At 39.6% G+C, this 72,089-nt stretch overlaps 1 protein-coding gene across 2 annotated transcripts; it reads right to left on the bottom strand.

Annotated features, from left to right (window-relative positions):
- Positions 1-21,019: 21,019 nt before the first annotated feature.
- Positions 21,020-55,531, bottom strand: LOC122656835 (SWI/SNF complex subunit SWI3C-like). Of its 2 annotated transcripts, none has more exons than XM_043851497.1 (9): positions 55,489-55,531; positions 54,812-55,372; positions 54,171-54,706; positions 42,301-42,664; positions 42,137-42,195; positions 39,189-39,331; positions 38,778-38,851; positions 38,508-38,692; positions 21,020-21,546 (listed from the first exon to the last, which is right to left on the bottom strand). In XM_043851497.1, exons 1-9 carry the CDS (start codon positions 55,514-55,516, stop codon positions 21,079-21,081), a joined length of 2,418 nt encoding a protein of 805 aa, XP_043707432.1. In that variant the 5' UTR covers positions 55,517-55,531; the 3' UTR covers positions 21,020-21,078. The 2 variants fall into 2 exon arrangements, with proteins under 2 accessions (XP_043707432.1, XP_043707434.1); XM_043851499.1 differs by having other exon boundaries at positions 38,778-38,845; positions 55,489-55,530.
- Between the last annotated feature and the right edge of the window lie 16,558 nt (positions 55,532-72,089).

Here is a 72,089-nt window from a genome sequence, read left to right as displayed (position 1 = left end):
ATAATTACTGTACGGGATCGTGGGTTTGACATGCCCAACAACCCTTAGCATACCTAACTCAATCTGCTATCACCGTCGGCCAGTAGTACCCGTGGCATCAAATCAGCCACCTCATCTTGGGGCCGGCCTAGTGCGCTCCACATATGCCCTCATGAACTTCGGCCATGATCAACGTTGCCTCATTTAGACTGACGAATTTGAGCAAAAGGTCATCTCTTCCCTCTTTATAGAGGTCTCCCCCAATTAGCACATATCCCGTAGCTCTGTCCCTGATCCTTCTATCAAACTCTGGTCCAGGGCTGCTCAGGTACTGGGTGATTAGTGTCCACCAATCGGGTTGCGTGTCCTCGACGTGATTGACCTCCACCTAGTTCTCTTTGAGGATGGAAGATCGCGTCTGCCTCTTAATGACGATGGTCCTTTCTAAGCTACCCTTGGGCAGCCCGATGCCGGACGCCGCTTGAGCCAAACCGTTCATGGCCTAATTTCTTGATCGTGGAATGTGGCGAACGACCACATCCTGGAATCCCTCAATTAGCTTCTTAGCCAATGCATGATACTCAACCAAATGTTCGCTCTCACACCGATATTCGCCAGCCAGCTGCTTGATAACCAACTATGAATCTCCAATGATCTCTATGGCATTGGCCTTCAGGCCGAGAAGCAGGCTGATCCCAAGTATGAGGGCTTCATACTCGGCCTAGTTGTAGGAACAAAGGAAATCAAGCTGAAAGGCTACTTGAGGCTCCGTTCCTTCAGGTGACTGCAATACAATCCCTGCTCCCACAGCCTGTTCAGTTCTGGACCCATCTAAGAAAAGTTTCCAAGGTGTTAGGCCAACGTGCGGCACCTCCATCGTACCTTTTCCTGACTCAATAGGAGGGTGGTCCGCAAGAAAATTTGCCAACGCTTGCCCCTTGACCACCTTCTGAGGTACATACTGGAGAGCGAACTCGGTCAGGGCGAGGGTCCACTTTCCTATCCTACCCCTAAAAATGGGCCGCATAAGCATGTACTTAATCATGTCAGTCTAACAAATCACGTTCACCGTGGTTGGCAAGAGGTAGTATCGTAACTTGGTGCAGATGAAAAACAATGCCAAACAGAGCTTCTCAATGGCCGAGTACCTTTGCTCTACCTCAGTTAGGGCCCGGCTTAAGTAGAACACCGCCTGTTCATTCCTAGCCTCGTTGTCTTGTGCCAATAGACTCCCAATTGAACCTTCTGCCGTTGACACATACAGCTTCAAAGGTACTCCTTTCCTTGGAGGCATTAGGACTGGCAGCTTGGTCAAGTAGGCTTTTATCTGATCAAACACTCTTTGGTGAAGGCTGTCCCACCTAAAGACTTCGCCAGTCTTCAACTTTAACAAAGGGGAGAAAATCTTTGTCTGGCCAGCAAAGTTGGATATGAAGCGTCGGAGGAAATTCACCTGCCCCAAAAACTTCAGTAACTCCTTTTTGTTTGAGGGCGGCCTTGCCTCTTGGATGGCCCTAGCCTTGTTTTTATCTACCTCTATCCCCTTCTGATGGACCAAGAAGCCAAGAAAATTACCGGCTGCCACTCCAAAGGCACATTTCAATGGGTTCATCTTCAGGCCATGAGCCCTCATTCTGGAGAACACCCTTCTAAGGTGATCGAGGTGTTCATGCTCATGCTTCGACTTGACCACCATGTCGTCGATGTAGACCTCCACAAAGGTACCAATCATGTCATGGAATATGGTATTCATACCTCTCTGGTAAGTTATGCCAATGTTCTTCAGTCCGAATGGCATGACCAACCATTCGTACACCCCCAATGCTCCGGGGCAACAAAAGACTGTCTTTGGTATGTCCTCCTCCGCCATGCGCCTAGGTAATTATTTTACTGGTGTGCAATTATCTTTAATGGGCAACCGATGTTCAACCAGCCTTTGGTCTAGACCAGGCATCTCAGAGTAGTCCCAAGCAAAGCAATCCTTAAATTCTTTCAATAGGCTTACAATTTCCTCCCTTAACACAGGTGGGAGTAGACCACTAACATAGATAGGCGGTTGATCTTTGGCCGTTCCTAAGTTTACTTCGACCAACAGGTCCTGGACCTCCGCCAGCGTCTCCTCCATCTTTGGCGGGGTGGCAGATCCTACAACCTGACTTCGGGGCCGTCCACAATCTCTTCCTGGGCCGAGACTTCGGCCACCACATTTGCTTCATGAGACATTCTCTGCTCTAGGCTTACTATGGTCAGCCGACAAAGTATGTCTGTGACAGCCATCTAGTTTGTCTTCATAGATCATCTTGGTCGGTCTTCCTCCGTCGGTCTCTGATGTTCGGCAGAGCCCCTGTTTGAGGTCCTTTCAGTTGAAACACCTCTTCCAATACTGTTGATGAAGTGACTAAAGATGTAGGCCTCCCATGCTCATCTACTCCAGTGAACCGGATAGGGCCGATGTACTCGTCGTACAAGGCAGCTTCTGCGTGGCTGGCGTCGACCATGAACGGCCTATTATCGGCCATAATTGGCTCAATTTTCCCTCCCTTCTGCCAAAGTACCAGGAGCTGGTGTAGGGACGAAGGGATGCAGGCATTTATATGAATCCAATCCCGTCCTAACAGGGCATTGTAATTGGCCATGGTATCCATGACGAAAAAAGCCGTTAAGGACTTCTGGTTTTCGACCTTCAAATCGATCGGGAGTACCCCTCTAGGCCTAGTTAATCCACCTAGGAAGTTTGTGACCGAAACATCAGCAGGTAACAGGTCGGTCTCATCCTTACCAAGGCGCTTCATCATTCTTGAGGGCAGGATGTTCATTGTCGCCCCATTATCGACAAGAACCCTGGCCACCGGCTTGCCGTCCATATGAGATTGGATATACTGCGGCTTCAGGTGCCGGGTCATTTCTCTGGTTGGTTCCTCAAATATGTCAGCTACCCTCCCTCGTGGTACCGGGGTATCAAAGGTGTACTCCGTCTCTCTTGTGATGACCATTCGGACGTTGTCCTTAAGGTCTTGATGGTCTGGCCCTTTGCGATCTATCTTCTTCTCAACCTGTTCCTTAGCAAGCACCAATTCCAAACCCAAGACTTTGGGGGGGGTGTCCCCTTCATCCATGTCTCCTTCCAATTCCATCGCCTGGCCAGGCTGATACTGGAACGTCCTTGGTAAGAGATACACCATTGAGATCTGCACCTGAGGTGGTATTGACCTGAACATCATTTTGACCAACCCGCGAAAGTCGATGTCTGGGGAGTGGAGAGGATCACTAGCTTCTGTACTATCAATCCTCGGGCTGGCATCTGTCACTATATCTCTGAAAATGTCTGGGTCACTATCTTTAGACTTGTAGTCTGACACGTCTGGTTCCAAGCTTCCCGGTTTCCCAGTGATAGCTCTTGGCCCTTTGACCTCTGAAGGCTCGCTGATTGCCTGGCTCTATTCCGTAGAGCTTATGCCTTGTCGGTCTTGATCTTGGGGGGTCGTATCCTCGCGGCCCTTGCTTGTATGGACCTCCTGGCTGCGCCTTTGTGCCGCCATCTTCCTTTGCCACCTTCTTTTCTGCATCCTGGTCATATTTTTAGGGTCAAGGTTGGCCGAGAATTTCGGATGCCTTGCAACCTTCAAGTTTTCTCCATCCATCTTGGGAAGGATCATCCTCGGCCTATACTCTTCGTGATGCTGAGGGACCGACCAACCAAAATGTTCTGCTCAGGAGTAATCTGGCATGTACTGTTCGTATGTCAAACGCCGCCGTACTGAAACTCTCCCAAGCCGGTCTTTGGCTGATGGCCTGGAAGTGTAAGTTGCTTGATGGGAAACCACCTCCGTGCCTTGCCTGGGCATTGTGTTTGTCTCCCTTTTGGCCACGGATGCAGGTCATTTGCCCTGGCTGAACAGAGTCTTGTCTGACCGTACTGGGGTTCTCCTTCAATGATCCTCTATGGGTTAACTGCAATTGGGACAGGCATTCCAGTGGAACTTCGGTGCCTCACTCAGCCTGGGTGTGGCGACCTTTCGTTCTCCCCACACCCTCAATTCTTCTGGGGGGTTGAATTCACAGCGGGTATTCATGATGGGTCGCTTACTATGCCTCCTCCCTTTCAAAGTCATGAACCGATCTTCATTCCGAGGGGGTATGTTATTGGACCGGCCCATAACAGGTGCATTAGGGCGTTCTGGTGGGGTCAAGAACCCTTGCATCATCCTGCCTATTGACGCCTTTGGGTTATCCATCGCACGATCATTATCGGCCTAACTCTGGAATGGAACTGCCCAAGGGTTCAAACGAGATCCCTGTGGTTGCCCCGGGGAATTTGGCTGGGGTAGTTCACTTCCTTGTCTGAAGTTCCAAGCTACTGCCGCGCTTCTTCTTGGTCCGGCCAGCTTCAAAAAATCAGTGCTGATCATATTTACTGGAAAGGGATCCTCATCTACCATCATGTCACCCTTCTCCTTCCCTGGGAACTAGATATATCCACCTGTGATTGCTTTCTGCAAGGCATTCCGCAAAACCACACAATTAGTAGTAGTATGGGTACGAGTATTATGCCATTTACAATACTTCTGGTCTCTCAATTCGTGGTTGGGTGGTATTTGGTACCCTAGTGGCAATTTGATCTGCTTATCCTTGACCAGCTGATCAAAGATTAATTCGGCGTTCGAAATGTCAAAGGAGTATGTTACTTTCGAGTCAAAAGTCCTTTGAGGCACCGTTTTTTATTGCTCAGCCTGTTTGGCCTGGTCATTTGGCCTGGCTAAGGCCTTACATACGTAGGGTTTTCCTTCTGTTATTTCGGCGGCGTCTATCTCAAATTCTACTTAATCAACCTGCTTCTGGTCGCTACTCCCTACGAGCAGGAAAGCGTGACCGGGTGGTATCTTTGTAATATGTCCTAATTGAGGTCGCTTTCTACTGGCCTTCCTCTTTCAAGAGTTGCTCATAGGGCGCGACCTGTAATACCAACTGCCCGAGGTCGATAAAGTACTGGCCAACAAACCTTTTTTGGAGCTCGAAACCTAATCCTCCTAAGGCCATTTTTACGTATTCGGCCTCGGGCAATGCGGTTGGGCATTTATACTTGGCTATTTTGAATCAGGAGATGAACCCCTCAATAGTTTCCCTCGATTCTGGGCTCATCTTGGCCAAGTCCCCAATGGTAACCTCCGGCTCAGTTTGATAGAACTGCGTGTGGAAGAGTTCCTCCATCTCCTGCCAGCTCTGTACAGAATTGGCGGGCAAGTTGAAGTACCATGTAAAGGCCGAACCTGTCAGGGAATTGGGGAACAACCTAAGCTTGGCCTCCTCTACCCCGCCTAGGTTGCCACACTGTACTGTGAAGCGGGCTATGTGCTCAATAGTAGACACCTTGTCCTCACCTAAGAACTTAGTGAATTCTGGGATTTTGTGGTTTCTCCCTAGGTCTACCGCATCAAAATACTCTGGGTAAGGCTTCCTGTAGGCAGGACGTGGGGTTGCCCTATAAAAAGGATTAATGCTATCTTGGATGATCCTAGTCAGCTCTCCTCAGTCAATAACCACTGGTGCCCCTTGCGCTGCGACATGTCCTGTTACATTGGTCGGCCATGGGCTACCATGGTAGGTCAGGCCAGGTTGAGCGCCTATGAACGCCTCCAACCTTTGCTCGAATCCGAGACCGTTCTCCCTGATACTTACCCCCGTAGCCCTATACCCTGGGATGTTGATACCCATATTACTTCGCCCTGTGGGTGGGTATCCCCCTAAAGGAACAGCATTTGCCCCTGTGGTGATCGTATTACTGGGTCCCGGTCTGGGTCTGGTACCCCCTGCCCACGCAACACTCGCGGCAGTCGGCCACTACAACCCCATGGGGGTAGTTGTCGCGGGAATATTACATGACCCTAAGGCGGTCGGATGACTGGTGCCCCCAAGGACACCTGCGGGAAGGCTGTTGACCACGTAACTCCCTATGGGGTTAGCGGCGTCGGGCAAGGCAGCCTGATATAAGGGGTTGACGAAGGTCGTCTGTGGTAAGCTAATCCTAGGCCAATCCCCGATAACAGGGTTCTAGCTCGAGCTGCCGCCATACTCGACCTATACGAGCTAGCTCGTTCAGCCTAGCTCGGGTTCCCCACCTTCGGCCAGCGCAGCAGTTCCACCAGGTGGTGTGACAGTCACATTCGGCCTTGCCCCTACTGTGGCTTACTGCCTTAGGGAGACGAGGGTTTCCGAAAACTCCTCAAACTGAGTCTGTTGGCTGGCGACCGACTTATCGACCGCGGCCATCATGTGCCGTAAATCATCAGAAATAGGTCTGAAGATGTCCATAAGCTGCTGTATACTATCCACGAGGGGATCTACAGCATCATGCACCACAACTGCTAGCCGATGAGCTGAGTCATGGCTAGCATTGCTGCCATATGAACCACATGGTTCGTCTTTGGCCTGGTCTACAAATTCGACCGCCGTGGGGTTTTCCATTTCTTCATCCACCATGATTTCCTTCTGAATACGAGGACGTCCAGGCCCCTTCTTTTGTTTGACCATAGCAGTCGTTGGTTTATGAGGGTCCCACCAGGCGTGCCAAAATGTGTTGGCGATAAAAATCGTAAACACTCACACGCGGGGAGGATGCATGTGGTGCAAACAGCACGGGCATGCCAGAACCTTTGCAGAGTTTCAAACGAGGCCGAGAACAGCCTGATCTAACTCCTAACCAGACAAGTTGGTCTCCCTCTTACCTGAGTAGCTCTAAGGTCTTTTGGGTTAAGCCAACAAACGTAGGTCACAGTCCGAAAATATTGTCAAACTGCCAAAGGAAGAAACTTGGGACGCAAACAAGGATAAATGAGACTGAAATAATAAATGTATTATTCGATCATACCAGATATGGACGTGAACCTTGTGCATACACCCTCGTCACTCCAAGCATATGACCGTACATTCCTTCAGCCCAAGAAACTACAAAAACCAGCAAAAACAAAGTAAAAGACAAAGACAATAATGCAAAAGAAGGTAAAAGTAAAGTTGTTGATCTTGTGAGATGTGTTTGTGTGTCCCCTCTAGATCAGTCATCCTCCTTATATAGGATACGCACTCCCTGCTATCAATTTGTATGGTTGCTTCCCACTAGAGCCACCTTTCTCGATCCATATCTCCTAGCACCAACCAGAAATTGCCACGCGTCCCACCAAGCCTACACTGCCTCCAACTGCCAAGGCCATGGTGGAGTCCACCTCTGCAGCATACCTTCATGTTCCTTGAGCGGCGTTGTTTCTCATTGAGCATCCTCTATACCTTTGACACGTGGCCCAGCACCTAGAAGATAGGGCGCAACCACGTTTTACGTAACCCATCCACCTACGGCCCATAGCCTAGCCGTCCAACCCTGGCCCTAGTAGCCCAACTTGATCTGGACCGACGGGTTCTGGTTGCAAACAACTTGATGCTTGAATTGTTACTTGGATGCATGCTTTGTGATTCAAGGATCGATTAGTGGAGGATTTTTGGCCATTGCTGTTGTTGTGGTAGTTGAATTAAGGAAAATGTTTCCTCCCATCTATTGTTGAAATTGAAAATGATGTTTTTGTCAAGAAAACTATTTGAATTGATGTACATAGTCTATGTTTCATGCTTTCTCTTGTTGATGTGATCCCTCAGTTTTTTTTTCTTTTGATTCTCTATAGGGGTGTATGCTTGTTCACTTGTTTATTTGGAGGCACTCTAAATTTCTTATGACCCTATTCAATCTCTAGTAAGGGATTTTGGAGGTTCTTCCATTGTTTCTTTGAGTTACAAAAAAAAAAAAAAAAAAAAAAAAATGCCAATCCTTTTGTGTTGTCCATTGCTAAATTCTTAGAAAATAGTATCAAAAGCTTGTGCTTCTTTTTATGTATTATGCTTTTACACGTAATGAGAAGCTGACCCACCTTTGTTTCAATGTTGAAATCAATTTGCTTGTGCTTCTTTTTATGTACAACAACTTGTTGTTTCTACTAACTCTTGGGTGTAGAAGGGCTCTTTTTAACTTTGTTGCATTCTGTTCAGCTTATGTTTTCCAGCTCCTTCAATAGGCAAAGTGGTGCTACCATGTATGCTATTTATGTTGTATCTGTTCATGTTCATTACAACATAAAGACCATGGAATTTTTTTTCTTATCTTGATTAGATGATCATGATTATTGTTGGGTATCATTGCCCTTTTTCTTCCAAACAATGAATTTTATTACTCTCTAAACACAAGCGTCGGATCATTTAGGCTCATTGTAGTATCAATACTCGAGCCCCATTAGCACACAAGAGGATGGTGGAGGTTACTTAGATATTTACAATCAAAGCCAGCATTTGTATCTTTGGTTCCAATTAACAGATAAAAGTTGGTTATCTTACAAACAAATTCAGCAAGACAAACAATATAAAATCTCTATCACTGTTTCATGATATCCTTTTCTTGGATGTTTATACATTTGATGTGTGTCCATAAAAGCCAATTTTATCGGATTGAATTAATTAATTACAATTTTATTATGTTCTTATTAGCACACAAGAGGATGGAGGAGGTTACTTGAATATTTACAATCAGCCAATATTTGTATCTTTGGTTCCAATTAATAGATAAAAGTTGGTTATCTTACAAATAAATTCAACAAGGCAAACAATATAAAGTCTCTATCACTGTTTCATGATATCCTTTTGTTGGATGTTTATACATTTGATGTGTGTCCATCAAACCCAATTTTATCGGATTAAATTAATTAATTATAATTTTATTATGTTCTTGTTATAATTATTCTTTTATATGCAACTGCATATCTTTATTATTATTTATTTTCAACTATGGACAGTGTCACGCCCCAAACCACCCCCTGGGAGGATTGGGCAAGTGACTCGAAATGTATAACAACATCCGCCAAATCCTTAGGATCCAGAAGCAGTTAATATAACTCACAAACACACACACCCATAACAATGGATAAAAAGAGATATAGAGTGTTGCGGAAGCTAAAGCTTATCATTAAACATTAAAAAATAAACAGTATTGTTCATTGCTCCATTTCACCACTTGATTATGCAATCAATATTTTTCTAATCAATAGCTTTACAAAATACAAAAGAGGGCTACAACATCAAGAGCCCAAGTAAGCTATACAAGATAAGGGGGGGTTTAGTATATCCTATCTACCCAAGGAGAGTCCCAAAAGGGTTAGATTAATATGCTGCTTATCCCTTAAGGATCGTCCTCAAGGGCCACCCTGGTCACCCACATAAAAGGGATAACCTCCCTCGGGTCCAAACCCAAAAGGGCATAATCACCATCATCCTCCTCAGTGAAATGAGTTTCCCACCTGTCGAGATGTCCACCTGCAGTAATATCTAAAAAAGAAATGTACAAGAGTGTGAGCTCCACCGAGCCCATGAATGAAATATAACCATGCATGCACATGCAAGCACAACCAAATGAATCTTATATGAAATTAGGTTCTTTATTATTATTAAGCCACCTAGCATCAAAACTAAGGCAGGTAAAAGTGCTACTACAATCCCCAATACATGTATCCCTGGTGTGGGTCTCTAACCCCTTCCCGCGGTACACCCATTGAGTTATCGGAGAAAACCAGTCGGCTCCAGCATCCCTTCCTAAGTTTAGCCCGACCGGCCCTCTAAGTTACTATTGTGCTACCACCAGCCCTATTAACTGATGGGCCAACAGACATCACCTGTCCTAGTGACCCGATGAGCCAACTGACCGAGCAATGCCCTTTAGGACATTGGCCTCACACTTTTGTGGTATCCAACACCTAAACCCTTGTTGGCAAGGGTTCGTAGCACGGTGATGATTTCCTAGCCGTATGCATTATATATGATATAGTATGAGTTTGGTGGTGTCAACCGTATCCCATTCTACGGGTTACTACTGGCCTCATTTCTAAGCCGGCTATGACATCTAATATGGCATTTTCACATATAAGCATTATCATCCATTTCCAATATCCATCGGATAAGATATAAAATTTAAATAAGAATATAAAGCAATTTAAAGTAATTAGAAACAGTAAATATTGTTGTTGTTGTTGTCATAACCCATTAGTCATGTTACACCTACACTCATGGTGTAATTTCACTCACCTTGTGCAAATCCTGCTTGTCCTTCTATCAGCTCGGTCCCAATCGGTATCTGACACTGCGCCTCGTGCTCGAGGTTATAACCTAAGTATTAGGTTGTGTTTGATTCAGGTTTGAGTTCATAAACACTAAGCTGTAATTCTCTGGGACTTACACTGGGCCTTTGGGTCAAACTCCCTATGCATCACCCAGAGAATAAAATACAGCAACAGAGGGGGTTTCCTTCTGGATTTCACCTGTTGTAAGTCTCATCAACCTTGGGGAGTGATGGAAAAGGTCCTCCCCATGGTTGGCTTATGTTTTGGGCTCATGGCCCCTCTTTGGATCATGGCCAATGAGGCTCATTGGTGCACCCAAAGTGAGGACAGCAAGGTTGCAGGGGTAAGGGTTCATGATGGTTTTTATGCTATAAATACTATGTTGGGGCTATGGGTGAAGTCTCATAAGGTTTGGATTTGGTTTGGTCATAAATCAGCCACTGGGCGTTTGGGTCAATCACCCAATGCATCATCCAATGCCTGTAGGACACAGGATTCCAGGCTCTAAATCTGGTTTTGGCTATTGGGGTCACCCCAATTTGACCATGGATGACCCCAGGGGGTTGTAACATGTGTAATTTGTTGAATGGGATGGGTTGAGCATCCAAGCTCGATTAACCATGGAGATGATGGTTTGGGTTCTGACATCACAGAGATGTCCAATCATGGCTGAAATCAGACTTGAGAATATCATTAATCTACCAAAATAGATTTGGTATAAGTCATAGTTGGTTCATTACAGTAGTTATCATGGTTAAGGATCATAATACACAACATGCATGAAAGGTTGGGTGTCTCTGTGCTACTATCCATGGACTATAAGCAAGGATTTAGCTAGGATCATGGCTGGAATTGAGTTTAATCATGCACACAGGTTATATACAGCATAATAACTACTTAGATCATTCTAAAACATACATACATGCAAGATCTAAGGCTGTCCTAGTACTCTAGATGATGTTTTTACAATATACATGTAAAGGCATGACTATTTGGCTTATAGATCTGAACTCAAACACTTAGAATAGATATAAATCAAGGTAAGAGGAGTGTTCCAAGTCCAGATTTGATTACCTAGCTTATGGAGAGGTCAATCCCAAGCTCCAACTCACAAACCTCTTCTTCCTTCCCTTCCTCTTTCTCTTTTCTCCTTCTCCTTCCTTCTCTCTCTCTCTTTCTTTCTTTCTCTTTTCCTCTCCAATGTTAGGAATAGTAGGGAAAAATAAATAAGGGTTGGGCCCTCCTATTTATAAACTTTAAAGTACTAGGGTCTGTCTGGCCCAAGCTGTCCCATATCTAAAATGCATTTTTAACTTGATTTTTCACCATTTTCACTACATAGGTGGGGTCCACATGGTCCCAAAGGTAGGGAATGGTTCCTAAAATCCCAATGCACATGTATGAGGTGGTTACACACCAAGGAACTGGTTCCTAAAGTCCTAGAATGAAAAGCACATGCTTCAGCAACTTTGGGCCTTGCACTGGGCGTTTGGGTCAATCGCCCAGTGCATCGCCTAGAGATTTCATTTGTAGAATTTGCTTGGATTGAAATGAAATTTCAGTTCATTTAGAGGCATAATTGAATTATGGTTCCTTCTAAGAAAATGTAGCTCTATGAGTCTAGTTTCTAGAAAAATTGAAATCAAAGAAAATGAGGTTTGGATTATGGAGTTATGTCATTTTTATTAACCAAAAGTCAATTTGTCAAAACAGAAGGATTCGATTTTGATAGCAATTTGAAATGAACTTTTAACTAATTTAGAGATATAACTAGGTAATGGTTTCTTCTAATAAAATGCAGCCCTATGAGTCTAGTTTCTAAAAAAAATGGAACCAAGACAAATGGAGGTCGGATGGTGGAGTTGTATCATTTTAACTACGAAAAGATCAATCTGCAGAGTAGCAGAATTTGATATTTGTGTTGGGATTTAACATGCATGTATGGAATTTGGTTCTCATCATCAAATCAATCATGCAAATTGATGTTTGGGCCTAAAAATGCTTTAACTAAAATATTCAAGGTGACGAGGGTCAACAATAGTCTAACCTAGAACTAGGATTAGGTCCTATGGTTGTCTTTAAGCATGCATGTAAGGGATCAGGTTTGATTCAGCCTAAAACAGAATTATGCATGATGCTAGGTCTAGGTAAAGGGGTAGAAAGAGAGCTAGAGTAGATTTAGAAACTCTTATCTATATTTAGCACTTGGATAATCAATTCTCTCCTTTCTCCTTGCTGAAACAATTCTGAATCACCCCGATTATGAATGCCTTCGCGTATTAACCTTCCCTATATGTTTCATAGGCCTAATGTATCATGTACTCAGGTAGGGCCTGAGAAATCAAAGGGATGGTACCAACCTTAGACTGTACATTTGGTGGTATAGTTGCAAGGAGTTGGTGTTTGCCTTCTTAACGGTATGTAGATCCTCACCAACGGGGCTACCTCATTAAGTTCAACCACGGGTTCAATGTACCACAGTATACTAGTAGCTTTGACCTCGGATTTCGAACAGCCCGTATTTTTGGGCATGGGTTTAATAGGCAGACTTAGGCACTCTGTTCTATAGTTGTCATAATATATATGTCCCCAATGAGGATTGGTATGGAAATGTAAATATATGCACATTATTATGTTGAGCGTTGATCTATAAAAATACTTGAATGGTTCATCTCCAGTTGTAACAAGAATTTATGGTAATCCTTTTTTTCTTGTATGTAAGAAGCATTTATTGTTGCATTTGTGGTGTGCCAATGGTTTATGTCTATCGACAAGACTACTTACACACCGACCACATGGCATATAGGATATGAATGCCAGTAGGGGTGACACTCAATAAGGTTTCCACTACCTGTATAAGGAGAACATCTAATTGAGAGACTTATAAGACTGCGATTGGTCTAAATCCGGGGCCCGATAATTGTTTTGTACAGTGTTTGCCAAAGTATTTGGGTCGGTACCACAACCCCATCCACGATTCTTCAACTAGGGGGGTTTGGTCATTTTGACCTATGGTTGTCTCCATCGCACGGCTATATGCACGACCGCACATATAACCTTTGCCCAAAGTATATTATTATAATAAATAATAATATTTGAAAAGTGTTTCAAATATTTTTAGGTCCCATCACTAGTCTTGACACTCCTATATTGATGTTTAATGGATTAGGTTTCATAGAGGTGATTTTATTCCATGCTTGGAAGGTCCATTATGGATGTTAGTAGTGTGCGGGGAGAAAGTGTAATGAAATTTCTGCACTAGGGTGTTCAAGTTATGTCATTTGTAGTTTCATCCTTTAGTGCAATTAAGGATAACTTAAAGGTTACCCTTTAGAATCACACTATTTGACATGATTTTGACCATTAGATTCTGATCTCCCTACTTAGCTCATCTATAAAACAGAAGCTATGGTTGAAATCCTAATTACACAACAAATTAGAGAAACAAATTAAAAAGAAAAAGAGTATAGTGAAACCCTAGTTAATAGAAGAAGAAGAAGAAGAAGAACTAGGGTTTCATATCAAAGTGGAGGCGGAAGCACAATCGATACAATATTAACGTAAAAAAATTTTAAACTATGGATCTCATTGAACATGCATACATAGAACACATAAACAGGAGTTACACTTACCTAGAACGCACTAGTGACATACTCCTTCAAAGGATTGCAACGCGTGCACTTGACCGTCGTGTACTAATTCCCTTCAAGCCCAAATCTCCTTTGTTCTATATCTTTGAGGAAGAAGACGACTCTCTTTCTCTTGCTCTCAAGTTTAATAAAAAACAAAGTATTGTGTCCAGTTGAATTTTGGGCTAAGACTTCTCTTTTATAGAAAAACCCTATATTGAAAATTCCAAATAGACTGACTAGATAGAACCATGTGGTGTGATCCTAAAGGATGAGCATTAAATTTTTCTTGATTACACAAAAGGATGATACTACCAATGTAACCTGAAAATCTCTTGAGGTAGATATTTTTATTACACTTTACCCTCAGATTACCAACATCCACAATGCACGCTCATAAGTATGAGATAAAATAACCCGTCAAAAAGCAATTTCATTATAAATTAAACCGTGAGTGTCAGGACCAATGACATCAAAATAATTGAAACTCTTTTCAAATAATAAATTAAAATTAATAATACTGAGGCTCCAGATTCTAACCAATCATAGTCTGACAACTCACATACTTGAATGTTTACCCTTTTGGGGTGCGAAAACCCTATTAAGGATCACCTCCATCCATGCATATACCCCACACAACGAATGCCCAATATCGGTCCTGTCAGTAGACAAAAACCATTGGAACACCACGATTGCGTGAAATATAAACGCAACAATAAGTGCCTGTCAGACAGGAAAAAAAATACCAAAAATTCCCCTTGTGAATAATACAATGGTAGTAAACCAAAATCAGAAATTTCGATGGATTAAAGTTCAACATAAGTGACCGCATTTATATTCTCATGCTAATCTCTATTAGGGAAATATACACTGTGGCAACCCTAGAGCAGATTGCCCAAGTCTGTCCATAGTAGGGGTGTCAATGGGTTGGGTTGGGCCGGGCCTGCCTAAACCCTGACCCTGACCCTGACCCAACCCTGGCAGGGCCAAGAAACCCTCAACCCTGACCCGACCCTGCCAGGATTTTCCCTAACCCGGCCCGGCCCGACCTGACCCTGAACAATCGTAAGAAATGGTCAAATGAAGTCCAAACGAAGGAGATAATTCAGAACTTTATCAAAAAAAAAGGAGATAATTCAGAAGCAGAGGATGGGTGAAATTCTCAGTGATGAGGCTTGGCAGTCAAAAATTGATATTCCTGAGGAGATCCTTGCTCTCACTTTTGATGGTTCAGAAAATTCTAGGAAATTGGATCCTTCCTGGACACTGAAACTGCTCCCTGCATCTGCTGATGATTCAAACAGAAGATACAATCGAAGTGTGCCTTCACGTATCCTCAGTACTTTTGGTTCTCTGCTTTCCATTTTAACAAAAAGTCCAAACGAAGAAGGAAAAGAACACACGATATTCGAGAAATGGTCAAATGAAGTCCAAACGAAGAAAGAAAAGAAACCCATTTGAGATTAATCCGTTCTATTACCTGTAATTGAATATATCGATCAATGTCCAATGCCTGCTTATCAATCTGAGCAGCAGCTAAAGACTCGGAAAACGCCATTGACAGAGAAGAAGAAGAAGAAAGCAGGGGACTATTTTCAAAACACAGATTGTGATTTCCCAATAAATTGATATTCTGTAAGTGTTGCATCTGTTCTTGCTGTTGAGGATTGAGATATAAATCAGAAAACCCACCACTGAAATTCATCCATTCCTGTGTACTGCCCCAAGTAAAATCCAGATTCTCTGGAAACTGCTTAGCTTGAACAGCCATTATAACAAAAATGATTTCCTAACCAAATCGTAAGAAATGGTCAAACCCTGACCCAACCCTACCAAGGTTTTCCAGACATCGCAGAAGGAAAGAGATGGGGTTTGGAGACTCCTCGTCAACCTTCTCCTCCAAAGTCCAAACGAGAACGATAGATGAGGCTAATCCAGACATCGCAGAGGGAAAGAGATGGGGTTTGGAGACGGCGCATGAAGGGAAAGAGAAGGGAAAGAGATGGGGTTTGGAGACGGCGCATGAAGGGAAAGAGAAGGGAAAGAGATGAGGTAGAGTGAAATGTGAATCGCTTTTAGGTTTTGAGGGTTTTGAGGGTTTTTTTGTTAGGATAAAGAAGAATATAATATATATATAAATATCTATATATCTATATATTGTATATATAAAAGTATATATATATACTTATAAACAATTCAGGGTCGGGTCGGGCCGGGCCGGGCTCAACCTGAGGCCTAAACCCGATCCCGACCCGACCCTGCCAAGGTCAAGCTATTTCTAAACCCTGACCCGCCCTTCGGGCTGAAAAATCAGGGTCGGGTCTTGGTCGGGCTCAGGGCGGGTTCGGGCCGAGCGGGCTTTATTGACACCCCTAGTCCATAGTTGTGAATAAGTAACAGTAAAAACTGGGCAATTGCACCTTATCGACATAATCATAACAAACACATGAAAGAGAAATGTAATGATTAATTTAATCAAATTAAATTGGATTTGATGGACATACATTAAATGTAAATAATCTAACATCATATGGATTCTTAAAGAATTAAAAAAAAAAAAATCAACCGATGTTGTACCTCGGGTTGCTACTATCAATTTGATGCTTAAAGATGCTTGCAGGTTTGACCTCAAACAATGTGTGGATGTCCCAGAAGGGATTGTTGTTTGGTTTGTTGAGTTAGAGTTTTGCAAGGCTAATCCATAAGGATATTAAGGTATATCCCTTGAGTGTCGCCTGCCTTATTTAACCACTTGGCTTCCGCCTCTGGTTCAAAGTCCAAAGGTTAAAGACGAGATTGGCTCCTCCACATTACCTCTTCGGTTATCGCCTCAATTTTGCTCCCCCAACTCTTCTAGCAATTTGTTGATGGTGATTGTTGATTTCAAACATACTTTTGATATGATGTTATCATATATTGTTACATACAATTTGCAATTTTCCCCTTGGTTACCGTCTTGATTTCTTCTGGATTTTTACTTTTTTTTTTCGAAAGTGCAATCACACAAACCACACACCAATCCCAAAAGGTTAACTGACTTTTAGAACCGTTGGATTTCTACATCTTGGTCGAAGTTTTTTCCCTTGGTTTTGTAAGGTGGAAAGAAATATTCTTTCTAGTTATCATAACGATGTTGCTGGTTGCGTGAGATATTTGGTTGTTGTATTTATTTGTTTCATACACCCCTTCCAAACCACTAATGCACTCATGTCTAAATTTTTATGTTTCTTCCAAGTTTACCCTTTGGCCTTTGCTTGTGTTTAAACTGAATCTCAACTAAATTATAGCCATGCCATTCCCTTTTTAGCATTGACATATTTTCAATTATTATCATTCCTTTTTTTTAACTACCAATGGGCCCCTTGAACATTATAATTAATTACTAGATTGCCACCATCTCTTGTTTCTTGACATATTTTGAGTATTCCTTTGCTAGAGTGGTCCCCATAAGTGTGTTAAATAATTGGTTTTAAGATCGAAATTGCATGGATTATTTACAGAATTACCATTGGTGGTATATTTGCAATATTATTGCTTTGGTGGGTCTCAGATCGATCAGTTTAGGATTTGCAATATTTTGAAAATTGATACTTGCACAGAGTAATTGTGTGATTGCTATTATTGGAGATTATTTGCTCATATTTGTTTCTGGCATATCTGGTATTTTATTTGCTACCGTGAGGGGGGAGATTGGAGTTTATTTTATTTGGATCTTATTTGCGGCTGCACTTGATTATGGGAATTATGTGATGTTCATCCTTCATGATGTTGGTTATTGTTATCATAAGACAGTGACGCTAGTATTTGTCTACATGTAATGCTATACATGTGACAGAGAGATTAAAGATTATTGTCATTATCAACTCAAGTCATCAGTTGAAGTTTATTATTAGTTATTTGTTTGTGTCATCGTCAAAAAATTTATCTGTGAAGATAGTATACAACAATAATGTAATTATCTGGTTGACACCAACTTTATGATGTCTGATTCAAAGCAACCTGATGTTGCTACTTGATTTGTAGTAACCTAAACTGCATTTTTATTAGTAAAATCAACAACCTGATGTTGTCTGGTCCCTAGCGATTTGATGTTGCTATTTGGTTTGCAGTAACCTATACTGCATCTTTATCAATTGAAATTTATCTCATACCTCTGTTTGGGACTCATGAATCTGATCTTTATTAATTAGATTTTGGTTTGCAATAACCTATACTGCACTTTAGTCTACCTTCTTTTGAGAAAAGCTTGTTATTTTGCTGTTGTATACCACACATTTATTTGTCTATTTTTTGTGAGGCTTACTACTTGCTTTCCTTGAGACGGGCTTACGATTAGCTATTGGATGTTACACTTTTATCTGTCTTTATTTGAACATTTACTTCTTACTAACCTTCCTTGGGAACAACCTATGATGGTGTTGTTACTTTTATTATATTACGGATTAGTGTTTTCCACCGTTTATTTTATTTATTGCTAATAGTTATGTTGGATTTATTCGATATGATTTTTTTCTTTATTATTGCCGATGATGATTGGTGTACTTGAGTTGAAATTGCTATAAGAATGGAGTTCTCTCCGTGCTCATTGGCATCTACAATTGCTATTCAAGACTTGGGTAGTTTTAAATATTTACTTTTGTTGTTCCAGGGTGTCAAAATGGAACCGAAACCGAATTTCAAAATCGGAATCGACTATTTACGATCGAACCGAACTGAACCGTAAAGAAATGATCTGGTTTTAATTTCATAGATTCCTTTCCTGATTCGATTTTGATTTCAGAACAAAAGTCAACGGTTAACCGAATAGAAACCGTATAAAAACCGTTTAATAATTAATGGTTTTAATAGGGAACAAAGTCGTGGACATAATAAAAATAAAATAGATAAAATGGAATAATAAAAAAAAAGCAAAGGTTAATTTTTTCTTAACTACTTAACATTTTGTTCCCCTTTTCTCTAATCCTTACTTAAGGATGCAAATTCGGGACCAGAACCTAGAACCGTCCCGCTAAAACCCGATACCAGACCATCTCATTAATAAATGGGATGGTATTAGGATCTGATTTTGATACCAATTAATAAATGGGACAGGGCTCCCTATGGTACCAGTACCAAAACAATTAGTACCCCTTCAAAGGATATATTTCTTATTCTTGTGTTGAAGTTTTATGGTTGTAGTTTGATGTATCTGAGTGATATTTTCTCTTATAGAGGTTTCAGCTAATGGACCTTTAGTTCTATTTCTATAATATCATTTAGTGATGACAATAAACCTATATAATGTGCTTATTTATTTCATCATTAGTAATTCTTAGATGTTGTTTGGATAAGCTTACATGTGATCTTAGGTAGTATGAAGAAGTAAAACCATGAAATTCATCTTGGTTTCATATTCTAAGTTGCTTTCTAATAATTGAACCATCTCAGAACCATTAAAGTTCTTCTCTGTGTTTAACCAAGTCTAGAATCGTTTAGGAAGCGGAACCGTCCCATCCCATTAATAATCGGGACCGGGACCTAGGTTTGGTCCCATTTACTAAATGGGACGGTACTGGAATTGGCGTCTTTGGTACCGGTACTGATACAGACCCGTCTCAAATACCAAGAACTGTCCCAAATTAACACCCTTATCCTTATATTTTAATCCCTCTCCATAGTTACCATCATCACCCATAGTGTGTTCTGTGCCCATTGTTTAATCCCTTAAATATTTTAATCCCCATCCACCATCATCACTAATACCATAGTGGTTTATATCCATAAATGGTAACGTGGGTATAAAAAACCTAATCCTAAGACTAATCTCTATCACTTTCTACGGGCAAAAGACAATAGCCTCTTCTCTTATCTTTCCCTCTGCCACATAACAAGGATAAGAAAAATAGAATTAAAGGGTACAAATGTTAAATTGGATGTGAACCGATGCTACAAACCACATGCAAACTGGTTCTTATCCGATGCGATTTTGATTTCTACTTTGAAAAATGTGCAACGAACCGAAACCAAACCGTATAACAAAAACCGCACCGTTTGACTTCCTTGAGTAAGAGTTAATTTCCTTTTATTAATGAACAACATTAAATATGATTAGTTGCTGGCGACAGACCATTCTTGTGTATCGCACAACCTTCTTCTCTCTGAGTCTCAAGTCCTTCCACCATCTCTCTGCGCTACTGCAGTTACTAGTTACAGATTCTGGGTTTGTCACAAAGAAATGTGTTATATCCACATTGCATAAAAAACCTTACCTTTCATGAGTATACCATGATGCACCAGCACCACGGGAGAGCTGTTTTGCTGCAGATCAATTATTCAAATAATAGTAATGATTCCATGAAAGAAAAAAAAAAAAATTTTACCAATTTCATTAAAAAAAAATTACTTTAATTGTTTTGTGATGGCCAGTTGAGCACAGCACCCAGATAGTTACCATCACTGAAGCCTATTACAAGTTTCATTCCCTCCAGTTAGAGACCATAAATCTGATTCAGATTAGTACACAATACTGACACAGAAGCTACAAGCACCCTCCATAAGATTGCAACTTCTCATACCCAAAGAGAAACAAAATTAACTCAACACGGCAGCAATACAATGGCAATCTTTCCATATGTGAATTCTGCAGGGCACGAATAGGTTGGCATTACCATCCCATCCTAAGGATTCTTCTGACTAGGACTAACTTCTAGAGTATACAATCTAAGAAAAGGCAACGAAAAATTGAATCCATATCATGGAATGTACAGAGTTACTTGCCATAAACAATAGAATCATACCAACCCGACCTACCACCCTTGTTACTGTTGAGTCAGAATGGATGGAGGAAGTAAAAACATCTTAAGATTTCACTAACTAATGGCATTGTGGTCTTCTAAACCATCCCCTAACAAAGAATTCATTAATTAATGGCATGGTGGTCTTCTAAATCAACTCCAAAGGGAAACAAAATTAACTCAATACAGCTGCAGTACAATGGCAATCTTTTCATTTGTGAAACCTGCAGGGCACGAATAAAATGGCAGAACCATCCCATCCAAAGTGTTCTTCTGACTAGGACCAACTCTTACTATAAAATCTAAGAAAAGGCAAAGAGATATTGAATCCATATCATGGAATGTACAGAATTACTTCCCATAAATAGAATCATACCAACCGACCTACCACCCTTGTTACTGTGAGTCAGAATGGATGAAGTAAAACATCTGAAGATTTCGCTAACTAATGGCACTGGTCATCTAAACCAACCCCACCCCAACACAAACAGGCAGAGAGAGAGGAATATGATTTGATAAAATTATATAGCTCTGCGTGAGACCGATTTCTAGTTGTCAACCTACATTTGTGTTAGTCCCAGATACAGGTCTTAGCAAGGGATGATTAAGACTCGGGTGAGCGACATTTCCCGGGGAAGTAAACATGACACTACTGGATGGGGCAGACGAAGAGGGATGAATGGCAGAGAGGGGTAACCGTGGTCCATATGCAAACATTTGTGGCCGTGGCATGAAAGACATATGTGGATGGCTTGCTTGGTTATTTCCATAAGCTGAGATATTTGTCAGTGCAGGTGATGCTGATATAAGTTGAGGCCTGTTGTTAACAGCACTACTACTTGCCACAGCAGCAGCACCTGGTAGGGTAGTGTTAGATGTTCCAGCAGGTCCAAAACGAGTTGAGATAATTCTGGCTCGTTCAGCCACAATCCTCTGCCTTGTCCTTTCCATCTGTTCACATTCTTTCATTAACAAGGTGTCCACCTCAGAAAACTGGTTCAGCTTCAGCTCTAGTCTCTTTAACTGCACCGACAATAAAAGCTTGTTCTCAATTTCTTCCAGGAAATACTATGTCAAAGAAAACATTTGGGAGTTAATACTGCAACATGTTCATTCATCTAATTTCTTGGAAACTCAAATCAATACTCCTCTTTGCAATGGATCATAGCCCACAAACCAACAAGTAATGACCTTAGCATCAAATTAATGGTCATATATGTGGACAGCAGATAGAGCTATTTCTTCCAAAAGAGGCCACATCTGAATGCATCCATAACAAAATAATTACAAACATAAAAATATAAGGCATCTTGAAAAACCGAGGACCATGACCCCAATAAAATGGTCAAAAGACCGAAGCAAGAGAATACAGAAGCAAAAGTCCCTGGTTACCTCTAAAACACACTAAGGAAGCAAAAGCCATAATTCCACCCCTTGAGAAACATGATAATAATAAAGGAAAGAGGACAAAATAAATGAAGAAGGTGAACAAATAAATGAAAAGAAAGCCAAATCTAGTGAATATGCATTGAAAACATAAAGCGAATCCAAAACTCACCACTTGAGAAACACTATAGGAGACAAAAGTCTGTTGAAAAATCAAATATTAACCACCTAGGCGCAGGACCAACCCAATGAAACAAAGAGAATTTTATAGAATCACCAAGACCAACCAGACTGCACAGGCTAGTGCCAATCTCATGAATGGCCAAAAGATTTTCTGAAAAGTTTCTCTCCCTACTAATGAACTGACCACAAGTGAAAATATAATTCAACTTTGAACAGATGAGCCAATAGCTCATTCTCTGCCATAACAGCAAAAGTAAGTTCACCATAACTTTCTGAAAACAGAATGGACCACAAGATCTTGGTCTCTTTGGAAAAGGCAGTTCAATAAGCTTTCAAACCACAACAGACAAGTATTGACACACCCTCCAACTTGGAAAGAATCCATACGATGCCTCAAATTTCAAAAGCAAAATCAGACATGTGACACTTGCTTGACCACCTATGCGTCGAATATGGACTTCCAGAAAGAAGAAAAAGGATTTGGGCATTTACCAGTAAGCAATCCCTTCATGACACTATTTTCAGCAGGTTTTTCAATGTGTGAGAGAACCATAATAAAATTATTAGAGTGCTTTCCCACTGGTTTATTCATTTGCAACTCTTTATTTAAGATTTCGCCACAATTGTAAAATCAAAAGTGTCATGAGCATCCTCCGGCTATCGTGAGCCCCATGCACACCATCTAATTGCAACTCATTTGCAACTCTTTGTTTAGGACTTTGCAGCATTTGTATAATCCGAAGGCAACATATCCTCTCAGGGCTATCTATAGACCTCATCCACCATCTAAGACCAAAGCTTTGAGGTGGGAGATCTCTCATAAAAAGGTTCTTACTGCTGAAGTGTTCCAAAAGAGGTGGGTGGACGTGTGCTGTCTCCTCACATTTTGCCTCATGCAAGATGGATGGCACATTGTTGATCATCGGTTGCATTATTTCCCTTTTGCTCCAAAAGCTTGGAACCATTTCTTGATAATGTTTTGGATGCATTGGGCCTTTCCTAAGAACATTTTGGAAGCAATTTAGTTTTGGCCTTTTGCTTCTTTCATGGAAAATTGCTCATCAAAAGCCTCTTAGAACTAAGGTTTTTCCAAAAAGAGGCAGATGGGCAGGTCCCTATGTCCTCCCATCTGCCTCATGTGCAAGGTGGAGGGGAACGTTGTGGATCATCTTAGGTTTCATTATTTCCCTTTCGCTTCAAAAGCTTGGGGAATTCAGATGGATTGGGTATTTCTTAAGAACATTGTGGAGGCAATGCAGCTTTGCTATTGATCATTTCTGTTAGAGGGGCAAATGTCTTTGGCAGGTCACATATCCTCATTTTTATTTTTCTTTTTTTACCCCCCAAGATAAGCCCCCCAGCAGCTACTCATTTAACAACGGGTCTATGATCTTAGGTTATATCCCTGCAAGTGAGCAGAAGATTGGTGCAATGAGAAGCATTAAATCTAATTCAGGTTTAGGTCACAGTTACAGGCTAAAAAGAAAATTTAAGTAAAGGTGAGTATGAAACACTCAAACACCGCTAACAGAAGTTGGACAATAACAAGAACAAAATATACGATAAAGAAAACACACCTAAGGAAAATTGACAATATAGAAACTAGAGCAGAAGTAGGGCTGATGGGTAGAGAACTCGTAATTTTCTGAACCACTGGTCAGACACGGCTGAAACTCAAGTTGAGCTGCCCTTCTGGGTAGTCTTATCACTGGTCAATAGATGGCTAATTTCTCAAGTCAATAATAACATGTTGTGATGGAACCTATCAGGGGTGATCAAGAAACAGAGCAGACTGATGACAGGGAAATAGAAGCAAGTACAAAACTATGGGTTTTAATAGACTGGCTTAACACAGAGGGAGGACACAGGAAGCTATATACGAGATAGAAAGCGATCTGCCAAAGGAATCAGAAGACCTGAACAGATTTGCTAACAAAAACAGAGTCGTTAGGGTTCTTCCTGTTGCAATAGTGTAACATACATACAACCCTAACCGAAGAAACGCACGCACATCCCATTGGGTATGGGTTTTGTCATAACCGACCCTATACAAGTTGTAACACTCCCTAATGTAGTCCTAGAATAGGTGATAATCCTACTAGGAGCCAATTGGAATCAAGCTTTGGTCAAGCCTGCTGTTTAGGGCTGATTTGGGGCTGTTTTAGGGCAAAATTAGGGTTTAGGATGGGAATTTGGGAATGGGGTTTATAGGGTTTTAATCTGCAGGTTTAGAGGGTCATTATGATATAAAAATATCTGGATTTGGTTAGGTTTCAAAATTCTGCAGATTTAGGGTTAGGGTTCCGGGTTTTTAAAATTAGGAAAATAGCCAAAACTGGGGTTTACAGTAGGATTCAGGGGCAGGGCTTAAGGTTGAGTGTTAGAGGGACTAGGGGGAAGGTTCGGCTGCAGCAGGGAGGTTTTCTGATGGCTGAATATGTCCCAGCAGAAAATTAGGGTTTTTTAGGGTTTAAAGGATAAGAGGGATTTTAGGGTTTGGCTGGACAGAATGGGCAGCAAGTCTGGTCGAGTGGGGGAGATGGTATGGGAAGGCTGTGCTCTGATTTTGGTGTAAAACAGAGGTAGGATGATGGCTGGATAATGCCTAGATGATCTAGGGTTTTGGAAATTCAAATAGAAAAACAAGAGGGATCGAAAGGGGGAGGGAAGGAAACTAAAAACAGAAATTTAAATCTCAACTTACTATAGGATTCCACCGGCAGCAAGTTAAGGGATGAAGGATGAAATCACCTTCGAAGAGAGACCCTCCCAGCCGTCACGGCGTAAGGAGTCGCAGGATTCCACCCACCCTTCCACCTTGATGTACCCACAAGGATGCAAACACTCTTGAAGAGTAAGGAGCAACAGCAGCAGTCAGCCAGCAGCAGAAAACAGTCTTTTAATTCAAATTTCAATTGTGGGGGAGCCTCCCACGATCTCTTATATTTATAATAAGGCCATAGGCCAATTCCTACTACAAATTAAATACCTCTCCTTCACAAAAACGTGGAAGGGAGAGGTTTAAGTCTAATTAATTACTTAAAACAGTATAATGACTTAACTACCCCTACTAACTTAAAAATAAAAGAATATAATTTAGAACAATTAACTTAAGTGAAGATTCCATACTAGCCAATAGGATATAAGAACCTATTAGCCAATAGGAACATTTCACTTAAATTAGACCAATTGAACCAATTGGATGCAACCAATTTAAGCCGGTTCAATCTAAAAAACAGAAAAATAACTAAGTATGGCAAAATAGAAATCCTAGCCTACGGCTCCCTATTTAAACCCTAAGTTTAGGGTTTCTTCTTCTTCTTCTTCCTTCTTGGAGCTGCATTACTCCCCCTCAAGTTGGTGCATGGATATCATACCCAACTTGCTTAACAAATAACCAAACTGATCATGCCCCAAAGCTTTTGTCAAAATGTCTACCAATTGTTCAGTTGAAGTAACACATTGTGTCTTGATCAATCCACTTTACAATTTTTCCCGAACTATGTGAATCGATTTCTGTGTGTTTTGTCCTCTCATGAAAGAAAGGGTCCGAAGCTGTGTGGAACGCAGCTTGATTATCACAGTAAAGATCCATTGGGATTGGATGGGAATACCTAAGTCCTTAAGAAGATATTTCAACAAAGTTAACTCACATGTGGCTATTGCCATAGCTTGATATTCAGCTTCAGCTGAAGAGCGTGAAACTGATAGCTGTCACAGGATCTGGGCAACCCAAGGCGTAGGAGGGGCCTAGACACCGCGGCGACACCAAGAAAGTGCCTAGGTGACCCAAGGTGGTGTCCAGAAAGGGGTGCCTGGACGCCTAGGCGACGACTTGACAACTATGAACTGAGCTCAGTTCAGGTAGCTGTTAAGTTCTAAGAGTATGAAGAATCTCACGTGTTTTGAAGAGGAATTAGACTGGAAGGAGTTGAAGTTGAAGAACTATAAAAGCCACAGAGAATCCACCTGCGAGTTACACTAGGAGTCCACCTAGCAATAGAGAAATCCACCTCTATAGCACACACACAGTGAATCCACATTGAAGAAAACTAACAGCAACATTCATCAATCTCAAAAACATGTTATTAAAGAGAAGGGGTTTATCGCTTTATACAGCAGAGGAAAGGCCCAAAGATTGCGATTAACAACGCATAAGCTATCTAAATTGGAATTGGAAACTACTGTAATCATAAGTAGAAACTTCATCATTTAGAAAATCTTGTAGACCAAGGGAATCTGAGATCTCTTAGGAAAATCTTCTTAATTGAAACAAGGCTACAACTGCAATGCCCCGCTTTTGACATTTTATTATTTTAATATTATTTGGAATAATTGTGAGTATTTTATTGTTATTGGATTACTTTAATATGAGTTAATGTGCATAGTACTCTATATGCTATTATATTTTATTTATATTTATATTATTTAATGTGAAGTGTAGTATATTATAATATATGGTCTTATATATATATATATATATATATTAATTAGATTTTATAAATTTAAGGTGAATAATGAAGCATGTGGTGGTGGAAACGTGAAGGGTTAATGGGATTTCGTACTATAAAGCATGATTATTAGGTGTTAATGTTGATTAGGAGTTAGTGAAGGATTAAGGTGTGGCAGCACCCTATTGAAACACATGGGTTAGCAAGGGGCTGCGACCATGTGCATGTGGGGTATGTGGTGGTGGCCTTGCAAGTAGCCACCTAGCATTGCTTATGAGGTGTCACCTGATTTTGTAATTGGGATTTAATCTTGGTTTGACCAATGTAAGTGGTTTAATGAGTTTAATTAGTATATTAAATCAGATTAGGTTAGTACTAAGTTAGTAATATGGGTTACTTGAAATTAGAAATTAGATTAAGAGGGTCCTAACTCTTGCGAGGGCTAAGCTAGGTTTAGTTAGAGCATTCAAGGCTGGTTTGTTGGAACTCTGGACTTTGAGAAAAAGAAGGAGATGGGAGTAGAGGGAGCTGCTTAATCCAGGAGTGCAATTAGATAGGTTTTTTGATGCAGGACAATTTCGATGGATTGACCCGAACCCGTTTGTGAACCCAAACCAAGATGAACCGGGTCCAATTTGAGAGTTTGGATCTAGTAGGATTTTATTTTCAGTTTCTTTGTTAGTAAGTTTCCATATAGTTAGGATTTTACTTTCGGTTTCTTTGTTAGCAAGTTTCCATATAGTTAGGATTTTATTTTCTTTAAATAAGGCTGTAATCCACGGTATATGGAATGAAAGAATGAATTGAAGCCTAAGCTGTGTGCATGTGCAATCCCCCCCTCCTTCTTCTACTTCTTCTTCTTCTCAAGGTTTCTCCTCTTCTCCCCCTGCTGCTTCTTCTTCTTCCTCTGCTAATCAGTTTTCTTCTAAGATTTCCCCTCTCCTATTCTGTCCTCCATTATATATGGAAACTTGCTAACAAAGAAACCGAAAGTAAAATCCTAACTATATGGAAACTTACTAACAAAGAAACCGAAAATAAAATCCTACTAGATCCAAACACTCAAACTGGACCTGGTTCATCTTGGTTTGGGTTCACAAACGGGTTTGGGTCAATCCATCGAAATTGTCTTGCATCAACTCTCCCGATGTTGAGAAAAACTCGTCCACGAGTTTTAAAAAAGGAGAGGATCAACACCACTCGATCAACATCTACGATCAACAGCTTGGATGGGGTGAACGTACGGATGTAATCATAAAGACAAGGACGACACTCCTCAAAGTACTTCAAGGGGATGATGAATTCTACATGCCCAACCTTAATATCGTCAGACATATCCATAGGGCTATATGTGTCGCCTTCCATTGTGTTCTTGACCTCCATAGTTTCAAACTCAAGCTCCTTAGGATCCTCTTGGCTGGTCACGATCATCACAGTTGTTAAAGGGCTAAGTCCCTTGGTCTCGACCTCATTGTCCACTAATGCGACCATATTGCTTTCGACGTCTTCCACATGAGTCTCGGTAGCAGGAACTTCGCAGGCTGGATCTTCCTTGAAGACAAAAATTACTGATACTTCTTCATTCTCAATCAACGTTGCTTCAATGTCAGGCTCTTCAGGGACTGTCCTATTAGCAGGCGGGGCAGCCATTTGCTTTTCATGGATAACTGGAAGGGTTTTCAAGACCTCTCCAATCTGTTGAAACAAACGATCCAACCGTTCAAGTCTCAAGAGCTCTTTATCTTGTGTTGATTTGTTCGTGAAATCCCATGACCATTCAGTATTGCAGTTCACTTGTAACTTACTTAGGCATGAAAATTGGATGTTCAGTGCACAACAATCATCATAAATATTACGGCCTTGAAGAATATTCTTTGCTGAAACGGCACTCAGGAGTGACTGATACTGGACATAAGCAATAGCAGACTGATGAAATATCTTGATCTTTTCAACAAATCCATAAGGAGAAAACACTTGATGCAACACTTTCACGGTTATAGGACAGAGCGACTTGTGGATTGTAACTAAAAGAATTCGGTTGGGTTGTGGTTTGGAGAAATTTGATAGCACAATTGTAAATACAATGAAGTTTATAAGGACGGTGGCAAAATTGTAATTAAATTGAAATTGCTAAATGGATGGCAGATTTGTAATTATGGGGATTCAACTAAAATTCTGGATTACACATGAGAGATGGGGGTAGACTTGGAACTAAAAACAAAAATAGGACAAACAGGAATATGGGGGTAGGTGAGGGGTATTACTGGAAAGTGAGGTATTAAAAGAAGGCACAAAAGAGAAATCGTCTCTTCCTTCAGCTGAAATCCATGCCGGAAAATCCAGGAGCAGAAGAAGGAGAGAACTCCTTCGTTCGGTCTCGGATGGGCCAGAAACTTTAGGACGAGGTCGCTTTTGCCTAGAGTTATGTAACCTTGTACTTCCAATCTTTGAATAGGAAGTTGAATATCAAAGTACGCTGCTGCAATTTGGCGCAAGTTGCAGAACCAAATCTAGTGTCAAGTCGATATCTCTCAGCCGGAGAAGATCTAGATCCAGAAATTCAAGGGCTTTGCTCGCCTAGAGTAGCCCTACTTTCGCCCAAGTTCTTGTGTCGATTGAAGCTGTAATGATTGAGTTTCGATGAACTGCTTGTTCACTTATGCCCAAAACAGAAAACTGGGAAGCGATTCTCTCTCTCTCTCTGTCTGAAACTTTTTTCCTTTCTTGTTTTTTTTTTCCTGGTGGAACCTGAAGAGGGGAAAGGAACATGGTGGGGTTGGTGCTGAAAAAAAAAAAAAAAAAAAAACAACGAGAAGAAGGGGTGGTTCGAATGGTTTCCAGAAAGGGGGAAAAGAAACGATGGGATTCAGGCTTTTTTTTTTTTCCTAGCTCTGGCGGAATCAATAAGGTGGGTGATGGTGGGTTGGGGATTATGTTCAAGGGATCGAAAGGGATGGGATTGGGGTCTGGGTTTTCGATTCGACCTCTGTGTCCACAAAGACGATTCCCCTTTTTTTTTTCTTTTTTTTTTTTTTTAAATGTGGGAATGATAGATGGGGTTGAAAGGTCACGGACAGAATGCGATGATGCGACAATGATGGGTGCTACGGCAAATGCTTTGGGGTTTTACGGAAATCAAAGGGAAGGTAGGGGTTGCTGCTGGTGTTGTTCGGTCACAACCGCAGAGAAAAGAAATTAGGAAATAGAGAGGAAGAAGAATAGACTGGGAAAAAGAAATCACAAGGGAAGGAAGAAGATGGGATCCTTCGGCTCTGATACCAGATAGGTGGGGGACAGAAATCAAGAAGAGGATTGAAGGAGATAGAAGAAGAAACCAGAGGAAGAAGGGAGAAATCACACAGGAGAAAGGGAAAGAAGGAGACGCAACAAGAGAAGGGAGCGTCCAAAGACCGGGGGGGGTTGCACACCACACGCACAAACTTTCTTTTCAATTCATTCTTCCATATCCAATACCGTGGATTACAGCCCTATTTAAAGAAAATAAAATCCTAACTATATGGAAACTTGCTAACAAAGAAACCGAAAGTAAAATCCTAACTATATGGAAACTTACTAACAAAGAAACCGAAAATAAAATCCTACTAGATCCAAACACTCAAACTGAACCCGGTTCATCTTGGTTTGGGTTCATAAACAGGTTCGGGTCAATCCATCGAAATTGTCCTGCATCATTTTTGCGAGGGATTAAACTGCTGATAACATAGATAACTAAGAAGCAGTGTTGTTGGAACCTTGCATTGAGGATGGGTTGAAGGGGACAGCAGAGCATTGAAGGTGGAACTTGAAGTTCATAGGAATTTGAAATTGAGATCCCAGGTAAGAGTACATTAGGATTTGATTTGGTAGATTTCATTAAACTTTTAATGACTGTTACAATTGAGTTATTTCTATTATTAGGATGAAGAATTGATTTCATTTGAGGCTGGGAATTAGAAGTACAGTTGCTGGGACACTGACTTGAAGAAAGAATATCAGAAGACCAAGAAGAGAAAGAAGAAATTGGATTAAGGTAAAATTATTAGCTTCTTCGATTTGATGCTCAATTAGTATGTTAAATTGAGAGATTGGGATGAATGAGAAGATTGTTTTATTCGTTTAATTTGATATTTTAAGTTAGAATTGTATGGGTTAGAAAACCTATTTGTGAAGATTAGTGCATAAGGGTCAAAATCCCAATTGATTTGTGTTAGAACAGGGGAACCAAAACCAGATTCGGACCTGGGCTGAAACCCAGGTGCCAGGTGACCAGCTTGACGATCCAGTCAACCAGATGGTGCAGGTCGGCAACCAGGAGTCGACCGGCAGACTTAGGTGGGTTCTGGAACTTTCAACCAGGATCTACAGGTCGACTGGTAACTTCGACCGGCAGACCCCTGAAATTGATTGAAGTATTTTAAGACGGAGTTTGTGGGTAGATATTTAGCAGTCTGTGATTACCTTCAAACCGTATTAAATGTTATGTAATGCTCTCTGTATAGGTGTTTCATAACCATACAAGTACACCGATCGTTGTTGATACAAATATTAAAGAGACTAGAGGAAAGAGATCACGGTTATGTATGTGATATGATGTAATATATGATGTGATATACTTGTATGCATGACATGGGGAGATTATGTATGCTTAATGATAAGTGATATGCTAAGATGTATGTAATGCTCAATTAATGTGTGATTGTGATAGGTTTCTCAGTAAATAATGCTTGCAATCATGAATGACGATGATGAATGATATGAATGATAATGTAACATGAATGACGATGATGAATGATATGAACGATAATGTAACATGAATGATGGATATGTTTATAAGATTACCCTGTGACTACATCTCCTTTCCAATAGGGGGTTATGTACTGGATGGTCTTATGTGTAGGATGTGTCCATCCTAGCACTCCTGGTCTGGAATAAGGTGTAGACATGGGCCTAATCGATTCTTGAGCATGTCCTTCCTGGTGCTCATGGTGACCAGATACATGGTATAGACATGTGGTCTAGTAAAATGTTTTAATCCTAGAGCATGTTCTCCCTAGTGTTCATGGTGACTGAATACACGGAGTAAACATGTGTAGTGAATGTTTAATGGTAGAGCATGTCCATCCTAGTGCTCATGGTGACCAGATACACAGTGTAGACATGTGGTCTATCCTTGCTAGATGGCATTCCTCCCTAGTGCTCATGGTGACTGGATACATGGAGTAGAACATTTATCTTTATATGATGATGCCGCATCACTCCTCCCTAGGGCTGCAGTGCTTGGGATACATGAGTAGAATAAGTGATGTGAGGCCGGCTAACCTCACCCATGTTCTGCACATTCAGTAGTTCACTATAATGGCTAGACTTGACCTAATTAAGAAATGAAGTATATTTACTATTATCTATGCACTTGTACACTTGTATGAATAATAGCATAATTACCTCACCGGGTTTTCAGCTCACCCCTTTATTTGTTGATATTTTCAGATGATGAGAAACGTGAAGAGGCTTGTACAGCTCCAAAGTTTGAGGGTTGAGAACCCAAAGAAAGGGCTTGAGAGCCTAGTGGACATTTTGTGGTTATGTGAACAGTTTCTTTTGAAATGTATATCTCTTTTTTTTTTTATGTTATTAAACAATTTTTTTATGCACATAAATGTAAATATTTGCCACCATTGTTAGGGATGTAAACGGATATTCGTAAATCCGTATTCGATCTGCATTCGTATCCGTTTAGGAGAATCCGAATCCGTCCGAAACTAATCGGATACAAATATAATAATCCCCCTATCCGACCGATTATTATCCGATTCGTTTAGCAGTCCGACAGTAATAAAATATCTGAAATATAACTCTGTGTTTGTCTATCCTTTTAAGTTACCTTATTGGATTTTGTTATTTTATTTTTATAAATTTATAAGTTAAGATAATGTGATTCTTTTTCTAGATTTGCTATTGGTTTATATATATTGTTTTATGCAATGTGATACATGGAATTACATATCTATTAAAAAATCAAAAATAAAAAACGTAAGAGAATAAAATACTAAGAAGAATAGAAGAAAGGGTAGTTACTGAACTCTCAAGTCTCAACCCTAACCCTCATCGTAAAAACGGTAAATATGTCAATGGATAGTCGAAAAATCGTATTGGATCCGTATTCATATTCATTTAGGAGAACCTGTGTTTAAAAAATCACTATCCGGAAATTATCCGAATCCGTCCGAAAACCGATAGGATATTATCCGAATCCGTCCGAATATAATCGGATACGAATATGATAATGCCACTATCCGACCGAATTCGATCCGTTTACATCCCTAACCAATGTATAAACGTTACTTGAAATATTATTCAAACTTTATGCTTCCGCTGTGTTAATTGTGATACTGGGACAAATGTCTTTGCTTTTATACCTATGATTGTGATCTTCTGGATCAGCACTCACGAGAGCAGTACCTTGTACCTTGTTCGGGTTCTGGTCATTACAACAACTCAGCCTTATCCCAACTAAATGGGGTCGGCAACATGGATCCTTGCACCACTTCTCCTAAGGTCATTTTAGGTCTACCGCTAGCTCTTTCAGTTCCTTCAATTTGAATCAAATCACTCCTCTATACTAGAGCATCCAAAGGCCTTTGTTGAACATGGTCATGCGACCTTAAACGAATTTGTCGTAGCTTATCATGTATCGGAGCTACTCACATATCAGCTCTAATATGATCATTCCTTACTTTTCCTTCCTAGTTTTGTCACTCATCCGTCTCAAAATCTTCATCTCTGCTATACTGAGTTTATCTATATGATGTTTCTTAACTGCCCAACATTCCACACCATACAACCACCTATTGGTTCAATTGTTAAAAATACCATGAGAGTGTAAATCTGAAAACAATACCTACTACAGGAAGATTGATACAAAGAAGATGGAGCCAGAAGTTCCTCACTTTGCTGAACAGACGTGGTTATTCCTTAATTGGTTAGGTTCTCTAGAGGAATAATCTGACTGATACAACTTGACAAAGAAGCGGAAGCTTAGATTTGTTTACTTGTGATTAACAAGTCATGCAAAAAATTGGTAGAGATTCCGTGAAGGAATGCTCAGAGTTAGAAGACGTGAACCTAGGACTTGGGAAGAGATGTAGCACAAGTTGAAGAACAAGTACCTACCAAAGCATATCCAAAGAAAGCTCGCCCTTCGACAAGATTACCACCAACATGCATTTAAAGCTGAAGAGAACTTGAAGCTGTATATCAAGTTGCTTCGCATGTTGGAGAATGTTGGAATCTGACACCAACAATGTTAAGGCAAAGGCTGAAACCAAATTTACATTGCCGAAGGAATTGAGAGAACACCAGTTAAAGAAAATGAGTCTGAAGTTGAAGATAAAACTGAAGTGATTACAGTGAACTGTAATGATAAAGAAGCGACCGTGCTTGAAGCTTCAAAGACAGAAGTCAATAGCTAGAAGATTTTACTGAAGTGGTCTACGTTGAAGAGATCAAAGTAAACAAAGCTGAAACAATAGAAGATGAGGTAACGGTCGAGGACACTCCACAAGAAACCATCAACAGTCATGATGCTATTCTTAAAGAGGTAGAGCTTAGAGCTTGTGCATCAAGTCTTCGATGAGAAGGTTACTAAAGTTAAGGATTGCATTACAGAGGTTGATGAAGACACGATTAAAGCAATAGTACAATATGAGGTGGTAATTAAGGAAGACTTCGAGCACACTCCACATGAAGCTTTCACTACCTAAGATGCTATTCTTACCATCGGAGATTTTATTGAGTTTGTCATTTTACCTCAACACTTTGAAGAGAAAACTCCCAGGGTTTAAGATTTTATTTCCTAACGTCCCTACATCACCAGAGTTTTGTTTGGGAATAGTCAAAGCTACGACTCAAATGTTGTTTCCCCCTCATCACAGCAAAACTTAAGGTCGAGTTTTTAAAGATGGGTAGAATTAATGCAAATAATTCATATAAATGGGCTTATTTTATTGAAAATTATCTTTGGATTGGGCTATATATGTGTTGGGCCTTTGATCCCATGTGCTTTCAATTTTTCATTGTAATGGGCCAGTTTAATGGAGGTATAATATGGGTAGAGGCTAGGCATAAGTGTCTTTATTTTTTATTTTAATTGTTATTAAGTGTTTTAATTAGGCTGGATTAAGATTCTACAAGTCTAGTCCTGTTTTGAGTCAGTTTCATTTACTACTACAGTTTCCTAGTCAGTTTATGTTACCTAATTAGTTAAGGATTGACTTAGGCTTTTCCTATTTAGTGTTCGAATTTGTTTTTGAGTATTTTATATAAGTTTGTAAGGGGGTCCAGCATTGTATACGAATTTTGATTAATGAAAAGCTTTGGCTGCTCTCTCTTCCATGCATGACAAACCCCTTGTGTATGATCAAGGTCGGCTGGTGTTTAATCCATCCAAACACCATGCTGCAGGAAGCTCGAGTGCCCCCCCTCCTCTTTCCTTCTTCTTTTCCTCCATTGACCAAGTGAGTAAAACCTTGTTTTCTGCAACTTTTATATTCTGTCCAAGGAAATTACATGCAAGTGTTTTTTGCCACATTAACTGATAAGGGAATCCGACCATCAGATCACTCTTATCTTTTGAGGTGGTCTTCATCATTCTAAGGGAGACCTTGAACCAAGACCTGTTGCTGATCAGGTCTGCTGATCTGGAGATAATTAATATCTCCCTATTCAGCCCTTTGTGCTTCCAGATTTAATTTCCTTCTATTCTAACTGCTGAATCGATTTACCATCTCTGTTGGGTTAATATTGCTAACATCTCAATCATAATATCAGTTTTGATTGGGTATTATAAATTTTGTTTTCCAATTACTAGTCTGATTTTTTTTTTGTCTATTATACCCTTCTTCTAGTATCACTAGGATTGCTACCTAATTCCAGATCCAACCCTAGGATCGATCTTAAACTTTCAGCAAGGGTTCCTTACCTTAAAAAAAGAACTAGACTTGAGTTTTAATTTAATCAGACCGTCTGATTTGGATATATGACTGTCCCCCCTATCCTGAAATTTTGTTCTCTGAAATTCGATTCTTAGTTTCCTAAACCAGTATTACATTACTGGCTCTCCCAACATCTATCATCGATGATTACCATAAAATGAAGTTAGAACTGAAAGAATACAATGGCTGACGCAATCCTTAGGTATTCAACAACTAGTTGTGTTATTTAGAGGATTACTTTGACTGGTTTAGTTTGACAGAACCCTGGAAGTTACTACTTGCTCACGCTAAGTTGATCGGGGCCACTCGTGAATGGTGGAGGAACCAAGAAATGCGAATGCAAAGACTTGACGCTACCATCATTACATGGAGAGGGATGAAAGAGGCCTTGAAAAATAGATACTTATCCCAAATCTTTAAAGCACAGTTACATGACAAGCTGAACTCCCTACCATGGTGCAACCGTGCAATGACAGTGACATAGTATATGGATCAGTTCGATGCCCTCATTTCATGTACGAATATCAAGGAGGAGGATGACCAGCTAACATCTCGCTTCAAATTGGGATTGAGGCAAGATATCTGGGATCAGATTGGAGTTGCAGACATCTATGACCTGCAAGATTTTTTCCAGAAGGCCCCTACAGGCAGAGGAAATATTGAAGGCTTCAACGAGGAGGTTTAGGTTTCAAGATGGGGAGGAAAATAGGAATACAGTCAGTGTGGTACCTGACAATCCCACCGCTCGCCCTGCCGCCACACCCATCCCTACACACATGCAGAGAATAAAAGAAAAGCTCCTATGGCAAGCAACAGTAGAACACAATGTTTCAATTGTCAAGAGTTTGGACATGTCACAAAATTCTTCCCTTTGCGACAATAGTTGAATGCAGTGGTTACCAAAATTATTGAGGTGGACGATGAAGTGGAAGTGACCAAGCCATACCCACTTGATGATGATGATGTTGACTATTGTGGTTAGGACATTCAAGGTGTCAATCTTATATACCTTGACACTACCACTGATACTAAGGAAGAGAGTGACATTGAAGAGGACAAGGAGCGTGGGACTATTAAAGATTGAGATGGAGGTTGACACTATTCTGGAAAATTCTACAAAAACACCCTTCACAGTTGAAACTGCGCAAGAAGTACAACACATTGAGTTTGTAATTCTGAACAAGTTCTTGTAGGAGAGAGGGCCACATCTTGAGGACTACATTCCTATCTATTGTGAGCTACCAGACTCTTTGTACAAGCTAAAATTGGACATCCATCGTACACAGTTGATCCCTCGACTTACTAAAACTTGAGGTCGAGTTTATTCAAGCCGAGAGTTGATGAAGTTCAAGGAAGAAGGTTTTGTGGTACTGTTCATGTTGCACTGTTCAGTGGTACTATTCATAATGAGTGGTGTGGGCCCCACTGAAGACAGCTTATGTGGACTGAAGATCTTATGGCTGAAATTACCTTTTAGAAGTTACCATTACCTTAGTTTCTATTTTTATGTAATATCTACATAGTCAAGTTCTAATTTAGTAGTAGTTTCAATTTTGATTACATTTTATTATGCATGTAATAGCAATGGATCCTATAGAAGGATTCCATCCTAGTTTCTATTTTATTTGCTTTCCATCTTCCTTGTAATAGCTAAGGATCATTTCTAGAAGGATTCCTTTTTAGCGTTTGTTTGGCAGCCAAGTAGCAAAGAGAGTTTCTATTATTGTAAACAGCCTATTGATTGTTCTAAATAAAGAACAAGGGGCACACTAGCACACAGATTTGGATGTTTTGAAAACTAACTCTATTTGGGTGTGTGCACTGTGGTGAATAAGTCACAACCCTTGTGGTGAAGTCCAACCACAGCCCGCAGGCCATAGGTGGGGAAGCCTATTGGTCATATCTCTTTCTTTCTTCCTTCTCCTTACCTTTCCTCTTTCAATCATCTCTGACCAGCAGGATTCCAGCAACTACTCTTCACTATCGTGGGATCTTATCAGGCGATATTAGTACCTCCTTTGGTGATTGATTATCCTACTACAATTGTTCTTCAAGTTTTTATTAAGCTCTGTTATTTTCCAGCTTTGTGTTTGCATGTCTGCAACATATTATTTTGACAACAACAGGGTGTGATTTTCAGCCATTGATTTTTGGTAATCTAACCATCATATTGGGCTGAAATTAAACTATGTTATTCCCCTCCCCATCTACTTCCTTCGACCTAAGTATGGTGTTCATAGGATTGTTAGATCATGATTTATACCAGTTTTGACTTGCTATTTTCTGTTTTTTATAATTTCTATTTTTTGTCCTTGTATGTTTCCACTTATCCAACCGTTAATTCTCCTTGAGATTTTTCCCATGTAGTCACCCCCTCTCATAAGGCTCCTATGATATCTCAGTTTCAGCTTCATTGGGCTTACAGTTTGCAAGTTCTATTTACTTATTCAAATTTTCTGCCATATTCCTCAGATTCGGGTTCACTGCAATTCTGGTTTTTGTAGATTTGCTAGTGTTTGCTTTGTTGTGGCCAGCATACCTCATCATCAGCCATAATTACCACATTGCAATTCAGATAGAGGTAAAATTAGGAAGACAAGTCCATAGTGTCATCTAGTCATGGGTTACTTTTCAGTGCATTCAGACTCAATCACATGTTAATATAATCCTTTTAAAAGTGTTTGAAAAAATAGATTCTGCATGACGAACTTGGGACTGTTTAAGTAACAAGAGGAAAAGCTTATACATGGTGCAAAATACACAAAATCTTACAAGTGACCTATAGAAAATTCCCGTATATTCAATGACGAGAATGACTAGATCACTAGATCATCCATTCGGCAGAAATAGTAGTAGCTCCATATAACATTCCAGAACAGTTAGTCAAAAGCTTTTCCCAAAAAAATTTACACAAAAATTAAGAAATGGAAAAGTACGGCAATATGCCAAAAGAATAAGGGAATCAGTAAAATACTTGGTGGTTTATAATTGTAGCAGCCATTCTCTGAATCTCACGTTCTTCATGTTCAGCAAATAGTTTTGCCTTTGTTGCTGCAGCAGCCAGACCAAATTTTGCAGCATTTTTCACACTTCCAATGGGCAACTGAGCAGAAACTGTATCTTTTTTACCACAAAACCCATGTTCTGCCATGCTTTCCTCTGAAATTCATTCAAGGAACTATTATATTGACAATAACTATTTAACTAATTATGAGAACTGAAAAAAAGAGAATGAACAACCAACCTTTCTGGTGGCATGAGCTTGTTAGTCCTCCATGAAAATTACCTTCTCTGCCACATGCACTCTCTGAACTGATCCTTCACACAAGAAAGAGAAATTTCAGTCCATTTTCTCCTAGAAAAAGTTGCATTTATTGTTAAAATTTTCAAAACTAAAGTAGAAAGGAAAGCATTTATTCCAAATTTTTCAAAAAAAGAAGTACATATTCCTAAAACAAAGCAAAGAAATTGTCCAGTGCTTTATCATGGTTCATATATATAACCATATAGGAACATAAGAGCAACAGAATTTGCTAAAAAATGCATAAACAAGGTATTGCTGAAATAATCTCCCCCCCCTCTGGCGAGAGAGCGAGAGAGAGAGAGAGAGGAAGTCAGCTTCAAATTGATAGCTTAAAAGGAACATAGATCCCACCTATCTCCATGAACAGAGCTTTCCAGTTGGAAGATGTTATTTGAAGCAACTGATTGATGCTCTTCCTTGGACAATGCCGCTAACGATGCATGAGCACAGGCTGCAGCAACTCTTGGCCCCACCGCAGAGGCCAGAAAGGCAACCTAGAAAACTTTTCAAACAGTTAGATCAGAAGCAACTCAAACAAACAATCATAATATATATTGCTCTTGGACAAAACCAAATATATCTAATTCAAAGGAGAATTAAACAACCAAATATCCCATACATATATGCTATGAAAACTTACAAAGTGCAACAAAATTATACTAGCTTAACAAAGCAAAAACAGTAGAATAATAAATGCACTGAGCAAGGGATCTCTTTGCAACATCTAGCTGATATTAAAGCTCTGAGTATCACTATTGCTGCCACACTTCACAGGTTGTTACAACCGCTTATCCTAAAAGCTCGAGCTGTTAAATAAGGGCAATAACAATGAATATCCACACACCCCGAACATGCAAGCCTGTACACACACGGCCCTGCACGTGATTCGCATTCATGCAGAAACACTATCACGTGGCACTGAAGGGAGAATGTGTTGAGGAAACCCATTGCACTTCCTAGGGATCTACCACTCAACCTCCCTGCTCTGATACCATTATACAACCACTTATCCTAAAAGCTTGAACTGTTACATAAAGGCAACAACAATGTATATCAACACACATGGGCATGAGTTTAAGAAAACTCAGCATCTCTAGAAATTCCCTAAGTAGAAAGCAGCAGGAGTGGAGGACAGGTTAGGGTTTGTTAAATCAGAAATATAAGAACTCTTAAGACTAACTCCACACCAAAACTTGTAGATGGATTGTAAAAAATTCAAAGCAATATCCATCAGAGGACCAAATCAGGTCCTCCTCTTGGTCTTTGATACTGCATCTGATGCAATAGCACTTCCAAGCACCGGCCTGAACCTTTTTGAAAGTTTAGACCGGGATGAGCCAAGTCCAAATTTAGTTTTGGTCCAGTAGGAGATTAGAAGTTCTCTGATTTAAATAGCCACGTAATTTCATCATTTGTTTATGGAATATTGAAGTTGAGATTGGAACTCACGGTTTGAGGTTGTCTTCTTCCTTCGGTGAGTCTTCTCTGTTCTTCATTCCTCTCTTTTCTCTCTTGTTTCTCCTCCCTTACTCCCTTCTTCTTCCTTTCTTCTTCTCTATTCCTGCTCCAGCGATACTGTCGGACCTCACAACCGGTTCGATCTCTCTCATGTCGCCCCCATTCGCTTTAAAACTTGAGGTTTACTAACCTACTCTAAGGCAGACTGTGCAATCAGGGGTCAAAAGCCTGCATGGATGGTGAAGCATTACTTTCAGATCGGATCTGCCCAATTTCATGATTTTTTCTAAACCATCTAAAATAAATTTTTCGTATTCCTGTTAAATCGATGTTTAATGACTTGGTTTAATCCAGCAGGCCTAGGTGACTCTTAACTCTGAAGTTTCAGCGCTATTTGAGTCATGTTTCAGGGGTGTAGTTCAATTTCTTAACTTGGTTCTACCATGACTTAGCTTCCATCATGAAGAAGAAAACTTCATCTTTTTATTTCCCCTTAAGACGTATCTATTGTTTATTTACTCAAATACCCCAGTTTCTTGAACTGTGTTTTTAAGTTATCCCAGTCTGAACTTTAATACCAGATACTTCCTTTTCTTCATAATCTTAATTACTATTCTGACCTGTTTTTGTCTACCTTCCTTAATTGGGTTATGAATTTCAGCTTAATTATGAACTTGCCACTGCCATTGCTACTTGATTTTATTATCACCTGGTGGGCCCACAGTGACCCCGAATTAGGGTTTTGGAACCCAGGATTGGATCAGCATCTGGTCCATTAGGAACTTGTGTAACCATCGTAAGGCTGAGGAGGATGGGTATCATTTATTTACTCTGTTTAATTATGCCAGGGAAGTGTGGAGAAAACTATTGGTCATGGGTGTAGAGTTGGCCCACTCAATTCTTGTGTGTTATAAAAGTGGAAAGAGTGCACTTCTGTGGGGAGTAGGTCATTGTGGAGGCTAATACACCCTGGCATCTTGTGGTGCATATGGACGGAGAGGAACGCCTGAACATTTGTGGCAAACAAGAAACTGGCCAATAATACTACACCTAAAATCATGTCAACGGTTTCTAGTTGGGCTTCGATTGTTCCAGATTTTGTGGGGACTAAAACATTGGTTATATGGGATAGGTGGTCTGATTTTGTAAATGAGTAGCAATGGTGGAGAGTGGGGGTTAATATGTTTTTGTGGGGGGTTATTTTTGCATTTTTGTAGAAGGCCCTGGTTGCCATAAGGCTTTGTATAGAAACTATGTCTAAAGGTTGCTCTCCTTTTTATCAAATTAATACGAGGGTAAAAGTACACTGCTTGGTTGCATGGTTCCTGCGCCTGAATATACTGTTCTGCCAATTGAAAAATAAAAAAAACCCATCCATGTAGCTACCCCTGTTTGTGCTCTCATTGGCCCCTGTGCTGTTGCAAGGGCTACACGACCAAGCAGCGATCTCTTGCCCTTAATATAATCTCTACTTGGTCGCATGGTCTCTACACAAGCGTCTGGGCCAATGGGTGAGCACGCCTGATATCTACCCAGGGGGCAGAGACGTCATCTCACGGCGCCCTGTGAGAGGGCGCAGGAAACACCACCAAAAGTAGAGTTCCCAAAAAATAATACAATCTCTACTGCCTTTTTCTTAAAAGAAAATAATGCACTCCATCAGGTGCTTATTGAAACTACGAATCTACGATCTTAACCATCAATAATCAAAACAAAATATAATAAGATATCATTATGCAATTCTGTTCTGCATTAAAAGAAAATGATACACAGAGATATAGAAATCATGCAGATTATTATACCGCGCTACAGAAATTATGCAGATTACTATAATAACTTACCAGAGCCATGAGGGGATTTGCAGAATTCTCAAATGGGATTCTGCTTTCAGAATCAAGGCCTGCAAGAGAAAGTAATGAAGAAACTTTCATTACCATGGTTAGTAACCCTAACAAACAAATGAGGTCCTGCTATAAAGAATGTGGAACTAAACTTGAACAAATACCTGCAGGATCACAATTAGGATTTGAATATTGCCCTCCATCTTCACCTCTGCTTGACACTTTAGTTGAAACAGATTTACTTGGAACTTCAATATTCTCCAGTAGGCCATCCTCCATGGGCAGACGAATTAAATGAAGGATGCACTGTGCTTTAGACTTGGTACCAACATGCTCAGCAATTTCATTCCAGTTGTCATTGTAGGTTTCCAGTGCCTCAAGCAGAAGAAGTGTTTCCTGGTCAGTCCAATTGTCTCCAACAAGGTCACACAAATCTCTTATGGAGTCCACCTTTATAAAATCAACGCTAGAGTGACCACTAACAAATCTCCCATCATGGAAGCAATCCGAGCAAAGTAGAATGTCAGCCTGCTTAATTAAATATGGATCATTTATAATTTCATACAAGTGCAAAGATAGCTTGAAAGACATAGATTAACTCATTAACATAAGAAAGATTATCAAACCCTAATAACCAGAAGAAATAGTAACGGAAGAAGAGAACAGAGAGAAGGAAGAGGGAGAGAAAGCTGGATGATGGAGTGTGAATGATCTTCTATTGTACCAGCAGCTTTATTTATAATAGAATTCAATCAATTACACAAGGAAAGAGACACTTACTCAAGCTATTCCCAAGGTCTAAACACAATAGGAAACTAGCACCTACTTACAATAGGAATCAACAATAAGGAAATATAATAAATAGCTAAAACTACTTAGACAATTAAAACATTCCCACGATACTGAGGTCCATGGACACTGGACCTCCAACCGAGACTCTAACACTCCCCCTCAAGCTGGAGTATATATATCTCCCATAAACAGCTTGGAACAGCCACCAAGAAACACAAGTTGAAACAGCACCTTCGAAAACATATCACCAAGTTGATTACCATTTGAAACAAGTTTTTGCATAATTGCATTTCTCACAAAATGACAATCAACCTCAATATGTTTGGTCCTCTCCTGAAAAACTGGATTGCTAGCAATATAAATGGCAGCTTGATTTTCATCATACATCTTCATTGGTTTAGGAACTGAGAACCCCAACTCTTGTAGGAGTCACTTCAACCACATCAACTCGGCCACAGTATGAGCTTAGCTCTATATTCAGCCTTTGCACTCGATCTGGCCACATTAGTCTATTTCTTACTCCTCCAGGAAAGAGGATTACCACAAAAAAAAGTACAATAGCCAATAGTTGACCGACAATCGTTGGCGACACCAACCCAATCAAATATCAAAATAACCCAAAACATCGGTGTGACCATGACGCCAATAAATAAGATTGTTGCCAGAAGCACCTTTAAGATACCTCATAATGCAACAAGCAGCATCCAAATGAGCCTATTAAGGACTCTCCATAAATTGACTGATGACCCGAAGAACAAAAGAAATATCTGGTCGAGTGAGTTAAATAAATAAGTTTCCCAACAAGTCTCTTGTACTGATGTATATCCTCAAACTCTTTACCATCACACACACCAAGTTTTAGATTCGGATCCATAGGGTTGTCAATAGGCTTACATCCCAACATACTAGTAAGATCCAGAATGCATTTCCATTGAGACAAACTGATACTTTTTTGCAATGAACGACTTCAATCCCCAAAAAATACCTAAGCATCCCTAAGTCTTCCATCTGAAAACTTTGATGGAGATATACCTTGACCTCTTAAATGCAAGAAAAATCATTTCCTGAAATTATGATATCATCACCATACACAACTAGGATCATAACCTTATCTCCTCGACAATGCACGAAAACACAATGATCAGAGAATCACTAAGTAAACCTATAATCACTAATAACTTTACTAAACTTATCGAACCAAGCATGTGGACACTATTTCAGCCCATATATAGCCTTGTGAGAACCACATAACTTGGATGCATTCTCCCCCCGAGCAACATACCCTGGAGGTTGCTCCATATAAACCTCTTCCTCAAGATCATCATACAGGAATAAATTTTTAATATCTAAGCTAAAACAGGGTTCAATCAAGATTCAGAGCCAAGGAGATGAGAACATGAACAGAGTTAAGACACGCCACAAGAGAGAAGCCTCAAAATAATCGACCCCATATGTCAAAGTGAATCCTTTAATAACCAACCGAGCCTTTAACCGTTTAACTGGACCATCTGAAAAGTACTTAACTGTATATACCCAACGACACCGTACAAGTTCCTTCCCTGGGGGAAGGCCAATAAATGACCACGTCTAACAATCCAACAGAGCATCCATCTCAACATCCGTAGCATGCTTCCATCCAGGATGTAACAAAGCTTCGTGATACTTGGTAGGTACAAGTACAGTAGATAAAGACAATGCAAAGTTGTGTAGTACAGGTGGAAGGTAAGAGACAACAACAAATTGAGACACAGGATAAGCAATGTTAAACTTTTGAGTACAAGAACGTGTACCTTTTCGGAGAGCAACGAACAGGTTAGTAGAAGGTAGATCTACAGGTAAGAGGTGGACTTGGCATGACGCTTGTAGACCAACTGCTTAGGTAGAGAAGTGATAATGTGAGAATCAGTTAAGGGAATAAGAGTAGGAATCGAATGAGAGAGCAAACATCCACATCTAGCTAATGACTCTCAATAGAGAAATATGTGGTGGATTCAAAAAAGGTAACATTAGCACTAACAAAGTGTTGACGTACAATAGGATCATAAGTTCATACCATTTATAACCTTTTTTAGTATGAGCATGGTCAAGGAAAACACACTTGGTAGCATGCGGAGATAACTTATCAAGACCAGGTCATAGAATATGAACAAAACATGTACCTCCAAACACCTATGGAGGTAAACCCAACAGAGAAGAATCAGGAAATGCAACCGAAAAAAGAGTTCTATTATTGATAACAACATATGGCATCTGATTTATCAAATAACAAGCAATAAGAACCGCATCACCCCACAAAAATTTGGGAACATGCATATAACAGTGGGAGGCTGAAGAATCTAGAGAAGCTTTAAGTATTTGATTGTAGTCATCAAGTGAACTAGATGATAAAGCGCCAAATTGGTGTCCAAATGAGGATGTTATATTGGTGTCACTAGGAAGTAGCTTTTTAGACTTGCCATTAGATAAAGCAACAATGGCTAATGGTGGAGCCCACTCTGGTCGACCATGTTTTGCCTAACATGCATCATTGGTTTCAACTTGCCACAAAAAGAACATTGTTGTTGGTTTGGTTACTTTGTTAGCCACTTGTACTACGACCACAACCACAACCTCTCCAAGAGCCACGGCCTCTCCCAAAAAGTTGGAACCTCGGCAAAGGCCAGCAACAAAGGCAAAATTGTCTTTAGGAAAGGCATTAGCGTGGGAAGAAGTAACGATCCTCTAAAAAGGAGCAAAAGGCTTATTAAGTGAAGGACTTTTTCCCCAACAAAAGGTTGGCTTTTTACATACTAGTAGTCAGAGTTTATTCCAGCCATAAACTTGGCAACATGAAATTCTTCTCGTTGTAGTTTCAATTGTTCAAAATTAGTAGCAAGGAGTTGATGAATGTTGAATTCTTCTGCCATACCCATAAAAATACTGAACTACTCACTCAAGGAACAATCACTCTGTTTCAAGTTAAAGAGTTTGTCATATAAATCATAAACACGAGAGATATTCTTCTCCTGGGAAAATGTTTGTTTCTAGTCATCCCACACTTCATTTGCAGTGGTGTCGAACATGACATTGGCAACAAGAGCGGGGTCCATATTGTTCCACAACCAGAGAAGGAGGGTGTCATTCTCACACATCCACTCCTCATAAGCTTTCACTTCAGCAGGTTCCTTTGAATCAGCAGGAGGACCAAATTGAAGTTGCTTAAGCTTCCCTTTGGCATTAATATAAACTTTTACTGCCCGAGTCCATAGCAGGTAATTAGCAACTCCAGTGAGTTTGATAGTGGTGATCTGAACATTAAAAATGTTTGTAGTGGATTTGGGATCAGCCATAATGCAAGCAACTTAAATTGAAACTTCCGCAGCACAAATCTGATACAATAGAATGAAAGTGGAGAGCAATCCAACAGAACAGCACCTTATCCGAAAGCATACTACCAATTGATATCAAGAACACCATGAAATCACCCCAAAATTTGAGAAAAACTGATCAAGAAGACCTCTTAAAGGTAGGGGAAAATGCCCTGAAAACTCAAAGTAATCCGGTAAACAGATCTGATAACAATACTGATACCAATTGTAAAAATAACTGTCTAAAACAGAGTACCACCAGCAAGTTTGGGAGAAAAATTACCACCAACAATCAGCAGCCCAGATGGGCTCCAAAATAGGATCAAAGAGCCCCTCTATAGGTGGAAACTGGAAAATAAAACCACAGAAACTCAACAAATATGATGGACAGATCAAAATTAATTTGTAAAACTAACCTTCTGAAAAAGTACCCTAAAACAGAGTACCCCATGGAGTGATATAGCACACCAATTAAATAAGATCATCAATGCTGATCAGCTTCAGCAGGAGGTTGAATGGTCTTACAAGAGTGGTTAATGTTATCCATGTGTTGAGCACATCAAGTGTTGTCAATTGTCATTGGTGTCAACACAAGTGCAGTGCATGGGTGTTCAAGGTAGTGGTTCCAATGCACAAATACAGCTGTAGAATGATGGTGCAAGTGCATGGTGCATGGTGCATGGTGCATGGTGCATGGGTGTTGTCTACTGATGTAGCTGCCAGCTGTTCTATTCAAGGTACTAAACTTGGAACTCGACCCCAACTTGACCCTGGGAAAAACCGAGATCTCGGTCGAGTTGATGCATTTTTTTTTTTTTTCAACTCGAAACCTGGTTTCGGTGGGTTTTAGACCTAGTTGGGGTCTGAAACTTGGTACTCAGCCTATTTTAGGCCATTTAAAAACAATGACACTATCAGATTTTGCAAAAACAAAGTCCAAATAGGAGTTTCACTTGGTCGGAGACCAGGACAAACACTTATGCCAAAAACCAGGACAGACACAGGACAAACTAAGGGTGTCAATTTGGAACCGAAACCGTATACCGAAACTGAAACCAACTGCATAAAACCGTACCGTTACAAATTCGGTACAGTACAGTATGAAAAAAAAAACGGTATTACCCTTGGTACGATACGGTATCGGTTTCTAAGTTGAAACCGTCGGTATGCACCAATACCGTAACGTTTTACACATATGGTACCGTACCGCATAGAAGGGTAAGAATGAGTGAATGACAGGCTTTTTTTTCTTGGGAAGAGTGAATGACAGGCTCATAGTGACAGCCACTCAGCCATTGCAATATCTCTCGTTTTTCTTTTGGTAACTCAATATCTTTCTCTCTCAGTCTCGGCCTCTCGGGGAAAGAACAAACATCTTATTTTAAGTTTTAACATTGATGGTTCTTGAAGCTTCTCTCTTGCTCTCGTTGCAAGCGAGGGTTCTAGGGTGATATTTGTGCAACCACAATGCAGCAGTATAGAATCCCTCCCTGTCTGACTTACCAGTTCCTCTCACACCTCTCAAGTTGCAGATAAGCTTGAGAGTGGTTGAAGCATTGTAATTCCATGCTAAATCTAACCGTTCTTTCATACTCTTCGGTGGTGTATTAGGGACGACATGGAAGAAGAAGTCAAGGCAGGGATTGCCGGTAGATAAGAAGATGCGAGAATGGTTTTCCGTAAACCCCATCGGTGGTTTAGAGGGATCTGTTTTACCGGTGGAAGAAGGGGTGGAGGAGAGGTAGATTTTGGAAGGGCCGAGGAGAAGAGAAGGAGATCGCTCTGAGTCTTTTTGGTTCTTGAGGCTCATCTTATTTCGGTCACTTCTCCTACGCTATACAAAAAGTGGAAAACCCTGCTGCCTAATCACCATCGATTCATCCAGTCTTGCAGTTTTTATATCGAATAAGTACCGTTTTGAGAAATTCTATTGAATTCAAGATCAGATCTTCTCCTCTTGGCACCTGCAGATTTTATACCGTTTTTATATCTTAAGTAAATGCTTTTATATTTGTATTTCATTTACTTAAGATATTATTTATAAATAAGCAAATATGCCCTATTTGAATCCAATAAAAATAGTTTAAAAATCAAATTCCAAAAGGAAAAAGAGTCATCCCCCTAGTTCAAGAATAAAAACTGGATTTTCACCTTTTCGGCGGTAGTTGCAATTTTCAACTTTCTAATGCTAGGGTTTTTCTCAAATCTAAAAATTCCATAAATCTTAATATGGTATAACATTGTTAAAAACCAAAAGTGCGGTAAAATATTCATTTGTTTTGATGTCCAAAAAAATATTTTCATTCAGAGCGATTTTGACAGCATACGCACACACCAAATGAAGTTTGACCAACTTTCCAACAAATCCAAGATTGCCTAAATCTGATTTATATTGAAGGAGTTATGTACCGGTCAAACTTCATTTGGTGTGCGTGAATGGTATCAAATCGCTCTGAATGAAAAAAAATTTGGACATCAAAACAAATAAATATTTTACCTCACTTTTGGTTTTTATCAATGTTTTATCATATTAAGATTTATGGAATTTTTAGATTTGAGAAAAAACCCATCATTAGAAAGTTTAAAATTGCACCTACAGCCGAAAATCCAATTTTTGTTCTTGAACTGGGAGATTAACTTTTTTTCCTTTTGGAATTTGATTTTTTAACTATTTTTATTGGATTCAAATAGGGGGTATTTGCTTATTTCTGAATAATATCTTAAGTAAATGAAATACAAAAACATTTACTTGAATTATATTAGGCATAAATAAGTGTCTGTGTACCAAGGTTTGCATAGATAGGAATCTGTATACCAAGATATCCCACCGAGATTTCGAAATTTGACACTCATATAAAGGAGTTTGGGTCGAGATTCTCGAGATCTCGCTCGAGTTGTTGCACTTTTTCAACTCATATGCCATCTCGTCTTGACCCCTTGGAAAACCGAGATCTCGCGAGTTTTCGATCTATGGTTCTATTTATTTCCTCACCTTGATTCAATTGTGGTGATAATTCAGTCTTGAACCAACAATTATTAAATGGGCGGGTTCCTTTAAGGGTTAAGTTTGTATGGTTCAGATTATGGTTTTAGCTTATGGTTCATGATGTCATCAGTCCACTCAATATGAAGTACTATATATTACTAACTGAGTTGCCATCACATGAATTATAAAAGTGAAATACAGCTGGTTGAGAGATGATATAGTGTATCAGGCTATCAGCTATACAATGGGAAGCCTTGTTCATTACAGCTGGCTTGGATGAAGTTTAATATCCTAACAAGTCTAGGTGTTGATCAGCATGCATTACAAGTGTAGAAGTCGGCTCTTCTTAAAGATTCACTGCAAGGAGTTAGAAAAACTGGACAGCAAGTGATGATAATAGTATAATATTAACAGCAAAATCTTTTGAGTTTCTTGTGGAACTAAAAACCTGAGACTTAAGGAGTTAAAATGGAACTTCCTTTGTGCGTGGGTTATAGAGATAGTCATGGACAGCAAAGTGGATTTTAAAAGGAAATAGACTAAAGAAGAGAATGAAGAAGTACGATATCAGCAAGTTCTCTTTCTTTTGGAGTCCATGAATAAAAAAGGAGTTCTATGAGGCAACCTATTTTACAGCTAGGACAAGAGATGAGTTGGGTTTAATCTAATTCTTTACATGCGATGATTAGTTGCTAGCTTGGTCTGAAACTCCAAGAATAGTCCAGCTGTCATTGAAGAAGACGGAGTTTGAGCTCATTGGGCTCTATTAGATGATAAAGACAGCAGTTGAGTCCGCATTGGACGCTCTATTTGGTGGCTGTGTATAAGGAGTTGAGTTCTAAGAACTCTATAAGCCTGCTGCCATGCTGATCTCATAGCAGCGGATCACAGAAGGATCATATCTGGAGTGTACATGTAATGCTAAAGAGCCATTCTTGGCTAGGCATGAATGTGAGATTGGATTTTGGATTGGAGAGTAATCAATTAGGACTCTCAGCTGTTCAGGATGATACATGGATTAGGTGGACAGCAGCATTTTTATCCAGGCAACCTATTGGCAACCTGAGAAAAGAAGAGTTTATTGCAACACGGACTCTTAATGCTGCAGGTTTGGCCACATATAAATATAGCAACAAAGGAATGGGAATTACTGGTGTCAACAAAGGATCGTGGGAGTAGTTGCTGCCAACAAATTTTTGTGATGTATATAAAAGGGTTCCTATTGGCACTCGGCAGAATAGATACCTCCTCCAAGAATTTGCAGAATCTAGAGAGAGACTGAGAATCAGAGATTATAGATTTATTTATTTGTTGCTATTTTGTTTAAAGAGATGAATCGATATACTCCTCCAAAACAGAAATATATATTTAGAGAAAGAGAGCTCTAGCAGTCAAAGAGGGAGTTCGGATGTTGCAGCAGCTGTTTCTTATTTCGTGTTGTTTATGAACCCAAAAAAAAGGATGAGTGTTTGATTGCTGCTATCCTTAGTTGCTGCCCATCTTCTCAGTTGCTGCAACTATCGCTACTGCTACACATTCTGAATTTTTTTTTAAAGGGATAGCAGTAGATTGCAAGAAAGTGAAGGAGAAGGAAGATTAAAAGGTTTTTGTTACATGCAAAGATAATTTGAAAATAAAAGAAGAAAATGAGAGAAATATAGGTAGAGAAAGTGGGAGAGAGAGAGAAAATAAGATAGGAGTTTGGCTTTACGGATGAAGCCGGACATCTTGGCTTGGTTGAGGAAGCCTACCTCATCTCTTGAGAGATATTTTAGGAATTCAATCGTTTCCTTTCTTCTCCCAAATTCATGAATAAATAGTCGTACAATAATAACCACTTAACTACCCACAACCGATTTACATAATTCACTTATTGATTCCTAGGCTAAACTAACTACTTACATTACTCAAATCAGAATATACCGGACACAGAACAGTTGCTGTCTAGATCCGTGTTTCTTGCGGTTGTTGATCATAGAAGAGAAGGGAAACAGAATAGGGTTCTTCACTTCAGATTATATTGAAGCAACATATCAGTTTCAGGTTCAGTTTTGAGTCATTACGTCATGGTAAACTGATTCAGTTCAGCAAGATATATCAGGTGAACATCAGAGCAAGTTCTTCATAGTTTAAGGATATATCTCTGAAAACCCAAGTTCAGATTAAGTTCTCTCTGGGCAAAGAATCAATTAAAGCAATTTTGAGATCAGATTAAGTTCTTTATTATTTAAGAATTATTTTCTGAAAAATCCGTTTTCGGATTGAGTTTAGCACTGTGCATATATCGATTTCAGCAAACTTGTTCATCAATGTGCAAGGACAGATTTCAGTATATTTGGGATCTGATTGGATTATTCCTTGAACAAGAATTGATTTAGTTGTTCAAGCAACATCATATTGAAGGGCAGCAGAACTGTGAGTTGAGCATGATGGTAACACACCTTGTCTGATAAGGTGTTTGCAGGCTGAAGACAAATAAGACAGTTTGGTACATCATTGTTTATTTATTTCTTTGTCATTACATGTAAGTTTGCTCTGGGGCTAAGGGTAGACTTGATGTTTTTAGGTTTTCATTGTTAACCAACTTAGCATTGTAAACGCTGTTGCATGGGTGCGTGAAAACGTAGTTGGGATTGTAGCTCCGAACACGGTGGGTGCTGTGTTGAATTTAGTAAGGGGGTTGGTGCTCCCATGTAATGGGTGCTACACAAATCTAGGGGTTGGTGCTCCTGTGTCGTGGGTGCGATACAAATTGGGGTTGGTGCTCTTGACTGTGGGTGCAGTTGAACTATTGTATTGTGCATTATACTGAGGCCAGATTTGAGTCGTAGCTCAAACGGTCATTTGCACCATGGATGTGCACACTGCCGAACCACGTATTGCCTTGTGTTGTGGTGTTTGATTTGCTTTCAGGTATTGACTATCGAGTGTGCACATGAGGCAACTTGTGAGGATCGATTTTAGACGTCACTGATTCACCCCCCCCCCTCTCAGTGACACATTGGGTATAACAGTTAATTAGCCCTGAAAAACTGAGGATGATCTGCTGAATAGATTTGCAGTTATCGAAGATCTCAAAATATTCTCAAAATATTCTCCAAAAGATGAAATTCCTGGAATTGCCTCAAGCTTGAATGTGCAATCAACGGTACCCAATCAACTGATCACTCCAAGTGGATCAACAAGAAGATAGAAAAGACCCTAGTTTATCATTATATCATCAGTAACTAGGGCTTAAACAATATTAGGAAGCATAGGTTGCTGCAACCTTCACAAAGAACCCTAGTTGCCTTTAAAAACCAGAATCAGTGATTAATATTGGTTACTCAAGGTGCTCTGATACCATTAAACAGGATCAAACCTTGATAACACGAAGAAAAAAGAGATGGGAAGAAGAGAAGGAAGAGGGAGAGAAAGCTGGACGATGGAGTGTGAATGATCTCCTATCGTACTGGCAGCTTTATTTATAATAGAAGTCAATCAATTATACATGGAAAGAAACACTTAAGCCAGCTATTCCTAAGGTCTAAACACAACAGAAAACTAACACCTACTTACAATAGGAATCAACAATAAGGAAATAAAACGAATAGCTAAAACTACATAGACAATGAAAACTTTCCCACAGGCCACAGTACTGAGGTCCATGGACACCCATGGACCTCCAAAGAAGACTCAAAACATACATATCAATCAAGTAACCAAATTGTCTTGCACTAAATAAGTTTTCTAAATAAAAAGAAGGCTTACGTGAAGGGTCCACTCAAGAGGATTTTAAGATAGTTTATCAATAGAAATTGATCTTTAACTAGAATATTTTCAAAGAAATTCAAAGCAACACTTTTATGGTGCTCCCAAGGGGAGTTCTCTTTCTCTTGGAAAATGAGGTCTGCTAACTCATAAGTAGATGAGTTGGCTTGTGGATAGGGAGTCCTTTAATTTGAGACATTACCCTGTCCTACAGTCCCTTGTCGAGGGTTTTAGACTTTGGTCTCTAGTTGTTGTAGTCCCTTATGCTCTGTACTTCAGCTATTTTTGTGCAATGAAAGAGTTTGTTATTTTCCTAAACCAAAAGTTATGGTGCAGGGCCAAACACCAATGGGTTTCCTGGTCGCTCTTTGCATCATATTTCAACTTATAATTTTACAGATAACCACTTCAGATTTTTCATAGAACTCATTGAGTCTGCATGTCAAAGAACAGTTCCCTATGTTATCCCCGCATTAGAAAAGTATGCCTGGCTAAAATCTAACAAATGTCTATGGAACCATTCATAGGATAAAATAAAATATGTGGTTTTCTTATCTCATATGCATGAGTAAACAATCCAGTAAATCATACTCCGAAATCCATCAATGCTGGAGTCACTTCAATAGGATCTGACCAAAAAAATTGGCACATTGAACTACACAACAAACCACACTGATATTTCATGCCAGCAGTTAAACATAAAGGGAAGTGTATAACACGCAAATTCACAGAAGCAGCCAAAATAATAACAGCTATTACTTTTATATTCTGTTTTTGTTTTAGTAGTAGTAAATTTCCTAGTTACGACAAGTTTAGGCTTTAGGATGGTTCATTATTAGCATAATTAGTTAAAGCAAGCAAGTAAGAGTTGCTTTCTTGAAGCCATTAGTTTGTTTGAGTAGCCCACCCTTCAACCAACTGATTGACAAAAATTTAATGCATTAGTAAATTAACTTCAGAAAAAAAAATAAATACAGAACATTAAAAAGGTATCCTTCATTCCTTCCCATTGATCACAACTACTGGGTTTATGAACTCTGATTCTGCTAAAGAACTATTACCACACCCCCTCCCGGTTTCACAGCACAAGAAAGAAAAAACTTCTGAAGAACTTAATACAACAAGAAAATGTGATGATAGATAATTAGTCAAAAGTTACCTCCTTCTGTGACTGATAATGCAAACGAGGTAGGGGGCAAGAACAATAAATGCATTGATTTTCAGCTAACCGCTCCCTAATTCTGCTATCCAAATCAGAGACCTCATTACCAGGACCAAACGACAAGAAAGAAACATCAGAAGCCCTGAGCCTGCTCTTGGGCTTATCAAACTGAATCAAACTATCAATTGACTTCAAAGCAGCTGAGGTAACTTGAATCTCCCCATTTAGATCCTCCCTCAGATACGGCCCATCAACCATATGCTCATGAGTTATCGTAACCACACTATAATTAATGATTCCCCAATGATCCAGAAACCTAAAAATTCGATTCAAATCATTGAAATCAATACCAGGAGCCAACCCTTGGCAATTGTTAATCCTGAGCCTCTTCTCTGGATTCTCCATATACTTAGCAACAACCCGATTCCTGCAATCCATATATTTCCCTGGAGTATGCTCTGCAGACTTGCCTGAAAAGAAATGTGGCACAACTTGCCTCTCCAATCTGTGCACCAAATTGGGTGAAAACCAATCTGTACAACCAAAACCATTTAAGATTGAAAACCCAACTTATTCGAAACAGTAATTTACAGCGTAATTAGAAACAAATTAGAGTGGAGAAACGTGAAAACACGTACCAGAGTGCATCGGAACGACAAGAACCCTATTATTCCCGAATCGCTTGACAACGCCTCGACCTTCCATGATTGCCGGGGGAGTACATACATAGGCAGGTGGAGGTGCATCAGGTCTGTCTCTGTCGTGATCAGAAGGGGCTAGAGAAGGACTATCAGCTGGAACAGCCGATAATGCCTGAAGCTGCCCATGAGAAATGTTTTCGAAGAAGAAAGCGTTCTGGTTTTGCAGAAAGTGCTGTTCTGGGAATTGAATGGCACGTTCTGCAGCAATAACGGAGAGAACAGAAGAGTGTGGTTGATTCACAATGCGCTTAGTAACGGGAGGGAACTCAGAAACCCGAACACCACCATCGTCATAGAGAATCTCGCTTTCTCGTGCGTCGTTGAAGGGCTCGGTAGGAGCGGCGTTTGCGCCGGCGATGGTGTGAGTTTCTTCTTCTTCCTCAAAGTCCGCCTCATCGTCGTCTTCCTCTTCTTCATCTTCTTCTTCGGGTCTCTGTTTCTTGATGTTGCTTCCGAGATTAGCATCTCTCTTCCTCTTCTTCCACTTACCACGAGTTTCTGATTCCGATCATCCAAACAAATCAAGTAAAATGAAAAATAAAATGGAACAATTTAAGCATAAAATCCCCGCACAGAGGCAAACAAAAGATAATTGATCCAGAGAATTCGATTACCTGTAACGAAAGATAGAGTAGCTGACATTAGAACAGCTTCGAATGACAGTAACAGAACACTCTGTAATGGAGATTCTGAAGCTCACAGGAAAAGGCGCGCAGAGGGAAATTGTAACGAAGCGCCTCTCTCTCTCTCTCCCTTTATCCCTCTTCGCTATTGTATATCGTGAAATTGTGAAGTGCACATTGGTGGATGGGCTTATTTGACCATCCGAAGGAATGAGGGCTTAAATGGATGGGCCATAGCCCATGGGCTGAGAATGATATCAATCTCCTTATGGATTTTTTTCTACCAAATACTGGAAGTTATTTAGAATGTATACCCATTGGATTGGAAAATTTTATTGAATGATCATGGTTTTTAATGTACAGTAACGTATGTAAATTAAATGCAATATTGAATTAAGGAAAGAGAATGCTACTTGGGCTAGTATGGTATGTTGCCCCTGTGCCCAGACACAAGGGTGGGTGAAATGACTGCCACGCCTCTGAGAAATTCTGCCTTTCCATGGGGTGCGGTGGTCATTTCGCCCGCCCCTGTGTTTGGGCGGTGTAATGTATGACACAAATGAAACCAACACCGCTTGGTAACTAGTTATTTTTTTCTTATATTTGTCCATTTTCTCTTTTGCCAAAGAAACTTATTTTTTGTTAGAGTTTTTAGAGCAAAAGATCTCTAATTGATGGTGTTTCCTACGCCCTCTCACAAGGCCCGTGAGATGACGTTGTTGCCCCCTAGGTAGATACCCAAGTGTGCTCACCCATTGGAGAGCGTAGAAAACACCACCAAGTAGAGATCTTTTTCCCTTTTATTTAATACTAATTATTCCATCATGCAAATCATTAAGGCAGAAAATGCACACTATTTGCCCATTGATTGGACAAGAGAAGGATATCTTCGATCACAAGCAATTGGGGGTGGGAATTAATGATGAAAAATTCCAATCGTAACATCATTTCACCTTCGAAGAAGATATTTCTCATTTCACCATGGATGAAAGAAAACTTAATCCAAAACTTATTCAATCACTGTAAGATTAATTATCTTCTTTTTTTAATTTTTTTATATAAGACTATAAGGATAAAAAAAGCAAAACTATTATCTATATTCAAATTGGAGAAACAAATTATCAAATTATACATCATCACATATTGTGAAATATTGGAGAATTAAAATATTTTTTTTGTTTGCCATGGAATCGAATGTATTGCTTTACTATCACAAAACTGTAAGTGGTATGAACTGTGAAGGATTAGAATATTGACTTTTTATAGTTAAAATATAACTTTACCTAAAAAAAAAAGTTGTCTTTTGATTCTTTTGGCAGTTTTAATTGTTCTATTGAAAGTTGAAAGGGTTCAAACTAAATCGATCCAAACCGACACAAACATAATAAGTGAAAATCGACACTAAGCCGAAGTGAAAATGGACTAAAGCTGGAATTGTACAAAACGGCCTTTCCTTATTGGTTTGGTTTCTGATCCATCCATTCTCACGTCAAAAACTAAGTCAACCCGACTGAAACCAGACTGAATTGACTGATTGACATCCCTACTAACAATCTTGCAGTAGAAGCATCAATAGAGCTAATGGATCCAATCAAACATTCAATATCTAATCATTTTTCAGCATTTGAAAAGATTACTGCAAGAGTATCGTACTCATAATATATCCAATGTAATTTAAGGAGTTGAACCCACACATGACTGCAAATGTGAATAAAAATGGGTATATCGCTACAAAGCACACCTTGTGGCCAAGGGCTACAGTCAACAAGAAGGTCTTAACTACAATATGACGTTTTTCCAATTATTAAATCTTCAACAATTAGACTTGTACACTATTGCTCTCTCCAAATCATGGCCTATTCGTTAACCAGATGTTAAAAATACGTTCCTTCATGGGATTCTCAATGAGGAGATGTTCACGTCTCAACCTCTAGGGTTTGCTGATCCGCGATTTCCTACACATGTTTGTAAATTACACAAGTCTTTCTACGGTCAGCAAGCACCCCCTCACATGGTTTGAAAAGCTAAGTTCCTTTCTTCTTGAAAATGGTTTTATACTTTTGTTGGTTAAAAAATAGATACATCTTTATTTATATATCATAAGAGCAGCATCACAATCTATATCTTAATATATGTCGATGACATTATATTAACTGGCAATTGCAGTATTTTTCTAACTCATTTCATTTGTACGATTACAGCCACTACAGATCTATGTCCCCTGCACTATTTTCTTGGGACTCATGTCTTACCCATTGCAAAGGGATACTCTTATCATAACATCAATACATTCTTAATCTCTTGGTCAAGGCCAAGATGACTGCTTGCAAGCCGCTTTCAACTCCTATAACAATGTCCACTAAACTTCCACAAATAAATGGAACTCTAATGGATTATCCAACACTTTATAGAAGTACAGTTGATGCTCTACAATATGTCACACTTATCCGATCGGGCATTTAATTTGCGGTGAACAAAGTTAGTTAACTCATGCATCGACAACATTGAAAATAACAGAATTGTGACTAATCATTCGCCTAAAAATAACGGGAAAATATATTTTCTTTATAATATTTTTATGTTCTTTATTAGTTTTTATTGGTTTCAGTTAATCCGGAATGGTTCATATACTACCGGTTTCATAAAAGCCCAAACCAAATCCAAAACCAAATTGACAAGGTTTCGATCTAGTTTTTTCCAATTAGTTTTGATTGGTCCAATTTGTAGAAACGTAAACCTGCTCACAAAGCAAAAAATAGAACAATACAAAATAAAAACAATCACACCCCACAACACAAGGATATACGTGATTCGACAAGGTTCCTACGTCTATAGAGAGATGATAGTAGTTTTCACTAGTAGTAGAGAGAAGGGTTACATGCTTTCTTCCTCACACCTCTCCGTGTTCATAAAGAATTTGCCTATAACCCTACTATTCCCTCGTTCGCAACCAAATTTTAGGGAAAACAAAGAGATACAATTTCCCGAATTACCCCATGTAAATTTTAATTTACGCCTCACTCCTCAATCCCTACAAGCTTTTAACGGTTCTTTGGATGCAACACACAACCCAAAGTACATAATAGAAGACATCAAGCCTCAACACAATCGGTTCAGACGTAAAATTGACCCCCTACTCCTAGCCAAGCCTCAACATAATTGTGACTCACTCCTGAAGGCTCAAACCCTACAGGATTTTAACGACCCTTTGGGGGCAATACACAACTCAAACTACAGAATAGAAGACATCAACCCTCAACACAAAGAAAATTATCTCCTCCAATTCCCTGCCCAGCCCAATTCCCTAGTTCCTCTAATAGATGGTGGTGGACCCCACCTGGGCAAGGGTAGGTTGGTATTCCAGCCCCTCATGTTAGAGGAATTGGGGAACTTGGCCTGGCAGGGAACTGAAGGAGATAAAGATCCCTCAATACAATCGGTTCAGGCGGAAAATTGACCCCCTTACTCCTACCCAAACAAGACTAGGTATTAATCTTTCTACTCTTCAAATTTTTTTTAATAATTAAATGAAATCTTATCAATAATACATAATTATCTATTAAATTCTGTTTGTCCAATAAAATAATCTCTCTCTCTCTCTCTCTCTCTCTCTCTCTCTCTCTCTCTCTCTCTAGCTAAGAACATTCTTGGCATTTGAAGTAAGGGTGTCAAATAGTGCGGTTCCAGTTCGGTGCACATTTTGCAAGGTAGAAATCAAAACCGCACCAGATAAGAATCACCCAAAATCAGAATTGTTTTATATGCGGTGCGGTTTTAGTGGTTTCTATTCGATTTTCGTTATCCGGTTTACATGCGGTATGTAATAACGGTTTCACCTTTGTATCCTGTAATTCTATTTTCCATATCCTTGTTATATGGGAGAAATTATATTGTTTCATATACATCTAATTCTAAGCAAAGGTCACATAGATATGCTTTTAAGTGATTACTCAAGGCCGCAAAGTACCGCAAGGGAAACCAACCTGAGGACAAACCAATCCATACCCCCACTCAATTCATTAACAAAGTCCACTAAGACATGCTCATACTAAAACCTTTCATCCCTTCATGAATTTGGCAATCAAACTGATTTCCAAAATAATCTCAGTAAGGAGTCTTAATATTTTGGAGTGCTTAACCCCATTCTTAAACAAATAAGAATATTCCTAATATCGGTTTTCTACCCGGTTTCTATTCGGTTAATCGATAGTTTTTTGGTTTTGAATCGAATCGAATCGAACCGGTAATAAAACATGTGAAATCAGTATCGTGTCATTTTATACGGTGCGGTTCGCTTCAATCGTAAACAGTCGATTTTGGTTCCATTTTGACACCCTTAATTTGAAGTAAGTATTATAAATTTTAATTGGAGAAAAGTTCTGGGTGGGGTACACAGGGGCCACTCCCAGACACAGTGGAGGGGAAATGACCGGCCCGCCTCCCATGAAAGGCGAAAATCCTACCCCCCCCCGATATGCCAACTCGCGCCCCTTGCGCTCCCCCTTTTTAATTTATCAGCTTTCTTATTTTTTTTTTCTTATTGTGATTTATCACGAAGAAAAAAATTCCAAACATCATTATTGTAGGGTGAATTTTTTTCAAATTTTAATTAATTTTTAGATTCTAACCATGACAATGGTTTATATATACATATAGGATTAGATACCATAACCAAAACTAAGAAAAATCCAAAAGCATCAGTAATGGAACTCTTTGTGCACAATCTGCTTAGCCATTTTTTAATGCAACGTGTGCTCATAGCCACATACTTTGTAAAACAGTAAAAGGAGAAGGTTCTCTGTGTTAGAATTTTAGTTCTAATGTAATTCTATGTGGACCTAATTAAATCCCTAAACCAAGCTACTTAGAGTTGTGATCTAATAAAGATTTGGTCATCGAGTGGTTTTAGGAGTCCTATGTGGTATGGCTTAGTGTGGGCCAGTTAGATTCCTACTGGGACAATGATGAGAGAGGCCCTATAGGAATTACTATATAAGGAGAGCTAGGTCCTCCCTCTACCCATTACAACAATTATTCTCAATCTCTATTGATGAATACATTCTGGAAAGAAAGGGAGATATTCAGTGTTCATCATCCCTATGCATACGGTATTCTCATCAAGCCAGTTATCTTTGGAATAGAGGGGAAGCACCTAAACCTTTGGTCTTTATTTTTTGCTGCGATTATCATCACTATGGATTCAACACAAGGTTAGTGGTTCTATCTTTGATTCTCTAGTATTTGTTTGATTATGTTTTTGAACGCCCTATGGAGATCCTGACTTTTATGGTTTTGTCTCTATTTGGATCAAATTATTCTTACATGTGGTATCAGAGCCTCCATAGATCCGTTTTTGAATCTATATGGATTCAAATATAATAGATCATGCTAAGGGAATCAATTTTTTTCATTTCGAATCAAGGATTTTGGGGTTTTTTCCAATTTTGGGAAAACCCATATGGACTTTATGGATACTGTCAAAATTTTTGTCTGGTAAAAATTGAAATGAAGGACATAGGGTTGTAGAACTTAGAAAGACGAAGAAAATGGTGGGTGGATCACCGCCACCAGCGGCGAGTGATCTCACTCGATGGTTGGTTATTTAAAAAAAAAATATGGGGTTTGCTATCATGAGCCTAACTGTTTAAAGCTCTGCTAACCTACGACGTCGGGTCGGGTCGACCCATTGGTACCCAAAGACCTGACTCACTGACCCATTTTGGTTTGATGTGAATCTGGGTGGATCGGGGGTTGAACTTGATCGGGTGAGCCATACTGAACCGGACCGAACCAGACGGTTGGACCATGTTAACCTGGACTAGAACCAGACCCAGAACCTAGCCTAGCCAGCCCTGACCCAGCCCGTTCAGACTTGGCCCGGACCCAGCGCGTGGGCGCGTGTGGCCTGGCCAGGGCTCATGACGGCCACGCACTAGTTTGCCTGCAGACTTCCGTCGACACGTGGAGGCTCCATTTGGGCTCCCATTTTTTGCGTTGGTTCTGGTTTATTGAGCTCTACATAGTGGTACCTTCTGTTATGCTCAAATGTACATATTTTTAATGTTTTTGGTATTCTATTCATGCACACTCTCTTTTCGATATGTCGGTTCGATCTATTAGGAACCAAACTGATTTTTGGGACTTTTTGGAATACCTACCTTGATGAACACAATCATTGGCATGTTTTGTGTAAATTTTAAGACATTCAGCCCCTTGTCATAAGTGGGGAGTATCTATCGGATGAATTTAAATATTATCTCATATCACAAGGGATAGTTAGTCAACTAACTAATCTTGGCACACCACAACAAAATGGTGTATCCAAACGACGCAATCGGATCCTATTCGATATGGTTCGGACAATGCTCACTTATAGTGATTTGCCTCTCTCTTTCTAGGGGTATGCATTAGAAACATCGATATATATCTTGAATAGGGTTCCATCCAAGTCTGTAGCCAAGACACCCTTTGAGTTATGGAAAGGGCGCAAGCCCAGTATTCAACACCTTAGGGTATGGGATTGCATAGCACATGTGCGAAAGCAACAGATAGACAAGTTGGAATCCAGGATTTCAAGATGCTATTTCTTAGGTTACCCCAAAGGCACGATAGGCTATTATTTCTATGACCCGGTTGACCAAAAGGTCATTATAAGTAAACATGTCACATTTCTGGAGGAAGAAATGATGACCCAGAGGTTCGAACCAGTAGTCATTAAGGAGCTATCAGATGGCTCAGAAATGTCACTCCCAGAAGTGAGACTAATTAACATACCCACTGAAATACCAACACCTGAAGAACCTCGACGCAGTGGGAGGACTATTAGACCACCCACCAGACTTACTCTTCTAACCGAAGAGGAAACAGTGGAAGAGTTCCACATGGTATCGGTTGAATCAGATGATGATCCGATAATATACTCTGAGACTCTAAAGGATTTTGATGCCACTAGGTGGCTGGAGGCAATGCGCTCTGAAATCGATTCAATGCATTCCAACAAGGTCTGGACTCTAGTCGATCCACCACTTGGCGTTAAGCCAATTGGATGCAAATGGATCTTCAAGAGGAAGAAGGGTGTAGATGGGAAGGTCGAGAGATTCAAAGCGAGACTGGTGGCAAAGGGCTATACCCAGAAAGAGGGTATAGACTATGAGGAAACCTTTTCACCAGTGGCGATGATGAAATCCATCAGGATTTTATTGGCTATCGCCGCACACTTGGATTATGAAATCTGGCAAATGGATGTGCAAACTGCATTCCTAAACAGGTTCTTACAAGAGGAAATCTATATGGAACAACCAGAGGGGTTCTCTTCCTTGAAGGAAGAAAGAAAGGTATGCAAATTGTATAGGTCCATTTATGGGTTGAAGCAGGCTTCCAGGAGCTAGAACATCAGGTTTGATCAATCAATCAAATCGTTTGGTTTTGATCAAAACATGGATGAACCATGCGTTTACAAGAAGATCAGTGGGAGGGTAGTATGTTTTCTTGTTTTGTACGTAGATGACATATTTTTGATTGGTAACGATGTAGGTTTTCTTTCATCTGTAAAACAGTAGTTATCCACAATGTTTTCAATGAAAGACCTTGGTGGAGCTAGCTGTATTCTTGGGATCAAACTCGTAAGAGATCGCCAGAAAAGGATGCTAGGCTTGTCACAAGCCACCTATATAGACAAAGTCCTGGCCAAATTTAGTATGGAGAACTCCAAGAGGGGAAGTGTTCCCTTAAGACATGGAGTCAGTCTTTCTAGATCTCAATATCCTCAGTCTCAGACAGATATTGAAAAGTTGAAGAGGATTCTCTATGCTTCAGCAGTAGGGAGTCTTATGTACGCTATATTGTGTACGAGGCTGGACATTTGCTATACAGTAGGTATGGTAAGTCGTTATCAATCTAACCCTGGATGCGAGCATTGGAGTATTGTCAAGAATATCCTTAAGTACCTGAGAAGGACTAAGGAATATTTCTTGGTTTTTGGATCTGATCAGTTGTCAGTATTGGGGTACACAGATTCGAATTTCCAAACTGACAAGGATGATAGAAAATCCACGTCCGGGATGGTATATCTAATGGGTGGGGGTACCATTGTGTGGTGGAGTGCGAAACAAAAGTCTACAGCCAATTCTACTACCAATGCAGAATACCTTGCAGCTTGTGATGCAACAAAAGAAGGCGTTTGGCTGAGGAAATTCCTATCAGATTTGGAGGTAGTCCCTGACCTTGTCAAGGGCCCTATTCCCCTGTTGTGTGACAACAGAGGGGCCATTGCATAAGCTAAGGAGCCTAGGGCTCATCAGAGGAATAAGCACGTGCAGCGGAAGTATCACCTCATCAGAGAGATTATCTAGCAGGGCGACATGAGTATCTCCAAAGTGGACACCACTGAAAATGTGTCTGATGCCATGACAAAGGGTTTGTCACCAGGAGTGTTTGAGAAACACATGGAGGGCATGGGTTTAAAATGTATGGGGAATTGGCTTTGATGTACAAGTGGGAGATTGTTAGACAAGTGTGTGTCCATCAAATTCGGTTTGGTCCGGTTCAACCCGGTTCACCTTTGTATTGAATATTTATATGTTAGTTTAATATTATCACATGCGATACAAACTTTTTGAGCATTATGTGTCCGTAAGTTTTACTTAAAATGGTAGTCACGACTAGGGTTTGGCACCCTTATCATATGGTCATCGCATTGGGTATGCCTAGACATGTGATGTCAGGGTACGAATGCGAATGCTCACATGTTTGATGTGTGCATTGGCGAAGAATCTACTTTTTCGATTCCCTCATGTATTACTGCCAGTTGTAGGAAGAGATAGACATGTGTCAACGACACCCTATACCTGAGGGAACCCTGTCACTACAAAGTGTTATCGCATTCTTTGGTTCATCAATGACTGAGACTCAAGCGAGTCAAAGTCGGTGTTCTGGGAATGCGTGAACACTTTGTGAGTGAAGGAGTTATCCAACAAGGTCACCACTGCCCGATTGGGAAACACCAAGAGAGAGACTATCTGTGCGTGGTCGGATCAGAATCTGGATCCAGTGCCGTTTTAGAAATGGTTTTGCAAAAACCTATTTTACATAAAATGATATATTATTTATAATTATTTGAACAAAGTGTTTTGTCGAGTTTTTGCGGGACCCGATCAGATGCACAGACGCTCGTATATGGACATATACTATGGATTGGGGTTTGGCAATACATGTGTACATGCCCTAGATTCCATAATGATGGTGTTGATTAGTGGGGGGGGTTGTATATGATAATAGTTATCATATAGGGAGTTATTTGGAATTTGCTAAGTTAATGGGCTCTACATCATTAAACTAGAGATGGGGCGGTTCATTCTGAATTGGAATTTGATAACATAGATTAGGTTCAGGCTGACTAGTTAATTTACCCGTTTCCTCCGATTGCATCATGCTGATCAGTTGAGAGAGTTGCTTCTCCATGGTATTATAGCTTATCGTGAGCAGGGCTATGTGTTTCTCCAACTCACTTATTCTGGCCTTCTCACCCAATTTTTAAAACTTAGGGGGTTGTTGATATGGTGCAGGGAGAGGCGGCTCATTGAGATCCAATGGAGGGTTGGGCATTGGAGGACCAAACTGACCATGATATTGGAAATTGGGTGGTCCAGCTTGGTTATTCCATTGATCGTATGAGAAAATGGGATGATCACTCCATCCCTGATTGTAAGTGCCAAAAGAATTGTACTGAAATAGAGGATTCACATTCTCATCACCATAGCTACCCCCATAAAGATTAGGGCATTCGTCCATAACATGGATAGCCTAGGGATGTGACCAATCAAAATTTCCTGAAAGCCCATAGTTGGGTTAGGGAACAAAATTGTACTGGGTTGGTGCAAAGTGGTTCTTTAACTCACTACTTTTGGCCACCCTAGCCTGTTTAAACCTTTCCCCCAAAGTCATATGTGCCTTAGCATGGTTCCACCTTTCTCCCAAAGTCATAGGTGGACTGCACCTCCCATTATTCCAGACATGCATAAACTAACCACCTATCCCAAATTGAGGTCTCTTTTAGAAAAATTAATGAAAAATAAGAGACTAGAAAAAAAAATCACCAAAAATAAGAGGGAGTCCAAGGTAGATGGTACATCTGTCCCTCAAGAATCGAATCAATGGTTTCAAAGCTATAAGGTTGCCATATAAGTTGACAGCAAGGGAACCCGTATAGTCTTCAAGAGCCACCTATGTGCCACTCCAAGTGGATTCTGATGTAAAGTGAAGGACTACTATATGTTTCTGTTTCCAAGGCACTCATTATGTCGCTTTCCTGTTATCAAAGTTGGTCACCTCCAAAGATAAGTCACATGCCAATCCACCCAACCAAGTCAAGATACAGTGATGAACACATTTATGTGTGAAATATTAGGGCATAAAGCATACATTTTACCACGTTGGACAGAGTTACTCGGTGCTTTCTTGTGCTTTTCAAGTTTTTGGGTTATTTATTACTATTCTGGACTATCGGGAGTTGCATGTCTGAATTTACACGTAAAGCTGCCCAATGTTTTTGCATGGCTGCGTTCAAAGCTAAATTTTGAGCAAGATGGATATAACGGAATTCAAGTACGCATTCGTTTAGGCCATCATGCAAGCAATTATCGTTTTCGGGCTGTAAAAGAATAATGGGCCAAAAATGAGCCGAACTGCAAGCCTGAGCCAGTCTGAATTTTTGGGCTGTTATAGTTGGCATCAAGGAAGACAATTATGATCAAGGGTTGAGATCCTCTCAAGCATTTACCCTCTTTTTGCATTCTTCACTATTGGAGGAGAGAGAAAAGCCACATGGGACTTACACCTGTTCACATGTGACCAAGGGTAGGATGGGAATAATTCTCACTAAAGCAACCAAGGACAAAGGAGGAATTTCATATCCAAATTAGAAGTTTGACTAGAAAGTGGGCTGCAAGCAAGGATCGGCCAAGATGGGATTTGCGCAAGAAAGAAAGGAGAAATAGTAGGAGAGATAAGAGAGGAGAAAAGAAAAAAATTAAAAAAAAAAAGAAAAAAAGAAAATATACTCTCTCACCATTCATTCTCTCATGAATTCTCTCTCTCTCTCCCTCATCCCTCTTTCCTATTTTCTCTCTCCCTATCCACTATTTTTTCTCTCTTATATATATATATTTCACTTATGCCACCTCACCTCCTTCCTAAAATCCTTCCTTTCCCTCTAATAAGCCCATAGCTCCCATCTCCTAACCCCTCCATTATTTTCTCTTTTGCCTTTTTTTATTTTTAATTTCTTTCTTCTTTTTTCTATGCCACCTCACTTTTTCACCTCCCTTTACCCCCTTTTACTTCTCTATTCTCTTTTCTCTTTCACATGGTCTCCTATTATCTCTCTCTCCCATATCTTTATTCTATCTTATTTTATTTCATTTTTTTTCCTATTCTTCTCTTTCTCTTTTTCTTCCCTCTCTCCTAAAATCTCTCCTCTCACACAAGGCTCCACAATTTTTAGAGGACTTGATGGGTATTGTATTATTTGTTGAGTGGAAGCATAGTCATCACTCTCTCTCTCCTCCAACTTTCCAAGGGAACTTTTGGAATTTTACTTTGGATAGATTTCTTTTGAAAAATATTCTCTCATCCATGGAAGGTTGAAAATTCAAAGATGCCTTGATCTCATTGCTTAGAGAAGACACTTACAAAGAAAAGGAAGCACAAGTTTAGAATTAGAAAGTTACTTTTTGAAAAATAGAAGGTTTATGTAGCTAGGATTCTTATCTCTCCCTCTTTCTATTTATCTAGTTTTCTTGGGGATCAAGTCTTATTGTAAAGGAAGGAAAAGAGATTATTCTATTATTTTTAAAATCCTCTCTCTCACTCTCTCTCCTCTCCACAGTTTTAGAAGGAGAGAGAAGCCTCCAAAACCATGGAGGCCTCTCTCCCTCTTCTCCCTTCTCCCTCCTTCCCCTATAAATACCTATGGGTTTAGGCTTGTAACTTGTTCAATTGCTTAGTAAAATTCTTCTTTTTCTCCTTTTAATTTGTGATTTTTGGCTTTCTAGTTCTTAGTTTTGATTTCATAAGTTTAGTTTAATGGTTGTAATAGGTTTAATTCAAGCTTTACTTTTACTTTATGTCTTCAATTTGGTTGTAATATTTTAATTCTAGTTTAGTTTTAAAGCTTTTTACCCTAGGCTTCTAATCCTTGTAAGAAGAATTAGAAGACTTGGAAGAGGAAGCCATGCAGGGATTAATCAAGTGTTCAAGCTTCATCAAATTACATTCATTCAAGACCTAGTTAATTCATGCACTTTCAACTTTGGTAGAAGGGAGTATCAAGTTCTTATTTTTATTTTTATGTTCCTCTTCTTCTTAACCTCTTAATCCTTCTAGTTTCTAATTTCTTCTTCTTATTCTCTACCTCTTTCTTCTTCTATTAGTTTTATTTTATTAGTATTCTCATATCTATTAATCCCTCCATTCTATTAGAATTTTCATTCTCCATTATTTTTATTTTCATTCTCATTCTCTACCACTCTAATTCAATTATGCTTTTAGGATTTTATTTGTTAATTACTAGTATCATTATACATTATGGTAGGATTTTAATTTGATTATTTTTGTTTTAATTTCAGATTTGGTAGCACCATTTCAAGTGTGAGAAGCAAACAATTTCAGTCCGGTTCAAGCCCCTTCGGGTATTACATCTCTAATCTCTTAGTCTCAGTCTCTTTCTCTAATCTCTTTCTTTTGTGTTTTTTTATGTGGTTGTGGCATGTGACTGCAAATTATTCCTTCCAATCCGCGTTAGTATTGATAGGTTAGATGCTTATGTGTTAGGATGCCAATTCAATTCGTTAGATGCTTGTGAGTTAGGATGCGTTAATTTTCGTTAGTTTAATTAGTTTAATTTAACACTTTAATTTGGTTCACTTTGCATTGCTTTAAAGTGAGTAAAATAAGGTGGCTTACATCTCCTTGAGTTCGACCCGTAGCTACGATTGATCCATACGCTTGCAGTTATTATTTCTTGCAAACACGCAGCGTCATAGGCAACCAAATCCTATGAGGGACACCAAAAGAGGTTGGGTTTGGGCATATGAAGGACTTTAGATTGGGCGCACAGTCTTTGAAACAGAAGAGAAACAAGATGAGGTTTTTAAAAACTGCTTTTTTTTTTTTTTTCCAGAAGAAAAGGGAAAAAGACAAGAAACTAAGCACTTCAAATTACTTAAAAATCAGAAAAATAAAGTGGATGATAATCTCCCCGGCAACGGCACCAAAAACTTGTTTGCAAGAAATAATAACCGCAACCGTATGGATCAATCGTAGCTATGGGTCGAACTCAAGGAGATGTATGTCACTCTACTTTACTCACTTTAAAGCAATACAAAGTTAACCAAATTAATTAAATTGTTGGCTTAAACTAATGATAATTAAACTAACGTATCCTAACTCACAAGCATCTATCGAAATTATGCATCTAAAGAATTGAATTGACGTCCTAACACATAAGCATCTAACCTATCAAAACGAACACAGATTTGAAGGAATAAATTGCAGCCACACATCACAACCACATAAAAAAAAAATAAAAAAAAGAGATTAAAGATGTAAAATCCGAAAGGGCTTGAACCAGATTGAAATTGCATGCTTCTCACACTTGAAATGGCGTTGCCAAATCTGAAATTAAAACAAAAAGAATTAAATTAAATTCCTAACATAATGCATGATAATAATAGTGAATAAAAAAAAATAAGATCCTAATAGCCTGATTGAACTAGGGAGGTAGAGAATGAGAATAAGATAAAAATAATGGAGAATTAAAATTCCTAATAGAATGGAGGGATTAATGGAGATGAGAAAACTAATAGAATAAAAATAATTGAAGAAGAAAGAGGTAGAGAATAAGAAGAAAAAATTAAAAACTAGAAAAATTAAGAGGTTAAGAAGAAGAAAATAAAAATAAAAATAAGAACTAATATTTCCTTCTACCAAAGTTGAAAGTGCATGAATTAATTAAGCCTTGTATGAATGTAGTTGAAGAAGCTTGAACACTTGAATAATCCTTGCATGGCTTCCTCTTTCAAATCCTCGAAGTCTTCTCACAAACTTAGGAACTTAGACTAAAAAGTTTAAAAACTAAACTAGAATTAAATTATTACAACCAAATTGAAGACATAAAGTGAAAGTAAAGCTTGAATTAAACCTATTACAACCATTAAACTAAGCTCATAAATCAAACTAAGAACATAGAAAGCCAAAAATTTGAAGGAGAAGAAAAGAAAATTTACTAAGCAATGAACTAAAAATTGCATAAAAATTGAACTAAAACTGAACTAGAACTAATTAAAAATTAACTTGTTACAACCCAAAGGGCAAGGGGTATTTATAGGGGGAAGGAGACGAGAAGGGAGAAGAGAGAAGAGGTAGGAGAAATATTTTCTTCTCCTTCCTTTACAAAAAACTTGAATCCCAAGAAAAAAAATAAAAAAATAGAAAATGGGAGAGATAAAAATCTTAGCTACATAAACTTTCTATTTTTCAAAAAGTAGACTTTCTAATTCTATTCTTGTGCTTTCTTTTCTTTGTGGGTGTCTTCTCAAAGCAATGAGATCAAGGCATCTCTGACTTTTTCAACTTTCCAAGAATGAGAGAATCTTTTTCAAAGAAATCTATCCAAAGTAAAATCCTAGAAGTACCCTTGGAAAGTTGGAGGAGAGAGAGAGTGATGACTAGGATTCCACTCACAATAAATAAATTATTCATTCTGTCCTTCAAAAAACATGGAGCATGGGATACTTATATAGGCCTCACTATTGTATTCCTTGTGAAAAATCACCCAAAATAGATCCAAATTTCGTCCAATTTGGAGTTCGGGAGCCCAAGATATCTCAAGTTGAAGTTGGACTACTCTAGAGCCTTCCAAATGGAATCTTTCAACTAACAAAACAGATAACTTCTGATAATTACAATATGGCCCCCCAAATCCAAACTTCTGCTTTACTTTGTCCCCGGCCAATTTTTGATAATTATAAACAAATCCCTATCATAAAAAAATGAAAAACAATGGCATGCCATTTTCGCGTGTCGTTACGGAAACGACCGTAACTTCTTCGTTTCAACTCGGAATCAAGTGCCGTTTGAACCGTTACGAAGCTGACTCGATGGGCTACGTATCCATACTATTAATACCTCAAAATTATGCTAAGGGGCCCACTATATTCACATTCAAATTTGACTGATTGGCATGATTCTTTTAGTGCTCAATCCAAACTTGATTTTCTCAACTCCTGCGCGCTTCCGGCTACTGCCAAACACCACAAAACAGCTTAAAAACAGCTCCTTAGCATCATTTGCTCAATTTTCACAAGAATTTACCTAAAACTTGAAAGCACAAACAAAAACCTCGAGTAGCGCCGTTCCAAGTATACAAATGCATGCTTTATGGCCCTAAGATTTCACACATAAATGTGCTCATCACCTGTCTAGGCCATTAGTACTCTGTAAAAGTACAAAAATGCCACTGTAATGCTGTCCATGCCTGAAAAATAATAGAAATGCCCCTGGATGACTCCCAAACACTATGGGACCTTTGTATACACTGCCAAGCCCCTGTAATGATGTCACTGCCACTATGAACACTACAGCTATCATATAATGCACCAAGATGCACTGTGTTGACCACAACAACACACATGCACTGTGTTGATAACAATGACAACCAACACACAGACACTACCTGCATTGTGTGTTCAACAATCTTGCAATTAATCTTACCAGAATAAGGATCTTCAATACACATTTCAGCCACGCTGAAGCTGAGGAACAACTCCTTTGCAGTTACCCCTTTCAAGTCTTTAAGTCAGCGAGGCTCCATGAACCCTGTGACCTTTGTACCGTACAAAGTATTACCATCTTTCAAGAATTTGTACTTTTGGGCTCTCTTCAACTTCATCCAAAAGAAGCCAATTTCTCGGTTGTAGCCAATCTCCTCCATCTCATCCACTGATAGCAAATTGTTGGGGAGCAACATCTCTACCAACATTTTATTTGACTTCTTCTTACAAAGCTGCTCACCATGATAGATCTCCGTCTTCTCTCTGTATTTTTCGATCATTTCAGAAGCCATATCTCTTGCAGTCCTCTATAGGTTGAGATGGTAAAGAAGGAAGGTAATGGGGTTTATGTAGTGTTGAGAAGATTTGGAGTCCTTGAAACTCTTGATTTGTTAGAAGTGCAAATGCTATATATACATTTTGTCTTCTAGGGTTGGTGAGGGGGGGGGGGGGAAACTATTATATGGTCATGTGTTGTGCATTTCCTTCTTTTTTTTAACCCAAAAATTCTCTGGGACCGGGCTGACCCCTAGGATTTTATTGATAGTCAAAGAAATATTTAAAAACGTACAAGGGGGGGACATACCCGCCTTACCCCAATCCAACACAAGTAGGAAGCACACACACTCATAAAATAATCTCACTCCCATACAATGCCCACTAAAAGTCAATGTCTTACCCTTGGGATTCCCAGGGAATCCTCCCAAATGATGCGATTGAGGCCCTCCGGGAGAGCTACATCAAGTCCGAGCCTGGTGTTGGAGC

The sequence above is a fragment of the Telopea speciosissima genome, chromosome 3 (genome assembly GCF_018873765.1).
Source record: "Telopea speciosissima isolate NSW1024214 ecotype Mountain lineage chromosome 3, Tspe_v1, whole genome shotgun sequence".
NCBI classification, from domain to species: Eukaryota; Viridiplantae; Streptophyta; class Magnoliopsida; order Proteales; family Proteaceae; genus Telopea; species Telopea speciosissima.
This window is presented reverse-complemented; position numbering and strand designations above follow the sequence as displayed.

Bases quoted from the DNA above. Each gene is read 5' to 3' on its own strand.
- LOC122656835 (XM_043851497.1), bottom strand. From the start codon at position 55,516: ATGTCAGCTACTCTATCTTTCGTTACAG. The intron at 54,707-54,811 runs GTACGTGTTTTC...TTGGTTGTACAG, and splicing joins TGTCGTTCCGATGCACTCTG to ATTGGTTTTCACCCAATTTG. The intron at 21,547-38,507 runs GTATTTTACTGA...TTGTCGGTGCAG, and splicing joins CTACAATTATAAACCACCAA to TTAAAGAGACTAGAGCTGAA.